Source organism: Parasteatoda tepidariorum, chromosome 8 (genome assembly GCF_043381705.1).
Source record: "Parasteatoda tepidariorum isolate YZ-2023 chromosome 8, CAS_Ptep_4.0, whole genome shotgun sequence".
NCBI classification, from domain to species: Eukaryota; Metazoa; Arthropoda; class Arachnida; order Araneae; family Theridiidae; genus Parasteatoda; species Parasteatoda tepidariorum.
In genome coordinates, this window is record NC_092211.1 from 55,547,875 (window position 1) to 55,619,963 (window position 72,089).

The following is a 72,089-nucleotide window of genomic DNA, read 5'->3' on the forward strand; positions in this document are numbered from 1 at the left end:
TAATTAATACTATATCCAACGAATAATTTCAATTATTTTAAAAGATTATTACAATTGTTACGACAAATTTAATAAAATAAAGGTTGAAAGCAGACTATACTACTAACTTAAATAGAATGACCGTAAAGACACGGTTCGCAGCGGAACATCGAAATCAAACATCATTGTTTGCGTTCAGTTAGAGGATGGGCTACCACTTAGATCAGTTTGCGTAGAGATCGAGAGTGTGCGGTACCGATCCTCGTTAAACTGTTCTGCTGCAAAATGCAATCCCTTTTCAAAATTGTCATGGGCATGTCTTCGGATCATCCTCAGGTATTTTTCCCTCACCGTCGCCAATAGCCCATTGTGCAGCTCTAGTGCGACGTAAATAAACAACTACCACCGAAAGTTTATGTTAATTTACAAATTTATGTGCTCATTTATAATAACACGAATTTTCACTGATTCACATCGCATTTTACTACGTTATTTTCCGCTTTATTAACTTACTATATCAAGAATTGCTCATTCTTACAGATAACTACGCGCTATTCTTTAACAATATTGAAAAGTGATTGCTATTAATTGATGATAACTCAAAGCTTATATTTCCTTTCTCAAGACTAAAACAGATTTATAAATTAATAAAAACTCGTTATATTTTGTTGTACATACGGTTATATATTATTATATTGTAAAAGTTTTTTTTTAAAAAATGTTATATAATAAGGAGTTCAACAAAAAAAAACTTATGGTAAACATATTTTTAGTTATGAAACTTTTCTTGAACGAATTACTCCTGAATTCAAAATTTGTCTGCATTGAGTAAAAAGCGAAAACAAGTTTAAAGAATTGCGAAAGATTACGTTGTTTATTGAATAAATTCACAAGTTTAATGTGACTTAAGTTTTGAGTTTAAAATTTTGGTACACAATTATTAGATTAATTTTGACTTAGAAATTGGATATAGATTGTAGTGTAACCATAGAGTTGAATACTGACATAACTGATGTATAAAAATTATAAAACCTTTCACTTCATGTAAAAAGAATGTTTCTTATTATTCATGGAGAAATATAAATTAAAATATTGATGTTTTTTTCATTAAAAAATAATATTAGATTTATAATATTAGCTAATAAAAATATTAGCTAAAAGATGAAATCTAATAAGCTAATAATAACATTAGCTTATTCGATTTCATTTTTTTTACGTTCCTTAAATATACGATCGAATTTCCTCATAAGTATCTGTATAAAGTGGTCTAAATCTCTAATTCACGCTTTTATAATTTATTTAAACAACTAGTCAAAACGAAATATAATATAATACGAAGTCTAGATCACCTGACACTTTTGTCTTCGGCAAACGCTTCATCCTTTATTCGTTCGAAATGAATATTCTGCTTTCAGCAGTATAGGCTAAATATCAAATATTTGTATGTTGCATCTCTAATTTAGTAACAGCAATTGCTGTTTATTTTTTAAAATGTCATTTTTTTTAATTATAATTTCACAGTGTTGAGCATGATCCTGTATGTCTTTACATTTTTAAAACTCCTTGAAAAAGTCTTTTTGCAATAACAGGACCCTATTTGCACAAATTCACAAAAGCAGGACCCCTGTTGAAAGAATGTGACTTAACGTTTATTTTATATTCACAAATTGTCACATGTCATTTTTTCACAATTTTACAAAAACAGACCTTTCACAAAATGTCTGGACAGACCCCTGCTATAATATTAGAATTAAAAAAAATATTACATATTCAATTAAAACAAATATTTTATTTGATCCCAAATGTTTCTTTTTTGAAGTTGGAGCTTCTGTTACTTTAATATTTGTTATTTTAAAATTATCTTTCAGAAAGATATTAGTATTAGAGAGGTATGTCGCAGAAAGCCCGAAAAAAATTCCGCCACAGGGCTTGTTCCACTAAACAGCTTTCACTCAATACTGTAAATTTCAACAAACACAAAATAAATATTTTTTCAAAAAATACCATTCCGCTAGACCTATTATTTTTATTTCGTAAGAGATTAAACGTGGTTAATAAAAATACGCCGAAACGCTGTTTTATAGCTTTATGAAAATATTGTTCTTCTGGAGAAAAAAAATCATAAAAAGGAATCATTTCGTGAAACAGGTTTTAAACTAAAATAAGAATTACAACTTACGTAATGAGTCATACGTTATGAGTCATTCAAACAAACTAAAATGGATTTTCTTAAGAGAATTTTATTAATAGTTAAAATATTTGAAATGGGTGGATGAGAGCTAAGAGAAACTATATTTTAGACGTTATCTTAAGGAATTTTACTTAAAATTTTTAGAAAAGTTAGATTGATACCAAAGAGAAAGGAATGAAAAAAATATTTTTCATTTTGCATCAAAAAAGTGGAGTGAAAAAAACTTTTGGGACAAAAAAAAAAAAAAAAAAAAAAAAATATTTACACAAAATACTAAAACATATGAATGCACATAAAAAATAATTTAAAAAAATTATTTATACTGATGAGATACTTCTATCACATATGTTAAAGAAAATAAGATAAAATGTTATGTAAGTACACTATCAAAAAATTAACCTTCATAATAACATTAAAAACATACATAAATAGACTTATACATTGTAGTGTCCTCCATAACAAAACTAAAAACGTAACGTTAGATGCTAAAATTTATTCATTTATTTGTTTTTGAAAAAATCATTGAAAAAAATTTCATTTACACCATAATAATAACAATAATTGTAGCGTAACGTAATAATTTGTCCCAGAAGTTTAGAAAGCATATTTCAAAGATATATTAGCGTTTTAAAGAATCATAATAATTATAATACATACCCGAGAAAAATGATTAAAATAAAAAAAAGCGCTTTTTTGTAGAAAATAAAAACTTTAGTTGGCAAAAAAATAATTTTTAATAAAATTAATTTTTTGCATAAAATGTTTTATTAAAATTAATATTAATTTTATGACAGTAAAATAAATATTTTATCGGGAAAATAAATTTGTATTTCCTAATTTTTAATTTGAAAAAATGGACAACTCATCATATTGCGACAAAATATTTCATACACTAGACAATAAAATACAATATAACGTAAATAATAACCTTCTTTGTGAATATAGAATTTAGCTGAAAATTCGAACATGATTCAATAAGTAATGCTTCAAAACAAAAATGATTGCTACTAATTCAAACATGAATTTAAATATTAAAAAAAAAAAACTCATATTAAAATTATTTTTAAATATATTTTAAACTATACATTGCTAAAATTTTTAAGGAGTAAAAAAGAAGAGAGTTGAAAAATTAGTGAAATTAGAAAATTTAAACTATATATTACAATTTTAAACTACGTGTTTAAAACAGAACAAAACATTTCGAACAATTTAACACAAATTCGACTTACCTCAAAAGTTAAGACTAAAACAATATCCGTGATATCGAATTAAATCCCATGCATGAGCTTCAAAAATCCAGGTAAACTGCAAACAGCTGTTTCACTAACATAAATCCGATAAGTAAAAATTTTGAAAGGATAAAAATGATAAGAACAAAATGTTCGCCAGTAACATTTAGTCAACCTGAATCATTAATTCAACAGGAAAACATGAATGACAAAAAAAGGAAGAACGGAGAAAGATGAGGAACTGTCAAATTCGAAGAGCGGTTAAAATGAATACCTCTGATGTCCTTGTCAAATAAGATCTGTTTCGGCGAGAACGACCATCATTGTAAACACAAGAAAAAAGGCTGCTGCATTTGGCTATATTTGGCGATCTATCGCTTTCAAGCCACTCTTCGATATTTTCAAAGCAACGGGAGTTAGAAAGCTTTGTACTTGAACAGAAAACACTAAATTTAAATTATTCAGTTAATTAACATAAATTTATAGTAAGAAATTAAATTTAAAAAAATAATTAAGTCATAATTTAAATTGAAAATTATTTTAATGTTTAGAATTTCAGATCGGCAAAACAACAATGAGATATCAAAATAAATGGATAATCATAAAGTAAAATGAATTGCACTATATTAAATAACTAATAGAATGGATGTTAATAAAATAATAAATTATTTATATTTTAATAATCTAATTAATTTTAACAAAAAGTAGGATAAAATTATATTTAACAATCTAATTATAATTGTAACTAAAATTAAATTATAGTAATAACCTATTTTTACAATTAATTAACCATAATAAAATAATTTATTAATTGTAATACAGTAATAAATATAATAAATAATAAAAATAATAAATAAAATGAACGATTAAAACTAGAATAAATAAAAGTTGAAGAAACTAACAAGTAAAATGAACATTAATAAATATAAATAAAATAATAAAAATTTGAGTACCAGTTGTGGGAAAGAAGCTGCAAGAACTGTTGAAAAAATATGCATAAGAAGATTTTAAAAAATACCATCCATTTTGATTAAATAAATAATCCCAAGAAACTGAAGCGAGAATATATTACTTGAATAAAAACTTGAAAATATACGAAATGGAAGTTATCCTTTTTCTTTAGCAACTTTACGTTTTAAATTTCAAATTCTTTTGTTTCTTCTCATTCACGTCCGGCAAGTCTTGAAAATGGGTGCCGGTTTTTGCGCTCGTGTAACATGTTGATTGTTTCTATTTTTTAAAATTTTTTTTTTAATATTTTTGAAGTTTTTAATCAAGTAACACCCCTTTTGAATTGTCAGGTGCTATAACGATAACTAAGTATACCCTTCATGGAAATAAAATTAAACACAACAAATGATCATTTTTTTATTAAAATTAATATTAAAATTAGTCATCGATGAGCTACAGTAACAAATATTTGGATTTAAAATAAGCAATAATAAGCTCAGATTTTGTTACTTTTTAAACTTAGAATAAGAAATGTTACCAAATTTTGAAGCAACTGCATTGAAAGTCATTTAAAAACTCTTATTGATTTAACAAACAAAATTATACTTTAAAAGAATACTGTCTATTACTTGCTTAGCTATTTCTTAATATTATTTGCCATATATTAGAGAAAATTTCGAAAATTATTTTGAGGTCAATTTCATAACTCCTCTCAAAATTTGTTCTTAAAAGAGACAATTAAATTTAATTATCAAAACTTTCCTTTCCGATCGCATAATCTTAACATAAAGGAATCCCACATAAATTAAAACGTTTAAAATAAAAGTAAATATTATGAAAAGAAAATTATTATTTTTACATAATGTCTATAGTGAAAAATTAGATGATGAATAGGATTATGAATATGAATATTAATATAAAACTTATGTATAAAATATAGTAATTTTTGTAAGATTTAAACGAAAATATTTATCAATTTTGAACAATAATTTTGATGAAAAACCTTAAAATTTAAAAGCATTTTCAAAAAAGGTTTTTAGGAACTTATTATAGAAATTTAGTCTGTAGTACGAGAAACAAAGTTAATCGAGACATATCTAAGGCAAAAGCGGTAATATTTCAATTTATTTGTTTATTTTTTGTGACTCAATCTAAGGAAGAAAAAAATACAAATCACATGTTTTTAGCACAGTTCTATACGCAATTCGAAATCTGATCGATTATATGGCAGTTTAGGATGGAGAAAAAAAAGTTAATAGTTCATTAATTTTAATAAGATTTGAAAAGCGTAGTTAACTACAAAAATAATGTAGTTTTTCCGATAGCTGATCATAAGTATTTTCCTAAGTTATTAATGCAGTGCACGACAAAGGCTTTGAGGTCTAACAAAAATAATTTTCTTGAAAAAAAGCTATCATATTCCATGTATTATGTATTTTTGTTATTTACTTTTATACTTTTCGTATGTTCATAAAGAATATGAATATCTTATCTAGAACAAACACCGTTTTATTTCTAGAAATTGAGGTAAAATTAATTTTGCATGATGCCAGAAATAAGCACAATTATTTTAAGTTTTTTATATTATTAGATCTATGGTTGTTTGGGCTCTCAACTCGTAGGACCTATTGTATAACTTCTGAAAACAAGTTTTGAAATCAAATTTATCATTTTTAAGTAGTAGTTTTATGATCATTTTTATCTCTCAACATGTTCTCGCACTTTTGATTTATGCTTTGTTAAGAAATGAGCTATATTTTTATCCAGCCTAAAATTCTTCTAGTTCTACCCACAAAAGTGTTCAAATAACGCATCAATCAGATAATTCGCCCACGTTAAGTTTAATTTACGTTATCCTAATAGATAAAAAAACTCATCAAGGGGCCGTGCAAATATTACACAAGTTTATTTTTCAAGGTTTTAGAGCCCCATTGTTAGCAAAAATAAGCAAAAACATTTGATTTTGTGTCACATATTATCACACGTTTGGGAATAAATATTTTTTTGCATTTATGCAAATACTTGATACTGCCTATTTTGGGTATTGGGAATCCCAAATCTGAAGTTAATTTTGCTCCTACAGCTACATAATTTTTTAGAAATGACATTTTTAGTCTATTTTTTTGTCGTAATCTGCAAGTTTAAAAATGTTATATACAACAGGGGGTTGTTATACACAAATGTTGCGACAAACTTCTAGGGCAGTTAGGATAGGAACCCATCACACCACAGTCGTCATACGCCACCAGGGGTACATCCCTATTTCGAACTACTTCGTGTGATACTAAAAGGGTCATAGAGAGAAGCGCCTCCAGCTGTTTATGACGACATTTTCGAGCATGGGTTCCTATGGAATTTAAATCCTGATGTTGTGCCATAATTCCCCAAGAAGTGGGACGCAACATTTACGCGATCCCCTGTTATACGTAATGTTTTTAAATTTGTACATTTTAACACAAAAATAGACCAAAAATGTCATTTTAAATGAAAAATCTGTAGCTTTATGAGCAAAACTAATTTCAGATTTCAAATCCCTACTCTCACCAAGATCAAGTATTAGTTTAAATGCTACAAAAAATTGTTCCCCCATGTAATCCCGAAACATACATTCGTTACATTTGCAACAGGAGTGGTAACCGTTATATTATTCGTTACATTTGCAACACGAGTGGCTACCGTTATATTATTCGGTACATTTGCAACAGGAGTGGCTACCGTTATTATTATTCGGTACATTTGCAACAGGAGTGGTAACCGTTATATTATTCGTTACATTTACAACACGAGTGGCTACTGTTATATTATTTGTTACATTTGCAACAGGAGTGGCTACTGTTATATTATTCGTTACATTTGCAACAGGAGTGGCTACCTTTATTATTATTCGGTACATTTGCAACACGAGTGGCTACCGTTATATTATTCGTTACATTTGCAACACNAAATATATATTATTTTGTTTACATTAAATATAAAGAGTGCAGTATATCAAATATTTATATAAAATGAAGAATAAAGTAATGTAATAATAAATATAAATACTAGATTTTAGTTTATTATATTAAATTCTGAAATTCAGTAATTATCATTTAACTCTTAACATAACTGAATAGAGCTATTTTCAAATAGTTTTTTATCTTTTCAAGACATAATTTGCAAGGCGACAATCCAATTATTATAACAGTAACAGTTTGAATCTTTTGTGGATGGCAATGCCTGCTGGTTCTGCTGGATTTGAGAGAATCTTCTCAAATTTCTCGTTCGTTCACAGCAAATTGAGAAATTGTTTAGGTTTAGAAACTGCATCAAAACTTGTCTTTTGCTATATATTACTGCAGAGTGCAAACAATGTAATATTTGATTTTGAATGGTGATAATTTTGTAAATAAATTGTACTTTGTTTAACATTTAATTGCTTTATCTATGAATTATCCATTACATGTCAATCTCAGTACTTACTTTTATGTCATTTTCTGAATTTCTGCCACAAATGTGGCAGAAAAGGGTTTTTGCCATGCCGGTTTTAACCGGTTTCTACCAGTGGTTTTAGCCACCTCGGCAGAAACTTGCCAACCTTGTCTCATAACACATCTAACACATCATTATTTCATAACACATCTAACATATCGTTGCAGACGTTTTGTAGCCGACTCTTATTTTTTATTTATTTAATATTTCCTTTCAAAATTCTTGCTATCCAGCCTCCTGGAGAGCCTTACACTTTCGACAGCTGTCNTTTCAAATTTGAAATTACCTTTGTTAATAAAACTACAGACTTTTTTTAAAATGTCATTTTTAGTCTTTTTTTTTCTTCGTTGAAGTGTACGAGTTCAAAAACTACTTTCAAAATTCTAAAATATGCATTTGTTTGAGGCATTTCACTATGCCTTTGTATTTAATGTTGTAAATATTTTCATACTTTAATTTTTTCTTTATATGTCATTTATACTTGCTGCTAAAGTAATTTTTTTGTGTTTTATGTATGTTTTGTCTGTAGAATGTTTGTTCTACTCTCGTGTGCCCTGAATAGGGCGGGACGAGGTATCAATAAACAATAACAAGGGGTTGCGTAAATATTGCGACAAACTGCTTGGGTAGTTCATGAACATCAAGGAGGAAAATTGTATGGGTATTGTATGTTCAAGAGCACACGAACAAACAGTTCGTTATTGGGGAGCACCTCTAGCATCGTATGACGACATTTTCGAGTTCGGTTCCTATGCAATTTTAATCCTGATAATGTGCCCTAACTCCCCTAAAATTTTGACGCTAAATTTCTGCGATCTCTGTAATATATACCAATGTTTTTAAACTTGTGCATTTTGACGAAAAACAGACTAAAATGTCATTTAAAAAAAGAATTGGAGCTTGGAGAGGAAAACAAAAAAAATGTATATAATGAAGTAATATTTCTGATAATTCTACAAAAAAAAATATTTGTCAAATAAATTAAAAGAAAATCGCTTAATAAAATGCATCGTGAATTTTTGACGTAAATATATATTTACATTTGAACCTAAATAGCATTCGATTCTTTTTCTTTTCACAATCGATCAGTCATAAACTGAGATGGTTGTTTTATGATGAACATTCTAAGAATTGAAATCAGTTTGACCTGGCAATCGAGGCTACCAATTCGTTCGATATGTTTTCTTCGAATCGAAGAATGAATTAGACCACAATCATGTAAAATAACTCCATCACAAGTCCACGAGGTCACAATGCCGAACTAAGAAAGAAAAGGGAAAAAATGAGCCTAGCGATATTGATGTTTCGAATGGAAGAGCCATATTTTAGAAATAAGTGATCTTTTACGACACGAATAAGCTCAAGCTTTCCTTTGTAGGCTCATTCTTTTCATTATAAAACATCAATCATCTGAAAACAATACATATATATTTTGCTCAGTGGCCGGAATAACTACATTATTTTTGTAGTTTACTACAACTACTTTGTTATAAATGTAGTTAACTACAACTACTTTGTTATAAATGTAGTTTACTACAACTACTTTGTTATAAATGTAGTTAACTACAACTACTTTGTTACAAATGTAGTTAACTACAAACTACTTTTAAATTTAGTCACTTCGTAAATGAGACGAACTCTGCTGGAGAATTTAATTTACATCTGAGCTCAAAATGGTTAGAAATACTACTACTGGATTTACATAAAATATAATGGAATAATTAAGAAATATTTATACATGCTTATATGAACCGGTTTGTTACTCTAAAACAGGGGTTTCCAACTTACATGAGGCCGGGGGCCGCAATTAAAAACACCAGTCAAATGGCGGGCCGCAACTTTATCAAAATTTTATATAGGACTCTTTTATGTTTGAAGGAACATTGAATATTACTGTCAGATTTTTATTAGGTTGTACAAAACAAAAGTATTGAATAACAAATTAAAATAAGATATATATTTTTAAAAATATTTAATTACATATAAAAAAAATTCTGGCTGCAAAATTTATAAATGTAAATAATTTCGTCCAAAATGAGTGGTTTCAAAAAGTTAAATCGGAGAATTTCTTCGAGATAATTTCTGATAAACACATGCTAAATTATATTCACAAAATAAAAAATAAAAAACGAAGTAAAAAAGAGCAACATACACGATTATTTTTTTTATTTGAATAAATATTTTCTTGGATGCAAAACTTGAGAAAAAAAATTTTTTTGGCACCGTTGGTATGTTAAATTTCACAGAAACGAAGAAATTAGGCTTTTTTAACAAAGAAAAGTACTCTAAACACGCATAAATTTTTTACGAAAATTGTCCGCAAAAAAGAACAACTAATATATTTTAGTTCGCGGGCCACAGAAAAAGGCTTGTCGATCCGGATGTGGCCCGCGGGCCGCCAGTTGGCAATCACTGCTCTAAAACATATTTTTCGAATTTGTTCATTTAACTTTCAACTTTTTAATACTATTTTCGACAGCGAATATTAAATTTAAGAAATGCGAAATTATCAAATACTTGCAATTTTTTTAATTACTTGAAGTTTTTAGCTCTTAGAAATTAATTCCTTTGAAAATACGTTTTTTTCCTTTGAAATACTAACATCAATATTTCACAAGTGTGCATTCGTATGTGAAAATGTGACCAAAGTGATTAGTTATCTTTATTTCGAACTGGCTAGTTTAAATATTAGTTACACGTGATTTTAAATACGTACTTTCTGTTAATGCTCAGCTTTTCTAAACTAACGTCAAAAGTAGTTGTTGGGAATCGCTTCTTCTTTTTTTAAAAAAAGTAGTACACTATACAACAATTTACGAAAAAAAATAGCGACTACAGTAGTTTCCCCACGTGCATTGCACTACCTCCGACCGCTGATTTTGCTACGTATAAATTTTAGAAATCACTTACTGCACGTGTATTTTGGAAATTGAAATAGATATTTCTTTAATGACAATAATATAAGAATTAAATCGGTATCTCATTCTATTTGTTTAATAGATACGAATTGCGATACAGATATTTCGAAATATTAGATAACTCGCCTGAAATTAACCATGATTCCGTCAGCATTTCTCATTAATAATAATGTTACAATTTATTATTTGATTAAAGTCTTGTTTACTTATAAAAAAATATACAAGTTGGAAATACCAGTCAGCATGTTTCAAGCCGTCTAATATATATTTTCAAAACTTTCCAGACGAGAATGAGAAGAAACTTAAGTGATTTGAAAAATAGAAAAACGTAAAGTTACCGACGAAAAATTAAAAAATAAAGGTGAGAAACAAAAACAGAGAAACCAACTCTAACGGCCTCTGTGGCTTTTCTATTTTTGTTTCGTTTTGAAATTTAAAACTTCAAGATAAAATTCAGTGTTTTAAGAAATTTACATCGAAAATATATGTAAGATATATTTTCACTAATTCTAAAGGGTATTACCGGTATTGAAGAACAAAAAAAAAAAAANAAAAAAAAAAAAAAAAAAAAATTCTAATTTTCTTAATTTATTAAAAAAATTTATTTCATTTTAATTTCTGGTGTATAAAAACAAAAAGTATTTCCTAAAATATTAGGAAAGTATTTCCTAAAATTTTCTTGTAAATATTCTGAAAACACAATTGTTGAGAATTGACCTGTAGTGTATCTACCACTACAAAAATACAATTCCAACTCACTAGTAAATAAGACATGTTAACTCGTTGGGGTACCTTTTCATAGATGAAGGTTGACATGGTCGATAACAACTCTCCGCACATTGGTGAGCTTCGAACGTGATGTGAACACGCCTACCTTGACAGAAACTCCCACTTCGATTTGAACACGCCTACTTCGCTGGATTGTCCACATTGAAAAGTTGACTTGCTACTTGTGACTGCGACATTACCCACCTCCTCTCGCTGTTGCTACTCAGTCTCGATCACACGCAACGTTAGCCTGTATACACTCGACTGCTAATGGCAACACAGGAGCAGCTACGACAATGAACTTAATACAGCTCTCACGATCAGCAAAAGGTGACTTAAAGATATGGTGATCTTAATACAGCTCTCCCGGCCTCTCACAAAACAGCAATGAATCAACTAACGGCATCAGTCATTGAATTCTATCACAGCTATAATTCTGGTGGGGGAGTACTGTAGTGTATCTACTACTACAAAAATACAATTCCAACTCACTAGTAAATAAGACATGTTAACTCGATTCTATGTTGGGGTACCTTTTCATAGATGAAGGTTGACATTGTCGATATCTACTCCCCCCACAGACCCCACCGAATATGAATGACCAGCAAACATCACGCATGCCACAGTATGGCACAAAGGAGTTTTAATGGAGGTAAGGGGAATCTTACTGGAATTTTTTTTAAATGTATAATAAAATGATAATGTCTCCCACCGGAGCTAAATCGTAATCCGTAACAAAACTACGATTTAAACTATTACATTGAATATTCGTATCAACAAGCAATTAGGTACTGGGAATTAAAAAGTTAGTTTTGCTCCTAAAGCTACAGATTTTCCTTTAAAAATGACATTTTTAGTCAATTTACTGTAATAATTTGCACGTTTAAAAATGCTATATATAACAGGGCATCACGTAAATGTAGCAATAAACTATTAAGGGAGTTTAAGGTTTAAAATTGCATAGATGCCGGAAGTATCGTCGTACGCTGCTAAGGACGCTTTCTCATTATGACTTGTTCAGAAGCACGTGAAGAAACAGTTAATAATGGGATGCGCCTCTAACGGCGTATGACGACATATTCGAGCATCGGTTCCTATGCAATTTCAATCCGGATGATGTGCCCTATATCACCAAGAAATTTATCGCAATACTCACGCGACCTCCTGTTATATGTAACGTTTTTAAAGCTTTACATTTCCACAAAAAATAGACTAAAAATGTCATAATAAAAAATAAAAACGTTGTAGCTTGAAGTGAGAAATCAACTGCAGCTTTGAAATCAGCGATTCGAATGGATCTGAAATCTGTTACAAAATCGAATGCAACCAAAAACAAAATAAGAAATTTCTTCCCCAGTGTTAATACCTCAGAGATCACTTTTGTAGTCAATTTATCAAATCTTCCCTTCGAGTTTTTAATAATAAATCAGTGATAGCTTTCTTTTTGTTTTGAAGTTACACAAAAATCAATAATCGAACAAAATTGTCAGTGACTCTTCCTTTAATTCCGCCATTAACGAATCTCATTGTTTATGCAAGAGGCACCCCGAAGCTACCAGAAAAAGAAGGCCAAATACAACAAGAACGTCCCTGACTCTGAGCAGGTATCTGTTTTCTTAAGATTACCCTTTTATCTCTGTTTCTTCAGTGACAAAGTTCGTGACCGGGAAATCTTTTTCTTTCTTCTTGCTCTTCTTTTTTTTTTATCATCCCAACTCGCCAACAATTCTTCCATCTCCCTCTTGAACTTATCAACAAGTTTCTCTGATGAGGGAGGAAGTTAGAATGTGTTGAAGATGCGATCTTTCGACGGCACTTCATAATCGGAGATGCTCGTTTTTCCTTTGAACTTATATTATTGGCGGGCTTAGGCTCGAAAATTGGCTGTCAATAAAGATTTGAGGCGATGAAAAATGGCTGATAACCTGTAAAAATATCGTACTCGTTACGGAAGATTTAACACGCGGCGATTTTCGACCCAAACAACTTCTAAATAATGATTATCGAATGTATTTTAATAATGTATTTTATCTTCTTGCATGAAACTGATAAGATATTTTGACAGTTATTTTATTTCAGCAATTTTTTTAGGTCTAGCAAATAAATATCACTTGAGAACAAATATTTTGTTGTATTTATACGAATATATTTGATCTTTCTTAATTCGGATCTGGAGATTTCAACTCTAAAATTAGTTTTGCTCTTAAAGTTGCAGATTTTTTTTTAAATGACATTTTAGTCAATATTTTTTTGTTAAGTTTGTAAGTTGTGTAAGTTTAAAAACGTTATATGTAACAGGGCGTCGTATAAATAACGCGACAATCTTCTAAAGGAGTTAGTGCACGTCATCAGGATTAAAATTGCTTTGGAATACATGCCCGAAAATGTCGTCACACGCCGTTAGGAGAGCTTCCCTATTATGAGTTGTCCAGAAGCACACGAAGAAACTGTTCATAATAGCGACCTTCCTTTAGCGGAGAATGACAACATTTCCAGGCATGGGTTAAACGAGTATTTTTTTAACTTAAATTTTACTCCTCAAATTATTTTTAAATAGATGAAATAAATTAAACGCCTCCATTTGAGAAGCGGTGGCTAAGGAGATAGAGTGCTCTCTTCCCATTGAGGTGACCCAGGTTTGAATCCCAGCAATGGGTAGTCCATACAAATTCTGCACCCTGCTCGCATCGACCACAGTACTGACGAAAAATATCCTCAGTGATAGGCGAATCATGGTTTGCCATTGGGATAATCATAGGGAGGGGGGTTGCGTGGTTTTCCTCTCTATGTACCGCAAATGTGGATTTGTTCCACCAATAAGTCTTCCATAAGTCTAGCATTGTCATAATGCTTGATCCAAAAGTTCCCTTGTCTTCAGGACTGTTTTTTTATAGTATATATTATTTTATAACTGGCGTTGAACAGCCGGCCCAATTCTCATTTTATGACTATCAAAGTTCAACTCCGTAACCTTGTAATTTTGAACCCATTCCAGAAGGCATTGTAATTCCTGGATCAAGCAGTGGAGTTAACTTGTTTTCGTAGAGGACTTTTTGTTGGAAATTAACCAAATTTGAGTCAATGGAGTGAAAAACCATGAAAAACATCCAGGGTTAGCCTAACAGCAACAGGGATTCTAAAACCACGATCCGTCTACTACTGAGCATATTTTATGTCAGCACTGTGGTCGGTGCGAGACGGACACGAAATTCGTATCAACCAGCCAACGCTGGGATTTGAACCAGTGTCACTAACGCTTTATCGTCTGAGCCTATGGGCTAGGTTCAAAATTACGAGGCTACGAGTTGAAGATTAATGGAATGTTCAACTCCCAACATCGAGCAACGAAACCCAAAAATGGGTCGACTACTCAACGCCTGTTATAAAATAAAATAAAAGCCTCATCTCATTCTAATTTTCTATTTTGAACTTCATCATTTGATAGTTTTCTGGTCTTAATAATATGAGAATTTTGGAGGAAGTGCTATGATTTATTAAGGAAATAATGCTTCAATGTAAATAGAATAGGTTATAAAAGCGTAGAAATATTATCATTATTTTAATGCCGGTAGCTGATAAAAAAAAAAAACTATTTCTATCTGAAATCGATTTGAAAATAAATTGAACTGTGATGAAAAACAACTTAATCAAACGCATTCGAATGACCTATAAAAAAAGCGATAAAAGTTTACAGGAAAGTGTGTAGTAAAGAATGAAGTAAGATGTAATTTAAAAAATGAAATGAAGAGATGTAAAGGGATAAAAAAATTTGGAATCGATTTAAGCCGTGAGAATTTTAGAAGATGGTATATGACCATTGTTTTCGCACCTAACCCGTTTCGGCTTGGTTTAGGTTGGCATATTCTTCATTAGTTAACTTCAGAAAGATCTCACGTTCTTCTTCACAACTTTATTTCGTTCGTAAACTCATCTTTTTACGCTTGAATGACAATTTTCGGTACAGAGAAATAACAAGTCCTGCGATGAAGAAGTGTCTCTTCGCTTCACCGGTTAAAACTCATTATAAAAGTTGAAAAAGAATAACTTCCGGAACACTTAAAAAGAAGAGGAAAAAAACTGAAAGAATGCCATTTCCACGCACTTTTTTAAATTGTTAAGATATCGAAATACTACTCTACCGTGGACTGCGGTATTCGTTTGGTGCTGTTTTTAATGGATATTCGCAACTGTATGCTTTTATTAGGCGATTTTTGTTTGTTTATTTAGTTTTTCTGATGATGGGTAACGGTGCTTTGGAAAATTATTCTCGCATTGCATAACGACTTTGTAACTTTTCAGAAAATGGTTTTTGTCATGGAAAGATGAAAAAGGAGTTTTGTTTATTTTGGTTAGATTAATTTTAACTTGGCGCTAAGGAATGCTTTGAGAGCAATTTTGGAAAAACGTGTACTGCTAAAAAAATTTTGAACCTTAATAACGTTTAAACCTTATGAGTTCATTCTAACAGAAAAAAAAATTATTCCACTTCCACCATGTTAACCGACGGAGAAGTATACGAGCGCATATTTCCTTAAAATTAATGAACGGATTAATATTTGTGACCATTTTTGTTTAATTTTACTCTTAGAAATGAGTTCATTGGCACCTAGCTTCCCAATTTTGAGGTTGTAAAGATTTTAAACGTTTTTCGAAGTTCATGTTTTAAAAATACTTGCTGTCTCAAAATTTAAAACTTGATTCCTAGTTTCGTCTAGCAGCTAATTTTGAACACGAACACAATTCAGTGTGCAAAATGAAATAAAAAATATTCCAATATACTAATTCTTTAAATGAGGATATTAAGGATAACTCGATCGGAACCAATAAACTATTAGAAAAATCGACTAACGTTGAACCATAATATTGGTACCTTGAACCATAATATGAGGCAAATGTGTTACCATAGTATCGTATAATCAAGTTCAAGAAGGATTATTTTGCACATTAATAGAGAGATTTTGCATAGCGTTTGACTTACGTTAATTGAAACGCTAACCTTACTTTCTGTCCCTTAGTGATTCCGCTATTAGTAAGGAATTTTCGATGTATGCAATGAAAAACGTATTACTTGTTAACTTTTCAGTGTACGATAATAAATAATTAAAATAAGTTCTGTAGCATTTATATTTGATGCAAAAAAAAAGTGAGTCAATCAAATGAGTTAATATAAACTTCGCACATACGCGGTGAAGCTTAATAATTATCATAATTATTTACTATATGTTAATAAATAAATAAGATAAATAAAAGAACAATTATTTGATGCTTAGAAAAAAAGAGAAGCATTAGAGTTAGAATAAACTTCGCGTATGCACAGTGAAGCTTAATTATTATCTTAATTTTTTATTCGACGTAAACACATAATTAAGATAAATTTCAGAATAATTGTATTTGATCCTGCAAAAAGAGAATAAAACACACTAGTTAATATAAACTTGTATTAGATTTCGATAAAAACTGCACTTAATTTAAATATTTCTACTGGAAAATCTTTATAATTTAAAGTATTTTTCAAATTCTAGAAGGCCATCTTTAAAATTTAAGGATGTTTCTCAAAGGCTCTACCGTCATATTAAATGCTTTTTTGCGAATAGTTTTTTTGAGCTGCTGTGAGTTTATAACAGTTTCACGATCAAGTTTAGCCTGTCTAAAGTCATCGCTGTCTGTGCTTATTTTGAAAATGACACAAAACGTCCATATAGAGAAAAGCCACAGTTTTGTGAAAATGAAAAGCGTTTGTTGTATAATTTTTTAATATTAAAAAACTTACTCCAATGCTGCATTTTACCATGGTTCATAAAAATTTGCTAAAACTGAGAATAAGGTAGCGATTTTGATAACTTTCATATATGTGGGAAAATGTCGCCAAATTGGCGATTTTTAAAAAAGTTTAATAACTTTTAAAATATTTAAGTTATTTGTCCGCTCTAAAGCCCATGTAATTCTGCACTGCAAAATGATTTATATAATTTAAAATCATTGCAATGATTCATGTGTAAGGTTCTTAAATTGTGGCTTTTTTATTTTCGTTGGCGACAGAGCTTCAAAAAACAACTTTCAATAATTTTTTTTTCTAATACCCACTTATGTTATCCGTCAATTCAGGCATATACAGGGCGATTTTGTTGGCCTCTCTTTCACGGGCACCATATTAGATGGGCCAACGTCGCTCCGACAGTGAGGACAGATAGTAGAGAGAAGGAAAGAGCATCTATGCCTTGCCCGGGATTCGAACCCAGAACCTTTCTGATGCGGGACAGTTCCCTGCCCCCTACACAGGCCAGTCGGCACATTTAAGAAATTGTTCTATTCATTTTAATGCTAAATTGTTTATACTATAATTTCAAGAAGTTTAAAGTGCAATGTCTTTCTGAACAGTTGCTTTTATTAAAAATATTATGTTTGATAAAGATTCAGCTATTTATATGAGTTTTATTTTTAGTGCGATTTTATTTCCTGAGAAACATAAGTTTAACCCATGAGAAATATAGACATATTGCCTTTCAAAAATGAATATTAACTCGCAAAAGGTGTAATTTATAAGGTTTTTTTGTGATTCAAATACGAACAAAAACTGCGTAATGATTTCCACGTTTAAAGAATACGCTACTTTTGACGATTATAAATAGCATCATTTTTAAAGCTTTTATTCTAGTATTTTGTTGAAAAGGTTGATAAAAGCAACGATGATAATTTCTTTGTTGAAATCATTCTATGAAATTTTAATGTGAATATAATGTAATATACATATTTTAATGTGAATATAATGCAATATACATATTTACTTTTCTAATTGACTGTGATAGTTTTATTTTCTCCTGCACCAGTTTTAACTATTAAAATAATGTTTAATAGTATAAACTAGATTTTTAATTTATTTATTTCGTTAATTTTCTGGCAAAAGTGTCTCAAAATCATTAACTTACATAGTCACGAAAAGCAGAGGACAGAAAGAAAAGGTTACTAAATGTCTGAAAACAATTATTTTTCTTAAGAAATTAAATTTTTTGAAAGATAAATTCGACGAAAGTAAAATATTAATATTTATGAAGAATCAATACCCTGTAAGAAAGCTTCTCAAAATTGAGCAAAAATGTGTCAAAATAGCTGCAAAACAAAAAATAGTCGAATTCAAAAGAACCATGTATTAATGATTGAAACAGCATATTTTTGAGCAAAATGCATAGTCTCAAATGTAGTGTGGAAGGAGAACGTGTAAGAGAGATGTCCGTTGGCTGCGGTGGGATTCGAACCAAGGACCTCCGAGTTCGATGTAGGATGCTCCAATCTCCATAGTTGTACATTGCTCGTAAAAAGGGGTTCTAAATAACTTTTGATCTAAAATTCGATCTTTATGGTCCAGGACTCAAGCTTAATTTTTCGATGGATTGACCTCAAATATGTTAATTAATTAACGCAGTGGATATTTTAAATTACGAAATCAGACACAAAAGCGTACTTTCAAAACATGCCTTTTTTCGACGGATTAAATTTTCGGACCCCCAAAATATTGAGGGTGAGAAATATGGCCCCAATAGTTTGGTCAGGAGAGCGGTGCAAAGTTTCTTTCTTCTTCTCATTGGCACGACAGCCCAGGATGGGCCTTGGCCTTCTCAACAAGCCTATGCCAAGACATTCTTCCCTTAGCCAAGGCTCTCCACTCGAGAACTTTTTGAGCAAATTAAAAAATTTTTACACACAGTTATACAATTTGCTTTTCAAAAGATATATCCATGCGAAAAATAACTTTTAGTAAATATTTAGTATTTTTTTTTATTATTTTATTTATTAATAGTCGAAAAAAATGAATTGTAATCTATACTATTTTTACACCATTTAAAAAAATTTAATTTAACTGTCAAAATGCAAATTTTGAGACAATCGATCGAATAGCTCCTGAGAAATTGAATTTTAAATATCCGACTTCTTTGAAATCTTTGTAGTTTTTATAGTGTTGTTAGTGTTCACGCAATTTAATATTGCCACTATATTTTTTATTACATCGATTTGCATTCAAAAATATTTTATGGCAAAAAAATATATATAAATGTTAAAAATAATCGCATTTTGTAAGGAAACATTTAAAAAAAAACGATTTTCTAGGTCTTTTGTACTTAAAGATTAGAAGCTTTAAATTCTCGAAAGTGCTTAAATATCTTTGAAAATTATCAATAAATCCAAAGCATTTATATGTAACTCAAGTGTTGCCAATTTAGATTGAGAAATACTCTAGATTTCGGTGTCTCATAAAACAAATATACAAATAGATACTTATATGTTTGTCTTATATAAATATATAACTCAAATTGTTGTCTGAATGTTGATATTATCTTTAATAACCATGTGCCATTATCTTTTTTAGCCACCGAATATTTAGTTACAGCTGTTAATTTTGCTTCTTATCTGATAAAATTGAATGTTTTTGATTTTAAAAATCAAAAAAAAAATTGTGAATTTCTGGTCTTGATAAGAATACGTGGATTGTAGAAGGTTTAGAATTTCGAAATTATGCAATAATAGGTTATGCATCCAAGGTTTACAGCGCGAGGAGTAAAAAGAAATAAAAAAAATTAATATTACATTTTATTTCAATTGAAAAGTTTGATGATACTAGGAATTACAAATCATTCTTATCAAGTCAAGATATAAATATATTACGACTTCCATCTGACATTTGAAATAACATGAAAACAATGATAACAAAAATGACTGAAATGAAACTGAATATTTGGTGATGAGAATATGTATGACTAATATGACTATCATCGACTTCCAAGAAATCGTCTCTGTGTATGTCTCTTCATCTGTTTAAATACTTCCGCTAAATTTTAACCGCAACTATTTCCATTACGTCGGCAATAGTAATAAAAATATTGCGTGGAAAATAATGATTTTTTTTTCTCAAATAATTTGAAATGATATAATCAATATACTACCTCAAATATTTTATGATTCAAGCTAATTGAATAATATATTATGAGAGTAGTTGTGGCTCAGGGGATAGAGCGTTCGTCTTCCAATGAGGTGAACCGGGTTCGAATTCCTGCGATGGCTGGTTGATTCGAATTCCGCACCCGGCTCGCACCGACCACAGTGCTGACGTGAAATATCCTCAGTGGTAGACTGATCATGGGTTAGAGTCCATTCGCCTTCAGGCTAACCGGGGGAGGTTTTCGTGGTTTTCCTCTCTATGTAACGCAAATGCGGGTTAGCTTCCTCAAAAAAGCCCTCCACGAAGGCAAAATTTCTCCCAATACTTGATCCAGCAGTTCCCTTGTCTTTTGGCTTGGGTTCAAAATTACAAGGCTGCGGAGTTGAACATTAGTAGTCGTAAACCCAGAATTAGGTCAGCTGTTCAAGAACGGTTATGAAATAAAAGATAAAATAAAATGTATTCGTCGGACAATGGCAAAAATACGGAGTTGTTATAATTTTTCGCGGCGCGAAAAAATTTGGGTGGGTTTTGAAAAAAACCTTGAAAAAACCTAAGTGGGATTTTTCATAATTGCATTTTATTATAAACAAATCAGCTCCAGATTATGAGTTAAATAGAATAAAATACCAACTGCATACATTGAAATATTTATATTTCCATTATTTCTATATTCTGTACTTTAAAATGTTAATTAACCTTTATAAAAATGCCAATGATTAGAAATTGCAAACAATGTACTAAAGCTGTTCTCACAAAAATTTCAGATACTTATTCGCAATATAATTTAAATTACAGTTCTATTTTAAATGCTATTTAACCGACCCTTTTTCGTACAGTTACAGATTATATTTTTAAAATAAAGCACCTTTCAAATTTTAAGTGGTAAAATACTTGTTCCAAATTTCTTGTTCTGATGTATTCCTTGTTGTTGAAATACTAGAGCTCATGTTAGAAGCTTTCTTTCATTGTATATAACAATGGTGGCCAAGCTTTTCGATAGTCGAGCCATTTTTCCAAATTTGAAATTTTTCGCGAGCCGCAATTAAATACGTATTTAAAAGGTATACAAAAAAAATGTATTAATTTTTTTTTGCAGAAATTATATTTATTGAAAACATATAAATAAAAGTACAAAATATTGGTATTGAATTTAAATATTAAAAATTAAACACATTTATTTTACTTGATAATTCTTTAAAATTTGGTGAATAATTGGTGACAGCACTTCTCAGTAGTTCATTGAGATGCTGGTTAGTTAATACTGATTGGTGCTTTGATTTCACGAATTTTAAAGTAGAATAAAATGATTCACATAAGTACGTTGTTCCGAATATTGAAATAATTCGACAAGTATCCTTTTTTAATTCAGGATACTTTAATTCTGGTACAAATTTCCAAAATTCAGTAATCGAGCTCGACTTATATATTAATTGTAGAGCTTGATCGTCTTGCATCTCTATTAATTCTAATTCTTCGGATGCTTTTTGGGTCATAATTATATTGGAAATGGAAAACACTCACCTTGAATTATGTTAATTTCAAATAGGTTCAGAAAAATATTAAAATATAATAAAACAAAAATTAAAAGGGAACTCGGGTGCATTTATCGAGAGCCAGAAATAATCCTTCAAAGAGCCGCATGTGGCTCGCGAGCCGCAGGTTGGCCACCCTTGGTATATAATATAGGACACAATGACACAGGTGGATAAGTAATGCAATGCACCTAGAATAAGTAGATTTTACACGTAAAAAATTTACTTTGAAAATTGATGCTTTCATTTGAATTTACATAAATAGTTTATTTCTTCATTTAAGCATTTCGTAGTTTTTCATAATTCGAAAAGAGATTAGGTTAATTCTGCAAAGGACCCTATTACTGGTAATTAAAAATATTACCACTAATTTATGAATGTAAATGACATTGATAATAAAATTTATTAAGAATTATAGTTATGAAAGGCTTAATTATTACCCCTCTGCTTACGGTGTACCATTTGTACCATTATTACATGTGGTCCACATGTACCAGCAGTAAGTAAAATATTAATTAAATTAATAATATGTATTAATGCATATAATGTCAATGATAATATTTAATTAATAATATTTATTAATGCATATAATTTAATAATTAATTTCAATGGCATTTTTAATAAAATGTATTAAGAATTTTGTTATGAAAAGCTCAATCATCAATATTATTTATTAATGCATATCAGTGTAAATGACATTGATAATAAAATGCATTAAGAATTATGGTTATGAAAGACTTAATTATTAATTAAATTAAAAATAGTTATTAATGCAGTAATACATATTCCAAAACAGTGATTCTCAACCTTTTTTTTGTGACGGCACACTTTTAACGATTTCGAAATTTGACGGCACACAATGAAAAAAATTAGTATTAAGTTGTTTACTTACCTATAATACACTGTGTTAAATAGTTTGTGATAATAATTTTGAATGTTAAATAAAATAATATGTACTACAACAGCACGCTTATTAAGGAATTAATTATTTCTTCCGACTAATTTTTTATTAGTTAGTAACAGTTACTTACTTTTTTGCTAGATTTTAATTGTTAGCTTGTTTTCTATAGTTATCAACTTTTGTTTTTTTCATTGTTATTTTTTGTGATTTCGTGTTAACTAGTTTTTTTGCTAATTATTAATTGTTAGATTATTATTTTGTTAGTTATTCTTTGTTAATTTGTTTTATAACTATTAATTGCATAGTTTACTTTAATGATTAGCTTTTTATTTCCGTTTGAAAGTTAATATTTAGCTTGCTTTCCTTTGTTAATTAATAATTTTAAAAGTCATTAAATTTCCGACTTATTTTAACACTTCTTAAAATTATGTGTCAAAGACAATTTAAACACTTTCTTCTTATTTTAACTTATTTTAAGAATGTCAGAGACAAGACAATCGCTGACAAAGATGTTCACGCTATTGAAGCTTGGAAAAATTATGAAAAGTATGTATATACATCCACTTTTCTTTTTAATTTAAACTTTACTCGTAACATAAAAAAGCATTATAATTTTTATTGTATCATTTCTAATATTTGGCGGCACATTTTAAGAATTTGGCGTCACACAAAAGTGTCGCGGCACAGTGGTTGAGAATCACTGTTCTAAAACTATGGAAAAAAAATGAAACACTCAAGTACGAAGAAACCCAATTAAAATCTGAAAAAAAAACCCAATAAATCCTAAAAAAGTCCTGTAAGTTTTTTTTTTTTTTTTTTTTTTTTTNTCCTTTAAGTTTTTTTTTTTTTTAAGAAAAAAAAACGGGTTTCTTACTATTCTGCAACAATTTGATGACATGTAAAGGTAGTGAGGGGCTTTTCTGAATATTATCATAGAAAAAAGCTATAATTTTCTTTAAAGAAAAGAAATTCATGAACATCCTTCTTGTATAAAGAGAACACAAATTCCATTTCTTTGTCTTGCAATAAAAGCATTCTGAAGAAACTATCTTAGGAGTGTTTCTATAATGGAAGAAAGAAATTTTGTGTAGAAGAGCGGTTGGACCAAACCTCAGTTAATCCTCGTAAGAGGTCAAAGTCGACCGCTTCCCAAAGCACGATTTCCACATTACCGTTATAAAGGGGTTACATTATGGTGAGAATATTTAGGTCATTTTCTCATATACCATGATATCACGTTTATACTTTTGACTTCGTAGTGACGAAAAGTATGAGCTTGAAAAAGGCTCTTAGTTATTAACATCATAACGGAAACTATTTTTAATACTTAATGTCCAAGGATAAAAGTGGAATCATTAGATTTGACTTTAGGCTGATTTATTATAGCACCCCACTGTCCCCTTAGTGGATTCACTCTATTTAAGGAAGGAAAGGGTTGGATCAAATCGCTTGTTCTAGACTAGCTCATGATAAAATAGTCTTAAGTCACTTCATAGTTTCGAGTCCAAAAGCTATATTTATCTCAATTTTCACTTTATTACAAAGTGCAGAATCTCATAACTCTAAAACAATTTAAATTCTCTAAGAATTCTTTTTCAGAGACTCTGATAGTTGAGAATGTATTTCAATTCAGATTTCAATTTTTACTTCGTAACACAGTTCATATTCTAATAATAAACTATTTTCATTTTTATCACAGCAGTATTAAAAGTTTTTTTCTTTATGATTCTTCAATTCAAACTCTAATTGCTTTTTTAAAGAACTGTTAAATGAATCCTCTTACAACTGTAAGACACCTCTAACCTCGCCGACTTGTATTTTAGTTTAAATTTTTTATCAGATTTTTTTAAATTTTTTATTTTTTATTTAACAAACTTTAAATGATATAGTATTATTTGACAACGCAACACCGTTAAAAAAAGGGGGAAATTAATATAAGATTGGGAGAAATAACGCTTGATAATTTTTAGTACTACTATGAATTTTTCCTAAAAATTTTAAAGCAATAAAATAATATGATTTATAGTTTTGGATAAGTAATTTAAAACTATACTTTGTCAATTTTTAAGTTTTTAAGAATTCAATCATATTTGGATGATGCCAAAAAATTATTAATGCATTAATTGCACAGAAAACAAAAATATTGATTAAAAATCTAAAAACAGACAAAAATAGGCAAATTGAATACTTTCCAAAACCTGTTGATTGCAGAAATTGTACTGTCATAATTTTCTTAAAAAAAGCAAAAGATAATCTAAAAAACCACATGTTTTATATCTCAAATTTTGATTGAATGACAATATATATATCCAGCGTTAAACAGCCAATACCATTTTGAGTTTACGTCTATCAAAGTTCAACTCCGTAGCCTCACAATTTTGAACCCAATCCAGTAGACAAGGGAACTCCTGGATCAACCACGGGGACAAATTAGCTTTCGTGGAGGAGTTTGATGGAACTAACCAACATTTTCTTTACATAAAGAGGAAAACCGAGAAAATCTGCCACGGTTAGCCCGATGGTATAGTGGGTTATATACCATGATTCATCTACCACTGAGGATCTTTTACACCAGCACTGTGGTCGGTGCTAGCCGGGAGCATAATTCGTATCAACAAGCCACAGCTGGGATTCGAACTTAAATCTCCTTATTGGGAGGCGAACGGTCTATCCCATGAGTCACCGCAACTAGTTAGTCGTTATTACCATTAGTCTAGTCATAACTTTAAATAAGTCTGTGAATTTTTTTTTAACTAGATCACTTTAATCTCAGACTAAAAATTAGTACTTCAAACTATAATAGCCCCCAAGCCCGATAAACGAATGAAATTAACATAAATAACTTACAGAAATAAGGATTATGTTACTGTGAATGACCGTAATTGGTGGTTGTTGACCTCCACCGAATGTTGACAGTTACATAGTCGCTTTGGTAAATGTCCGAAATATATACTAGGTCTAGTTAAAAACCATTGCCCGGTATACATTTGCCCGGTATTCCCTACATTTTAAGGTTCAGTGATACTGCCCGGTATGTTGTACATCAGTGTTTTATAAGATCAAGTGATACTACCCAGTATGCATTAAGCAGGTACTCCGAACTGATGTTTCTCCTAATCTAATCTCCTAATGTATATGGAATAAATATAATAATATGAACGAAGAAATTAATATCAAATCCGATATAACAAATATTTCGAACATTCACCGAAGCAACTATGTGATTCTCGACATTCACTGGTGAAAGTCGACGTTCGCTTGATTTCGGCCATTTACGGCAATAACTATACATAGAATCAGAATTCATGAATACTGTGCTTTACACAAATGGATGAAGTCGAGTAGTTCATTAAGAGCATGGAATGATATTTTTGACAAGTGGAAGCTAACATTTATTTTAATTCATGTATTTACCCAGGAAAAATATTGACTTCAAATTGCCAATTAGTGGAGACACAAAGATGCATGCAGCGCTTCCTCGAACTAAATAAAAAATTCTCTTTTCCAAAATACTCTTCAATAACCAGGATTAACGAAGTTCTGGAAGACTGGTGCTTCTTTGCCGAAAGTTAGGTTGCGCTGAAGCTCTGCTATATAATGATGCTCTTTCAAAATCCCATTTACAACATCCCTATTTGCATATTTCAAATTAAAACATAATCAAAAATGGTTGAATTTTAACAGTGTTTTGCTAGTTATGGCTATAACAGGCTTCAATAATACTTTGATAATAGCCACTATGCTGAAAATTTTAAAATCAATTCTTGAGAAGCTTTTTTTTTTTTTATCTTATCGACGCGATGTCTAATGAGTACCAATTTGTTTTAATTTTACACGAGTTGTTGTAAACATCTGACATTCGCTTCAGAATTTGGGGCAAGTTAATAACTAATAATTATGATAAAGTCTGATTTGGTTTTTAAAGAATGTTTTTTTCCTTGTAGGCATCTGCTTTTTTTAAATTTTTTTTTTTATCTCTACAGGATGTTTTTTCTTTCTCTTTCTTTATAGTTTACAGAATAACTACAAACTTACAAAATAAGATTTTTTTAATTAAATTCTAAGTTTCAAGCAGTATTCATTGATGCCTCTTACAGATAAGTTATAAATTACAAAAGGATCGTTCAATCATAATTAAGTTTCAAGCAGTATTCATTGACGCCTCTTACAGGTAAGTTATAAATTACAAAAGGATCGTTCAATCATAATTTACGTAACATTTTTCAGACTCTTTTAACATGTTTATTTCTTAAAATATAAAGGAGTAAAAATAATTTTGTTCCATTCATGAGTATTTACGATGCAAAAATTTATTTTCTGTTAATAACACTTTCGTTCTTTATGACAACTATTTTAAGAACGTATTTTAAGGAAAATGCCTTACATAAATCCAAGCATAATAAATACTTAAAGTGCCAAAATTCACGCAAATGGTAATTTCGATGAAAAACACAGGTTTTAAAATAATAAATGCAATTTTGTGATCTTTATCGATTTTCAATTAAAGTAAATAGCTAAAGAGTTATGTAAGAAATAACATAATAGTGATGGTTTTTCTGAGAGATTTATATTCTTTCGTTGAAATTTTTGACGACCACTTTGCATTTCATCTACATAGTGCATATTTTCCTTCTTCAAGACATGTGTGCAGTGCCGGACACTTGGCCCTAGGCCATTCCAACTTTTGGGGCCCTTAGATTTTTTCGTGTATTTTTTATTTATTCAAATATAAAGGTATTAATATATCTTTTCATTTAAGAAAGCATTTTTAAGATAAAAATGAATAATAATAAATTAAATTTTATTTTATTTCGCTAAATCAGAGCTAAAAAATAATCATAAAATTTTGAAAAAATTTGAAATTTATTAACACTTAACAAAATCAACGCTACTATAAAATTGGTAATCAAAAATCTTTTTTTCTGCTCTTGCGATCAATAAACTCATCTATAATGTTATCAAAATTAATTTGACGGAATACATCTGATTCGATAAACATCAAACTTAGCATATCTAATCGTTTTTGAAACATGACGCTTCTTTGCTCACTTTTGATTCGTTTCATTTTTGAAAACGAGAGCTCCGTAGAACAATTTGTTATTATTAGAGTTAGATCATAAGAGTTAGATTTGTTATCGTAAGAGTTAGATTAGTTATCATAAGAGTTAGATTTGTTATTATACGAGTTAGATCATAAGAGTTAGATTTGTTGTTGACGTATGCCTGTTTAGGCAGAGGGGGTGCGAATGTTCTTGTTTTTCAGTGGCGCCATCTATGGCCAAGAATTCGACTTCTGCCATACCCATACGTCGCACCCGTTCATAGGGCGGACCCATAGGGTGACCTGAATCAGAGAACGATCGATCTCTAATCCAATACCCCTAGAGGTATTGATTTGTTATGGGAACATGGAGCACTATTGCGACTTGACAGATTTAACGTGCATCAGTCACTTTACTACACGGAGTCTTCGACCGGCGGGGTTCGAACCCACGAACTCTCGGACATGGGCCTAGCGCCCTACCGATCAGGCTATCCCGGCGTTAGATTTGTTATCATAAGAGTTAGATATGTTATCATAAGAGTTCTTAAAATGGATTTATTTTCAAAAAAATATATTTTAAGGGGGCCCCTTATCATTTGGGGGCCCCAGGCCATGGCCTAGTCTTTCCTAATGGGTAATCCAGCTCTGCATGTGTGGTTATGTTCTTGTTATCATAAACATTAAACTTTAAAAAAATATGATTTTGGCGGCCATGAAGAGAAATTACACGACTAGGAAATGTCTGAATAATGTTTAAAAATCGCTGAAAGACGAAACGCCCTGAAATAGCTCTCTCATTCTCTTATTATATTTGTTGGCAACCTTGTGTTTTTGCATAATGGTACAGAATCAGAACTTGCCCGAATTTGTGAACACTATTTATAATGGTATAGTCACAAATTAAATGCTTATAGCCAGAACCTGATTTAAAAAAATTGAGGCTATTAGGGGCCCATTGGTCGTAATTTAAAACCAAATTTACCAGACGTTTATTTACAAAATGCTTCTAAATTATTTATAACATAAGTAAATTATGATATATTATTAAATTTGAGCTTATATTTTATTCAATTTTTGCAGCTCATACTAAGAATTGACATTTTTTCAGAAAAAACACAAAAAAGTTATTTGTATCATTTTGCGCCCTTTTCGAGAAGGACCCTAGGGCCGGACATCTCAAGCCTTTTGATAAATCAGGCCCTGCAAATAGGCGATGCCCCCATCCCGTCTAATGCGCCTTCTTTCTTTACTTTCCCCTAACGTAAAAATAGGAATAAAATGAAATAAAACTTTTTCATAATTTTCCTATGCCCCATATTGGGAGAATTGAGACATGGCTAAATTTTAAATAATTTAGAGTAAAATTTATTCATACAATAGTGTGTAAACTACATCCAAGTATATTTTTTAATAAAAATTGAATAAATATAGAACATGGGAAGGTACAATGATAAGCCCCAGTTTTATAAACCAAATTTTTTAAGCAGCGTTTCTGGTGAAAAACACCACGGTTTTCTGGTTGGCAATAAGATGTTTCCGTGTATTGTGCCGTTAACTAAAAGAAATTCCAGAATCTTGACAAGTACCTATGTGGAAACAATAAAAAACAATTTAACGTTAAAATGTTACCTTTGAAAAAAAATTTCGTATCAATATTGCTCAAAAATCTTGATATAAAAATAATTTTTCAATCATTTCCTAAAAANAAAAAAGATTGTAAGATAACAAAAATTGAAAATGTATCACGAACATTAACGGGAAAATGGCCGTCCGCGCGGACGTCGGTTTCGAGAAGTTCGTTGTCCGCTGGGAATTTTTGACCGCCGAGGACGGGCGGACGGATGGTTTTTCGAGCCCTGGTGTAAACTACATCCAAGTATATTTTTTAATAAAAATTGAATAAACATAGAACATGGGACGGTACAATGATAAGCCCCAGTTTTATAAACCAAATTTTTTAAGCAGCGTTTCTGGTGAAAAACACCACGGTTTTCTGGTTGGCAATAAGATGTTTCCGTGTATTATGCCGTTAACTAAAAGAAATTCCAGAATCTTGGTAAGTACCTATGTGGAAACAATAAAGAACAATTTAACGTTAAAATGTTACTTTTGAAAGAAAGTTTTCGTATCAATATTGCTCAAAAATCTTGATATAAAAATAATTTTTTAATCATTTCCTGAAAAATTGCCGCATGACGTCTCAATTTCTTTTACAAGTAACAAAGATAATTTAATTTCCTTTCTCTATGTACTCTAACACTATGGGGACATCAACCTTCGATAATAAAAAAAATTCTTTGCTATAAATCTCATCAAAACAAATAATTTATGTCATTCTTTTCAAATAAGAACGCAGATACGTATTTTTAAAATGTCCTGATTAAATAGAAAAGATTGTCATAAACAAATAATTTTATGCATGAATCATGGAATCTTGAATGATTCATCTGTTATGAAAATTTCCCAGTTGGCAAATAACTCCTTTGGGTTTTTTGACCGTTACCATGGTAACCAGATCTGTTTTACAAAACTTTGCCTCATTCATATCACTTTCAGCATTGATTTGTTTGCAATTGGACAACAAATACCAGGAAATGAATACGACTTTTTTAAAAACCTAATATTATTTACTGGTGTTATAAAATAATAGGCATTAATTTAGTTATAGAGTCTGAATTTCGCACATCAAAAGTGTTATTAGATAATAAGATTAATTTTTTATTCTATTAATTTAATTCTATAGAATATCATTCGAAAATAAATCCATATTATTTTACATTTTGTGAGAAAAAAAGGTGATTAAAACGCAGTTTTTGTTTAAAAATTTTTTTTAAATATTTACTTAGGTGCAATATTGCATTGCATTAGCTGCGATGAATGTTTTATATGTTTCGTACAAAAAAAAAAAAAAAAAAAAAAAAAAAAAAAAAAAAAAAAAAAAAAAAAAAAAAAAANAAAAAAAAAGTAAAAATAAAAAAGTGAGGGAGAAAAAGTATGCTCATCAGCAACGATGTAATTATAATTCAAAAATATAGATTTCAGATTTGAAATTTATTAAAAATTTTTTCGATAGCTTAACAATTAAAATACTCACAAATTTGAGACAATATTTTTATGTAGTTGTAACAATATGCATAATTTTGTAGATATTCTTTTGTTATGAGGCTAAATATCTCCAGCGGACCCTAAATAAATAGTTTAATTAGAAGGTTTGCTGGAAAATAGCGTAATTCTAATATAATTTAGAGAAAAAATAACCCCTAATGCATTTCGTATGGACAGCTCAGTTTGGCGAGATTTTTCTCGACTTGAAAGAATTTGGCGACCATTTTTGCAACAAAATGTTAGTTTTAGAGAATTCGACTTTCGAAACGATAGGACTAATATTTACGTAGTTATACGGGAATTGTTTAGAACAGGGGTTTCCATCTTACATGAAACGGGGGACCACAATTAAAAACACCAGTAAAATGGCGGGCCGTAACTTTATCAAAATTTTATATAGGACTGTTTATGTTTGAAGGAACATTGAATATTACTGTCAGATTCTTATTAAGTTGTACAAAACAAAAGTATTGAATTACAAATTGAAATAAGTAGATTTTTAAAAATATTAAATTGCATATTAAAAAATTCTGGTTACAATAACTTTAATATGCACCTATGTATTAAACAATTAATGTGCAACAGATATCTTATTGTTAAGATGTAAAACTTTAAAAAGGTTGGTATTAACACTTACATAATAGCACACAAAATGTTCAATGAGAGAATTGAGGTTTGTCTGCTGCAACCACCAGAGAATAGATATTTACATTTTAAATTTAATATTTACAAATGTAAATAATTTCGTCCAAAATGAGTGGTTTCAAGAAGTTAAATCGGAGGATTTCTTCGAGAAAATTTCTGATACGCACATGTTAAATTATATTCACAAAATACAAAAAAAAAAAAGAAATAAAAAAGAGCAACATGCACGATTATTTTTGTATTTGAATAAATATTTTCTTGGATGCTAAATCTGAGAAGTAAATTTTTTTTGCACCGTTGGTATGTTAATTTTCACAGAAACGAAGAAATTTTTTTTGAACGAGAAAAGTATTTTAAACCCATATAGATTTTTTACGAAAATTGTCCGCAAAAAAGTGACTACTAATATATTTTAGTTCGTGGGCCACAAAGAAAGGTTTCACGGGCAGTTGGTAACCACGGGTCTAGAATCACGTCGAAATATCCGTCGTCAAGCTTATCCACTGGTGTGCAAAAATTAAGGACGAAGTGGCTTTTCGAATGTAAGTTTGAACAACAGTGTACAAAATCGATAAAAATCATACCAAAGGATCCTCAAAATGTAAGAATATGGGAAAGTAGACAACTTACAAAAAAATGTAATCCACAGGAACAATAAGGGACTTTACTGAAAAATAGGCTTAAAACACAATTGTACAATTGACCAAAACGTCGATGTTACGCGGAATTCGCAAGGAAATAAAATCGTAAATTTGACGAATAAAATTGTGTTTGGCGAAAGAATTTGCGAATGATGTTTTAAACTGGTATTTAACTCGATCCTTAAAACTAAATCAAAATGAATTTTTCTAAGCAAATCAGTATTTTTCATTCGATTACAGTAATTTTCGGTAGATGCGCCGCATACACAATTAGAATCGGGTCCAAATAATATAAGCCTGAGACAAACTACCTTAAAGTAGTTTTCTATGGGGAAAAAATTAAAAAGTACCATAACGCGAACAAAAGTAATTAAATTGCGCTTCATTAAATGACAATTTTTCAAATTAATTCACAATGCGAAATCGATTAATTGTTTGCCACTTTTACTGAAATTAATTGCAAACTAGGTTATTTAATTAATAATTATTGAAGTAATTTCCGGGGCAAAGTATGTCTATTAAAAAATAATTATTATAAAAAGGGGAAAAGGGATCAATTTACTTCTATCCACTTCAAATTATGATAATATTTCCCTCTTAATTGCTTGAGAACGTAACGTTCATTTATATCGATTATTTAAACTCATTAATTACCATTTTTAAATCTGAAAATCCATTACGTTCCAAATATCAGCTTTCTTTTTCATCGTCGTTCCTAATCCGAGAATATTATTTGCAATTTAAATTATCTCCGAGTTAAAACTCAGGGGATTTTTCTGCGTTCATGAATACTAATCGAAATAAAATTATGAAGCATTTAATATTTGCAAAGTTATTGCCCATTTTGTAAAAAGTCTCATCCAAACTTTTATATATATTTTTTTCCAGGATAGTAATGTGTAAATTGTTTTGGTATTTCGTACAGTTTCGTAAAACAAAAGAATAGTAAATTTAATTTACATAGACCAGAGATGAAGAACATTTTCCGCTGAGCATACAAGACTTTGCGAAAAGAAGCCTAATAATTACCTAGATTTAAGATTATTTTCACCTTGAGGACTAGCTTTATTAAAGGATATTTTCTCGCTTGAAAATCCTAAGTCAACCTCGATTTAAGGTTTTTATATAAAACAGTGGTTACCAACTGGCGGCCCACGAAGCTTTTTTTGTGGCCTGCGAACTAAAATATATTAGTTGTCATTTCTTTACGAAGAATTTTCGTATGGGTTTAAAATACTTTTCTTTCATTTAAAAAAAACCTAATTATTTTCGTTTTTGTGAAATTTAACATATCAACGGTGCAAAAAAAAAATTTTCTCAAGTTTTGAATCCAAGAAAATATTTATGCAAGAAAATATTTATTATTATTTGTAATTTAATACTTTTGTTTTGTACAACTTGTTAAAAATCTGACAGTAATATTTAATATTCCTTCGAACATTCAAGAGTCCTGTATAAATTTTTGATGAAGTTGCGACCCGCCATTTGACTGGTGTTTTAATTTGCGGCCCCCGGCCTCATGTAAGTTGGAAACCCCTGGAAGGTTGTTTTCCAAGGTTTTGGATCAAGGTAATGCGAGTAGAATAGAGCAAATTGTCACAGATCTCGTTTTAAAATTAGATGGTTTACACGTAAACCGCATAACAAACCTTTTTAGGTTTACATTAAAAAGATTTTAATGAGGGAAAATAAACCTTATTTTGCTATTTGGAAGTTAACTAACAGTTTATTATTTTCAGGTGCCCAGTGTGCCACCTGTTTTATTTCCTTGAAAAATTATACTTGAACCGCTGGTTTGACGGAACTGCAGGATCACATGGCGCAACTAGTTTTTAACCAGCCTCTAATGGAAGTTTGAAAGATTTTTATAGTTGTTCACAAAACGTAAAAGATTGGAAAACTACTTAAGGAACAGGAAAACAATCAGGCATTTAACATCTGAACAATCACTTAATCCTCTTATATTGTTCAATAATTGCACTGTATGACTATATTAGTTTCTGCAATGACAACAGAAGTACCTTGCGAATAGAATTCAATATATTTTTACTAGATTTGTCAAAAAATATAAGATTTAGCTGCTGATCATATCAAATCAATACGTGATTATTTTGCTTACATAATTCAATAACTGATTGTAAAGACCTACATCGTCTTTACTTTATCTACAACGCGTTGAAGTGAAGATAGGATGCTCCTTGAATCGGGCCCTGTGCCTTGGCGTTTTTACTATACATGGAATCGTCCGCCATTTTCCTATTATTTCCATCGCGATCACTTATTTTTAGAAATATCAGTCAGAAACATCATTTTACCTGTTTTGTGTAGGAATATAAAAAATCTCCAAAGTAACTTTTATACCCGTTTATTTTATGGATCAGATGTTTTGCAAGATTTTAATGCTGGTTCACAGAATTTTAATGGCTGAAAAATCCTTTAAGAAACGAGAAAACAAGGATTTCTCATTCGGTTTTTCAATCAATCAAAGAAAATTCTCATCATAAATCAAACTAGGCATCGCATAGTCGAACAAAAACATGAAATGAAAGGAAAAGCACATCTTAAGAAATTTGGTGGAAGAAAAAAAAATCTATCTTCAACCATTTATCAATCTGCTTTTATACAAAATGGCACTTAAACTAATGTAGTTTACGTGACGTAAATTGGATCAGCCTACCGTAACCTATTATTCTTACCAATGATACGTTAAAAGGACTTCCGTTACGAGACCATGACTTCACTTCAGTTGCGACGCCCTCGTGTTTTGTCCCGAACTTACCTTCTTACTTCACTTCAATGTCTTCTCCGCATTCTTTCCCTTTCTTATTTAATGTCACCTTCCAACTCTCACTTCACGGCCTATTTACCAGCCATTATTGAAAGCTTTGTTTACCCTGGTGGCAACCCTATGAATAATAGCAGACGATTCGTGCGGATTGATTTGAAGGTGAGAGTTGGCCATCTTGTTTATTCTTTTGTTATTGTTTGTTGATGCTAACGACTTTCACTTTTCGGAACACGAAACAATTTTGAATTCACTTTCATAATTCCGGATACATTTTTTTTCCTGGTTATGTTAATGGTTTCTGTAATGTAACAATAAAAGGGAATTTTTAATATTTTCTCAAACTACTCATTTTTTTAAAAAACATTTTTTAAAAAAAAAGAAAATTCTAAACGTCTTCCTATCAACCGTGGTGTCTCAGGGGATAGACCGCTCTCCTCCCAAAGAGGAAAACCGGGTTCGATTCCCAGCGATGACTGGTCGAAACGAATTCCGCTCGCTCCAATCACAGTGCTGACGGTAAATATCCTCAGTGGTAGACGGATCATATCATGGGTCTGAATCCTCTTTTGTCGGGCAAACCTTGGGAGATTTTTGTGGTTTTCTTCTCTCTGTAAAGCAAATGCGGGTCAGTTCAATTCAAAAGTCCTCCAAAGGCAAATTTCTCCCAAAACTTGATCCAAGAGCTCCTTTGTCTTCTGGATTGGGTTCAAAGTGACAAGGCAACGGAATTGAACATTAGTAGTCGTAAATTCAAAGGTGGATTGGCTGTTCAACGATGGTTATAAACTTTTTCCTATTATTTCCCACGCAAGGAAACAATACTCTGAAGTCACTAACCTAACCTAAACCTAAGTATCCCTTTTATTATTCCGTTACAAGGTTAGACGATTCCTTTTTATTAAGGGAAAATGTTCATGACTTCCAAATTATCCTTCTTTATCCTCAGTTTGAGAGCTATGGGGAATCATTTTTCAGGGACATATGTGGATAGAGTTTTTAATATAAATGTAAACAACAGCAATCTCAAGCTCTTGACCAGCTCAACTTCCAGTTAGAAAGTATATAGTAGCTTATTCTGCGAGGCGATAGTTTTGAGCAGATAATTTTGTTTTTAATAAGAGAAATAAATTATGTAATTTCTGAGCTCAAATCTGCTGTATTTCATAAGATATTAAGTAATTCTGGTAAGTTTGAAGTGAAAATTTGTTTCAGTTATTTATCGATGTATTGTTAGAAAAGGTAGCAGGGTTTCTAGTTTTGGCAGTTCCGATTTGGCCTCTTTTTACTTGTTAATTACTGTTTGTTCCTGTTGCAAGTCGTGCACCATCATACGTAAGTGTTACCTAGCATATTGAAGCTAAGTTCACTTTACAAATTATCATTTAGGTTTGTTGTTGTTTCTAATGCTACTTGCCACACGGGCAAGCCTGCTTGGTGAAACAGAGCAAATTTAAGGCGGAGTATGCGTTTCTTGTTTTTCAGTGGCGCCATCTATGGCCAAGAATTCGACTTCGTTTATAGGGCGAACCCATTTATACATCCATTCATTCANTAATTTTGACCTGAATCACAGAACGATCGATCTCCAATCCAGTACCCCAGAGGTTTTGATTTGTTATGGGAACATGGAGGACTTTTGCGACTCGACAGATTTAACGTGCATCAGTCACTTTACTACACAAGGAGTCTTCAGTCGGCGGGGTTCGAACCCACGAACTCTGGCCCTACCGACCCTCCCAGGGCCCTACCGACCAGGCCATCCTGGCACTCACTTAGGTTTACATTTCGGAGTTTATATATTGTTGACAATTTAAGTGTTTTATAACGATTCGTTTTTTTTTTTAATGCGTCTTCAAATGATTCTTTTTTCAAACAAAAATAATAAATCAGGTAACAAATACACGTATGCAAGAAATACTACTCAAAATAATCCCAAAACAAGAAGATCGTGTTGTGAGCTAAATGGCTTCAAAATACACTGGAAATGGTAACCCGGAAGTATAGGCAGAAAACAGCTTGAAGCGCTCCCTAGTGTAGAAAACACCACCCATTGTATATCCGTAATTTTATCAGACAAATAAGTCTAAAATTTATTAATTCACAACTCAAATTCCATGTGAAGGATATGTATTCCATATGAAGGACACCATCCATATGAAGGATATGTAGAACATAACTTGTTTGTTTGAATATGGTAATAAATGCTTCTTAGGGAAATTTTCTTAGAATTTTTGGGATAAGTTGTAACCAGTAGTTTGAAGATGTTCCTAGAGTGGTTATAACTTATAGTTAAGTTTAAAAAGGACTTTTCTAATAAAAAAAAAACAGATTCTGTAGTTAGAATTATTGATTAATTTGATTTATTGTTAACCCTAATAAATATGAGACATTTTTTTAGAATTCGCTATTTTAAATTTATTTTTCCTAAAAATGCTTTGCAGTCAAATTTTTTGGAATAAATTTGTAATGAAACTGGAAAGAAGTTCTTAAATTGCAGGTGCTTGCCCCGTCATATGAAAAGAATCATTATGCATATTGACGTTGTTGCAATATCCTAAATAATATTGGAAATAATCCTGATAATAATTTTAAAATATACCGGCATTAAAAAAATAAAATATTTGACTCTATCAAATTTATTAAACACTTAATATCGATATTTTTTATTGTATGATCGAAGCTAATCTTTATTTTTAAGGGATGAACTTCCAAAAGCATGTTTTGCTTGATCTAATAACATGAAGCCACAGGGAAGGGCAACAAATGGCAGTAAATAAAAAAAAAATGAAGAATAAAATAATAAAAATAGCAGCAAATTGGCGCCAATATGTGTGTCAGTTTATATGATAAAAGTCCGTGCAATGAATTTATATGATATTTAACGCGACAAAATTGTCAATATATTTGGCGAATTATAAATTTAAGTGAAAATTTAAACTCTAATTTTTGATCGAAAATGAAATCATTCTTAATCGCAAGAAAAGAAGGCAAGAAACGATCTAAAATAATCCTCTGTTAGAAAGCTCTGCGTTCTTTTCCCTCCCTTCAAATTCTCCGAATGCTCACAGTGAAATTCATATCATATTCAAGGTTATCGATATAACGCCCTCTAGTTGTAAACTTTTAGAACAGCACAACTCTCGTAATTTGATTATTAGAACATAGAATAACGGAAAATCTTATTTTAATTGCGGTCATAATTTTCGCCAGTCTGTTATTCCATTTCCTTTCGATGCAAAGTAAAAATGACCGATTCATTACGCTGTCGCCATATTGTTATTAATTTGGAAATCGAAAATGCAATGATATTGCACAAATTCTATGATGGCGCGATAATTTTTAAATGGCCGATGACTGAAATTGAATGGCTTTTACTATTTCACTTGTCTGATGGTAAGTCATTTATCAAACTAGGAAATTTGGATGGATCTAGTAATGTGTTCTTAAATGGAGAAATCTGTGTTCTAATCAATAACGAAAACAAACACTTATTGGAACGATTTGAGTTCTGTTTTCAGAAGCAAATTATGAAAATAGTTGACGTATCAGCCACGAAAAATATCCTTCTGCGGTTAGAAAATGAGAGGATAAATAATTCCTTGAAACTACGCATTCGTTTATGGTTCACTGGTTCATTGAAATCTTTGCCTGTGCATTTTAACTTCATAACCAAAAGCATTGAACAAATATGTGCTTTTAATTGGACTATCCAAAGTTGTACTGATAAAAATGGAAGGCTTTGTTTCACTGATTATTGCAAGGATGTACCAAGACAGTTTAAGAATTTTACGAACGCACAGACCTTTTGCCTGAGTATTAAATTGCATTTTATTGATTTGCAGGAACCGGGAGCAAGAATGAAATTGGTTGTGCATAAAAGGCAGGGCAATGCAGCAAATTTCTTCGTGAAGTGTAAATTTAATGCTGTTGATGGACAGAATTCGATACCTTTAGAATTTAATTGGACACTATGGAACGGTAAGGAAATTAGTCAATGGTTTGATACCGTGATAACTAAAAGAATTGAAAGCGTTTATTTACAGTCTGGAAAACTTTTTCTGCGTGGCGAATTATTTGTACTTTCACCTTGTCCTATAACCGTCGATAACGCTTCTAGCTTTACAGATCCAGCTCTTTTTTGTGCCTCAAACTATATTTCTGACCGAACTCCCAGCGACGTAGTTTTGCGATCTGGTGGCGATACATATCCATGTCACAAAATGGTGCTTTGCGACAAATCTCCAGTATTTATGGCTATGTTCGACAATGAAACAATTGAGAAAGAAAGTGGTATAGTGGATATTTTGGACATCGATTCTCGTGTTTTGTCACTGTTTTTATCCACGCTTTACTCTGGCGAGCTTGGGGACGTTAATTGGGAATCTGCCGTTGAGTTGTATGCCGTCGCCGACAAGTATGCAGTACCCGAAGTCGTAAAAAAGTGTCAAGACTTTCTCAAGAAAATTATATCGTTGGAAAATGTGTGTAAAATTATGAAACTTGCTGATGATTATCAAGATAATGAATTGCTGGAACTAACTAAACTCTTTTTTATGGATAATCCGAAAGCGATTGTTCGTTCAACGCAATGGCTGGAATTAATGGACAGTAATGTTAATTTGGCCGCTAATTTTATGAGAGTTGCTATATTAAAAGCTGAAGTGGATTAAGAAATACTTAGGTAAATTTTATGAAAGATTATTTTTTAATGGAACTTTATAGTTTATTTATTATTGTATTTTTTCCATTATAGAGATATTATTTCATTCCTGGGTTGGCAAGGTTTAGGACAAAATGGATTAATCCACGGTTTAAACCGTTCTGTCCAAAACCCCTTTGTCCAAAACTGTCTTAAACTGTCCAAAACCCTTTCACTCAAATTATGTCACAATTTTATCTGAACAATATTTAAGAGGTAAAATAAGCATAGATCTAATAACATATTGATAATTAAATATACTAGAGTATAATGTTTTATTAATTTAAAAGTATTATATTTTATTAATATTGTTTGACTCTTCAATTTAAACAAAGGAAGATTAATCAGTAATTAAGTGCAATTGGTTCTCTCATTCAATAGTACATAACTGAAGTTTGGCCTAGCCATGCAGGTTAAAATATTAGGGACTAAGTGCTTGGTTTGTCATAAACAGGTTTATTTGTCTATAGTACTATTCAAGAATACTTTTTTTTCATTCATGTTAAATTCTTTTAGCTTAGTGGTGAGACATCACCAGTGTCAGTAACTGAAACTGATGTTATGCCCTTCAAAACTGTTAATACATTTTTCAGTTATTTTGTATTTTCAATTTAAACTAATATTTCAATTTAATATATTTTTCAATTTACAAATATTTTCAAATTTCAAATTAATTTTTTTTAAAAAAAATCAAAAAAGTCCGATTTTTGATTTAAATTAGATTTTTTTAAAATTTTTATTCAAATACACTGTGAGAAATTTAATTTATGATGAAAAATACTTTATAAATGTTTAGTCAAAATTAAATTAACAATTAATTTTTCGTTATATGATACATAGCTTTGAATGCATGGCAACCATTTTGGAACAAATACATGATTGAAATTTAAGGACTGGATGAAATGGAGAATTTAAAGAGTAACTTCAGGGATCTGTTTAGGTTTTTCAGAGAGGCACCTATTTTGTGAAAATTTAGACATAATTTGTGGAAATAAAAAATTATATCAAAAAATCAACTCAAAAATATTTAAAAAATATGGATTTATCGTTTCTTACGAGACACAAAAATAAAATTTCAAGAAAAAGTATTTTGTGAAATTATTCTACAGTTTTTCCTAAAGTTGAATTTGTGAAGGTACCGCTAAACGGTAGTAAATTTAACTTGGACAGACCCCTGTTCAGCTATTAAAGCAAAGTTTCAATTAGCAAACCATAATTTTAATTTAAAATTGTGATTTCTAATTTTTCCCTCTTGATTTTTAAAATGACTAAATAAATGTGACAGATTGTGTTTATAAATATAGTCATTCATCAAAAAATAAATAAATATTAAATCTATATATTTTTATATTAAAATATTCATTTTTAATCCTACATCAATAAAATATAATGTAGATTTTAATTCCATGCTTTTTTAATCAAAAGGTAGAATTTTAAATAACATTATTTGCATTTAAAAAAAAAATCATGTTTATTAATTACCTTCTACAGCTATGCAAGTCTTTATTAAGACAGCATTAAACGTATACTTTAATCTGTACTTTCAATCTCAAGAATCAATAAGATTTTTAAAAATGCAATTTCAAATGTGTTGCAATTTAACACACATCAAGAAAGAAAGTAATTTCGTTATCTAAAATTAATTAATGTAGCAGTTTATTTGAAATAAATTTTAAAACTAAGAAAAGAAAATAATAAAAGTATCAATAATTGAAACCCTGTTTTTTAACGTTTAAAATAAATATGTATAAAAAAAAATCAGTTGATTTAAATCAATGATTTTTAAAAAAAAAAAAATCATTTGATTTAAATCAGGATTAAAATCGTGATTTAAATCAAGCTGATTTAAATCAACAAACCCTGCAAAATAGTAGTAGTACAGATTAACAAAATCAATATCATCTGCTATTGTCGATTTTCTACGGTTTTCCTGAACGAATAAGTACTTTTTTTTTCTTCATTAACTTAGCTTTTAAGTACATTGCTTATTTCTTTTATTTCAATATGCATCTATTATTTAAATTAATTGAGCATCATAGGTGTCAATAATAGTATGGCGATTTTTTACGTTTCTCTAAAATGAATTGGTACAGTTTTTCCAGGTATAACTAATTATTTTTTTACATTCAATTACCTTTGATTATAATCTATTTACTTTTATTTATAAATACACGTTGCGCAAGATTTACTTTAAACAAAATAAACGCATGGTTTTAGATAACTTTAGGAATGCTAATATAGTGACGTAGTTCTCCCTCGCTAACATATGGTGGATTTTCTTATGCGATTTCCCAATTGATTTCAGGATATTCAAATTACAAAATGTATTATAATATTATTTAAAAAATTGAGACTTAAACTTTTAGTCCTTCATCATTCATAAATTCGAGTATCATATCTGAATATTAATTTATTTATTGTATCATTATTACTGTATCATTTCAATAGTATTACTTTGAAATTTTCTTGGTAAGACATTGTTAAAGCAAACTTTTTACTTTTATTTTTTAGCAAGGAAGCCTAACTCCAAACTACCACTTGGAACGATTTTTATATATTAATTTACATATTTGTATTCGGCTAATATTTTATTAATGCAGTTCTCAAATAATTTTAATAATGAATAATTTTTAGAAGAACAGTGAGAAAAAAAAAGAAAGAAAAAAAAAGCAGAATACCCCGAATAACTTTCGATCTAATGATCTCTCTAATGTAATGATTTTGGTCTAATGATAACGTCTCTAAACTTAACGACTTTTTCAACTCTTTTACTAATAAAACAAAAGTGACAATTCAAAAAAAAAAAAATGGTTTGAATTATAATTAAAGAGGAAGTTAACAATTTCGAAATTATTAAAAAGTATTTTTTAAAGTAATTTATTAGTTTTTTAATAGATTTTATAATATTTTGTGCAGCGTTTATGTGAAAATCTAAAATGTTATCATTTCCTCATAATTATTTTTTGAAATATCTCTTTAATATTCTTATTTTCGATTAATGAAACTATTCTCATTGTTTCATGCAATTTAAGAGCTATTGTAGTACATTTATTTTAGTTAAAAATATTTCTTTAATATTTTCATTTTCGATTAATTGAACTATTCTCATTGTTTCAAGCAATTTAAAAGCTATTGTTGTGAATTCATTTTAATTAGAAAAATATTATATTATTTTTTGTTTGACTATTTCTTAACATGCTGGAAAAGTTTAAAAAAAATGTTTTAGTTTAATTTCAAACAAACCAAAAAGAATCTGTTATTCTCCCCGCTGTGTGAAAATTAATATTTAACACCATTTTCTTTGCCTGTGACTTTATATTAATTTTTTTTTTTTGGAAGTTTAAGGATCAAAAATGAAAACGAAGAAATTGGACATAATATTGAGTAGCAAGATTTAAAAAAAATTAGATATATACGAATCTATGCTTGTAATTCAATATACTAATAAGCACTTTGATAATAATTAAATTTAAATGAACTGTATATTATTTTTTTTATCCAAGGCGATTAACAGATGACGCTAATTTTTTTTTGACAATTGTATGAAATATAAACTATGTACATAAAGATAAATATTTATTCATCATAAACACATTTATAGCATAAAACATTTTTAACATATTTTCATAAATTGTGAACATATTAAAAAAACTTCGTTCAAATTATAAAACTGAGCAATTATGATGTTTTTTTTTACATTTTTTTTAATGAAAATTAAATAAAACAATGATTCTTTAATTTAAAGCTCATCATTCTGGGAAGATTTAAATTGGATTTTTAAAATTTAATTTAAATTGTTCATTCATTTTATGAAGAACTAAATAATTTAAAGGGGACGATAAACTGATAAAATAAAAAGAATAAATTAACGTTTAATTGTAACACTAATATATGTTTAGGTTATTACTATTATATGATAAATAAATCGGGATCTATGCTATAACTTTTAATATTGAAATATTTAATCAGTATTTGAAAAAAATTCTTATTTTAAAGTGATTTAAATGGTGATTTTCAATTAATGCTTTGTTTTAGTTGCATTTTTAATTTGTATTAAGACAGTATATAAATTATTTATATTATGACAGCATATTTAATTTAAAACAATGGCCCGATTTAAAAATAATCTAGATTCATATTTCTCTTTTTAAATAAATAATAAGTTTTTTTTTTCTTTCGCTTTTCATTTATCTTTGATTAAAGCTCATTTATTTTAAACAAGCTAATTTATTTTAAAGCTCATTTATTTTAATTTCTTAAACTACATTATTTCTGATAATATATACAATACCAATTTTTAAAATCACCTGTTAAACATTTTTGAAATTAACAATCGCAATTTTTATAATTATTGAAAATTAATTAATCNTAAACAACTATTTCTTAAACTACATTATTTCTGATAATATATACAATACCAATTTTTAAAATCACCTGTTAAACATTTTTAAAATTAACAATCGCAATTTTTATAATTATTGAAAATTAATTAATCACTAACTTATTACTAAGTTAGAAAGAAAAAAATTAAAAATAATTTTTTAAATTGAAAAGAATTAGTTTGCGAAGGTTAAAATTGAGTTTTCAATGAATAAATTTTTACAAAAATTTTCTGAAAAGGTTACATAGGCATTAGATACTTTTTTTACGTTAATTAAAAAAAATCTTTTTCTACGTCCGCGACAGGACTCGAACCTGCAATCTTCTGATTCGAAGTCAGACGCCTTATCCATTAGGCCACGCGGACACGTTCTGTGAAGCTAAGTGATTCATAAAAACAAAACATTCAGAATATATATTTATTTGAATGACGAGAATTATACTGTTTTCTTTTTCAAATTTTAATACAGTTTTTAAATGTTTTTTTAAATAGTTCTTCAAATAAGGATTTAATAACTAAAAAGGCAAAAATTATTTTTATTTCCATGTATCTATTACCCATATTATTATTTACAGAGAAATAGTAGATGAAACCTTTACTTTTAATCGAAATACGAAAATAAATTACTATTATTAAGATTTTCTTTACTTTAAATTATTAAATTTTTCTGGCCTGATATTTAGCTACAATTAACACAAAATATATTTTTATTATCATCTATTTTAATAAACGTAAAATTACGAATTTTTCTCAGTTAATTTGATTTAAAATATTTTAAATTGAGTGAAATAAAAAAAAAAAACATTGCCAGCATGCTTGTTTTTATTTATTTATTTTTTAAAAATTTTTCTGATCGTCGGTACTCTGAATTAATGAATGAATCAATGAATCTGAATCAGTAAATGAAAATTAAATACATGGCAAAATTCTGTTTGAAAGATGATAAATTAAGGACAGTGTAAAAAATATGACATGCTATTAAAATTTAAAAGTTATTATCAATTTTAATTAATGATAATATAAAAAAATTGTATTTTTTATTTTGAAAAAGAAAAAAACATGTCTGAAATCAACTAGCAAATAATAAATATTAATAAATATGTGAATTTATAAATAAGTAAATTATATATAAATAAGTAAATTATATATAAATAAGTAAATTATATATATAAACATTAAATATCATTTTCAAAAAATAATTATTACGTTATGAATTAGGAAATTAGTTAAAAAACGATATTTGATTAAAAACGCTCGTTTAAATTTATGATTTAATTAATTAAATAATTATAATTAATTTGCCTATTTTGAATGTGCCAATGAGCTTAATGAATTAATTTTAATTCTGGTTGTAGATCTCTCTAAACCAGTCCGAGAAAAAAAAATACATATATTGAACCGAGTCGAAACGAAACTCATAAAAATAAATAAATAAACAGTTCGAAATAAGGAAAAAAAGAAGTAGATTCATTATAATCTGAATTCAAATTGGTAGGAACAAAACAAGTTCGAAATTTGAATAAACCAAAATTCAAAAATAAGGATTGATTAAAAAATAATAACAATAAATATATATTTGAATCAAATTAATTATAAAATTTAGCCAAAATTACCTTCATAATTACCTTCATAACCTATATCTCGCATAAATTTCAATTTATAATAAGTTTTATTATAAATTGGAAATTCATAAACACACAATTTACATGCACATTCATGTGAATAATAATATCTGTATGGATTCACTTAATTTACTTCCTGATAACTTTTTTTTTTTTAGTTGGTTCAATTTAACATCAATAACAAAATCTTTAATATGTCATCAGTGAGTTTTTTTAACTTGTTATCATCATATGTGAATCATAATTATGTTAATCATTGATCATATGTAGTGTTATATGTCAATCATTTTCAAGTCCTTAGAAGCGGCATACATTGAGTCATTTAGTAGTTTAAATTTTATACCGCAAAACGGATTTCATAAGTTAAAATTTCTAGCGACCCAATTAATTCTTAAAATAAGAACATTTAAGACGTCTTTTTTCAGGTAGATTATATTTAGTCCACTACTTGTAATTTCTGCAGAATTCAAACAACCATAAAAAGCAAACGATTATCGCTGTGAGAAATCTCGTGAATAAACTTAAACTTAACTCAAAAATAAAAGCTTAAAATTATGCTAAGAAATCGACTTCAAAAATAGTTTTTGTCTCATAATTGTCATCAATGTTACACAAAAAAGTTAAAGTATCTTTGAGACAAATAATATAAAGTCAGTAGGTTGTAATTTGTGTAAAATTCGAACGACTATAAAAAACAAACGATTATTACCGCAAGAAATCTAGAAAGAACATGGAAATGGTTTTTAGAAAGGAATTTCATTAGTGTTTTCAATCTTGTTTCGCTGTGGAATTTCATAAGCCACAAAATCATGCAGTTAAACCTCCTGTAGCTGTATGACGTCAAAAGCTGAGAATTTTTTTCACCATTCCATGCGGTGTCTTTATGGAGAACAGTAATTAGAAAGAGAAGACATAAAATTAAATATTGGTTACCTAATTTTTCAAGCTCTATTCTAGTTTCAGCAAAGAACTTGTAGCACTACTTTCTTGAATGTGAAATATGTGGTACAGTACAGAACCCGTTATCCGGAAATCAGAAAACCGGGAAACCAAAAAACCGGAACAAAATTCGATAAATTTTCCCGTCATTTTTAAAAAAAAATTTTTTTTTCCTCATAAGATTTTAGGATTTTTTTTTTTTTTTAAAAAAGATGTTTACCTTACCATCATTTTGGAAATAATCATTAGTGTATTAGTCCATCGTTTTTTCTTCTTTTAAAGATTATTTCCACAAAAAAATTTTTTTTAGTTGGGTTTAACGATAAAAAAAACGGCTTTTTGTAGCGATTCAGAAAACCGGAAAAATCAGTTATCCGGAATACCAATGGTCCCGATCGTTCCGGATAATCGGTTCCCTACTGTATTTTATTTATGATTGTAAATTTTTTTTCCATGAAGTCAATGACCTGATTCGTTAATAAATATATGTATTCGATTTAAAAAAAAAAATTATAAATAATTTTTTTACAAACATAACTTAATGAAATGTGTTTTCTTTCTTTTAAAAAGGAATAATTTTAATTTGAAAATTTTGTTTCCACGTTCTACTAAAAAATATATGTTTATAATAGAATTTATTCTTTTTTTTTCTTTTCTTTTCAGGTAAATACTGATAAAGAAAACTTTTCCTGCCATAACTTTATAGAAACATGTCTTTATTCCTTTAAAAAATATATAATTTTTATAAAACTTGAAATTGCAAATTCTGCTTCCATGTCTTACTTAAAAAGTGCATGTACTGCAGAAATCTTTAATTATTTCTTTTCAGGTAAATGCTTGACGGTTGTTGAACCTCAGATTCCAAGTACTACTATTTGAATTATTTGGAGATGTGTGTTTTTGCTATCTACTCTGGGAAGATTTAAATTGGATNGGTATTTTATTTATGATTGTTAATTTTTTTTCCATGTAGTCAATGACCTGATTCGTTAATAAATATATGTATTCTGTATTCGATTTAAAAAAAAAATTATAAATAATTTTTTTACAAACATAACTTAATGAAATGTGTTTTCTTTCTTTTAAAAAGGAATAATTTTAATTTGAAAATTTTGTTTCCACGTTCTACTAAAAATATATATGTTTATAATAGAATTTATTCTTTTTTTTTCTTTTCTTTTCAGGTAAATACTGATAAAGAAAACTTTTCCTGTCATAACTTTATGGAAACATGTCTTTATTCCTTTAAAAAATATATAATTTTTATAAAACTTGAAATTGCGAATTCTGCTTCCATGTCTTACTTAAAAAGTACATGTACTGCAGAAATCTTTCTTTATTTCTTTTCAGGTAAATGCTTGATGGTTGTTGGACCTCAGATTCCAAGTACTACTATTTGAATTGTTTGGAGATGTGTGTTTTTACTTTCTACCTACAAGGTCTGGAAAAAAAATTTTTTTTTACGAGGAAGTTAAAAAAAAATCTTAGTTTGTTTACTGTATTGAATGTTATTCAGAACGTTTAAAACATTTATAGCCTAGCAACAATATTCAACCCGGAATTATAACAACAGAGAGAATCAGTAATTTAACCCTTTAACGCAGATTTTTTTATTTAATAAATTTTTCATGTTTTTTTTCATTATTTTAATAATTTATGGTTATGAAATACAGCATATATGAAACAACTATATCGAAGCAATAATTTTTCAAATTAGCACTTATTTTCAGTTACTTAGATCTAAGAGAAACAATTATTAATCATTAAAATTTCTTTAATTTACGAAATTAATTAATATTGCTAAATTTTTGAATATGATTGAAAAAAAATTTCTTCAAACTATGTACTTTTTTTGGATTTTATATTTTTGTATAAAAATAATTCGGAAAATTTAACAGATTTTTTTAGTAACTATAAGATTGTTTTTATAATTAAAAAATATCAAAATATATTTACTCGTTATTAGAATTTCAGAAAAAAAAAATTATAAAAAGGATACCAATGTCCCTCTCCATCTGCGTCAAAGGGTTAACTTTGCTAACTTGACGTTCAAGTGATACTGAAAAAGAACTTAATTCTAAGTAATCTTTCATAATTAGGACTGGGTGATGTTAAGAATTTGGCATCGCGATATTCCGATACATCGCAATGTTTCGTTACATCAATGTGTTTCATTTGTTACTGTGTAATTTTGAATTAAACAAATGAATTTGGAATGAAATAAGAAGTATCAAAAAATGCTATGAATTTGAATGGTTAAGTAGTATTTTTTTTTCTGAAAAAATGAATAAATCACATCAGTGATATAACAAATAAAAAAATTAATTATTGAATAAAGTAGCACAACTTAAGCAGGAAGGGGGTGTGGACTGACTGCCGCAGAATGTGTTTTTAAGGTGCAAAATTGCAATTAGTGCAAAAACATGATTTTGGATAAAATGTTAGTAATTCAGTTTACTATAAATTTATAATCCCTGTAATCTTAGCTTTCTAAAAATACTACACTTTTGTCTGCACTCGATTTATTTACAAAGTTATTGCAGTTTTTGTGCACTTTGATAGCATTGTATAGACTTATTTTAAGTCTAAAAGCTTTACATAATATTTTTTCACATTTTACGTCACCTTAAACACCGTATCTCATGTTGTTTTTAAAATAATCGTCTACAATTTTTCATGGGTGTTTATGATTATAGTACACATGTTTCGAACTTCAGACTAAGATAAAAAAAAAAGTAGAATTTCCTTTTTCATGCATGTTTTTTCGCAAAGACGAGTGCGAAATTTTAAAAATTCTGATTTTTTAGTTACAATGATCCCTAACTCAGTAGTATACTAATATATGCACTTGCTTTTAAGATAATAGTTCAAAACATAGTTGATAGCTCTCTAAATAAAAACCTTAAGCGATATTTTTGTTTTGGGGGTTAGAAATTTTTTTACGGTGTTTATCGTAAGATGCAAAAAAATGCCTTAATTTTACCTAAATGTGGCCCTTTAAAAAAACAAAAATATAATAATAATTTTTTGTTGTTGCTAGTTTTATAAGTTTTTACATATTTGTTTTTTAAAAATTTATATTAATATTAAAAAAAAGTTTTTGAAACTAGTCGGATACCTTAATTAAATAATAATAAATATAAAATCTAAACTAAAATGCACATTTTTAAAATCTTCTTAAAGAGAAAGAATTTGGAGAGAATTGATCATCGCGTAAGCTTGAAACCATCTATGCACTATCAAGAATTATCCTCTTCATCGTGCATGCAGGTATCAATGTCTATGATGCATCGGAAAACATCGTATACATCGCAGATAAATCGTAATCTCCGATGCTTCGAAAAATACGCTGCATTTGAAACTTCATGGTTTATTTTAGGTTTACTTTTACTCACTTTTTCTATACTTTAAATTACTTATAAAAATGAAAGAGAATTTGTCGTATAGGGTTTCTCACGCTATACGTAAGGGATGTTCGAAATTCTATTATTCTGTGCGTCTCTAATATCTTCACACCTCTGGTCACTTCATAAGAGGCTTCATTTAAATAATATTTACATAATCATTAAAAACACAGTCAATAGTACTTTAACACGGAAGAAAGAACAACAGAGATGAAATGCTTCAATGAACTGTGTTTATAAGTAAATAATAAATCAAGCGTAAAAAAAGCAATCAAGAGTTAAAAACATTTACACGTGTTTTTTAATTGCTTTTGTTCTTTTCACGGTCAAATGATGTGGTTTACTGACCAATCAATGGATGATCGAACTCATAAGTACTTTCTTTCTACAAAATAGAGAGGATAACAAAGACAAGAAAAAAAAAATTTAACAGGCTATTAAGAACGACCTATATTGTTTGGAAATGAATATAAATTATTAGAGGTTGAAGGTTATCATTAAAAAAGAAATGGTTTGTGTTAAGCCTCTTGTAGTCCAACGCCCGTCTCTATTGTAAAAATAGATGTATTTTAGATGTAAAAATCTCATTTCTGTTTTGTCTTTTATCTTGTAGCTGTTCGTAAATTAAATTTTTTAAATGATGCTATTCTTGTTCTTTAAGAAACATTAAATTGCATGGATGTATTTTATTTCACTTTGTATTGTCATAATCATAATTAAGGTCGCTGGAAAAAAAACAAAAAAAAAACAATATGATTACGATGTCATTAAAACTGAAATTTTTAACAATTTTAATTCGTACAAAAGTTCGCCCCATAATTTTTATTTCTTCGAATATATAATTATTTTTATAATTTCTACATTAAAATCAATTAATTTGCTTCTGCATTTCTTACCTTAAATAGGTATTAAGGTTTGTTTGTATTTTTAACAATGATAATCTCGGAAAAAAGTTTAAAAAAATATTTATGTTTTACATATAATTTATTTTTTTATATGATTTTTAATAGAAAACGATTAAAACATCGATTATGGCTTTAATCGATTTTTCACAATATTAGCTTTTTCTCGGAATCAAAAACATGACAGAAATAAATCGGCTTCTACGGTTTGGTCTGGAATTCGATTTTTCGTGCTAACGTCCCATCGTATAACGCTTTATCTAATCGATGTTATTAACTTTTTCTAATCGATGTAACAGGGGATTTATGAATCGGAGAAGTCGGAGCGGGAGGTTGAGAAGCGTGGTATGGAGATCAGGGAAGTTGCTACCCCCTCAACTACGATTTAATTTGTGGTTATACTGCATGCACCAGCTGTCTTTGAATTATCGCGAAGATAAATTCCAAACTGTCACCAGTAGTGACGTTTACAATAAATATGAAAGAAATACTGATAATTATAAATAATGGTTTTAATCGTGATCCATCTACATTAAATATTTTGTAGCAATACATAATATGATGATTTATAATGAACATGACAGAACTTTTTCAAAATTAATTTTTTATTTTGTTCCGTTATAGAAAATAATAGAGAATTTCAGGCCTTATAAGTTTAATTGCTACCAAGAATAAATGTTGGTATTCCTATTGCTTTATGATAAGAGATCTTTCTTTGTAAACCAATTGTTTTTTTCATTTCAATTCCTCATTACTTTTATGACTATTAACCTATTACATCTTTAAAATGCTATTTAAGCACTAAATCATTTAAAATGTATAATACAATTATAAAATAATGTGGTTATTAATATTGAGATAAAAAAAAATTCTAAATTTCTGAGTTGTAACTTAGGATGTTCCAATCAGGGGGAGGGGCATCGAGGTTCAAAGATTTAAAATTCGAAATCTCTATTGCAAAGTTTTAATCTTTTATCTTATTTTAAAAAAAATAATCGTTTTTTTTATAGTGCCAATGTAGAGCTTTTAACTGATATCCGCTCTTTTAGAAAACTTCAATAAAAAAGTAAAAGCAAATAACTTTTATTTCGAAAATGCCATAAAACAAAAAGAAACGGAACTTGATGCGTTTATTTCCTATCTTCCGACATTTTCAAACGATTAAATTTTGTGATGAAAAAATGTTTCCAAGGGAACATTGTCTTTATGTGGGAATTCCCGCGCTTGCAAAACATATAACGCAACGGATGAAATACCAACCGTGCAACTACGCACAGAATTTATGATGATCTTTTTTCTATTCTTTATTATGTCCATGAGAACTTTAAAGTTTCGAAAGATTAAATACATCTTCACACATGCATGGTTTTAAAACGGAATATAAATATTTCATTAAATTGGGCATAAATTTAATAAAAGGACAGACTGGAAAAAATGCCAGCCATTTCATAAGCACAGTTCCTATGAAATGAAAAACTAATGAAATAAGATTTTAAAATTAATAAGTTTTAATAAATTTAAAAAAAATTGAGGGAGATTGTAAACAAATGTAAAAATAATTATTAAGAACAGAAATCGTTTTCTCCGTTATCATTTATTACTAAACCTATAAGGCATTGAAAACTATTTTTTTTTCGTTGCGGATACCCATTATAATAAGTGCGGTAAAACAACACATACTTGATACTTACGATAAAAATTAAGATAAAATAAATTAATTCTTAAAAATTAAAAATTAGATTTACAAGGTAACACAATTTCGATATATTTATGAAATTCTTTCAAGAAAAATCAATTAATTAATAAGGTCTTCATAATTTAAGATTAAACTCATAACTCTTAAAAAATGAATGTCGATTTTCTTCATCTGAATATTAATTACTTAAAAAAATTTCCAATAATTGGTTAAGAATTCTATTAAAGGTATTTTAAATTTTTGCCCACTGTGTGTATGCGTTTTATTAAAAAAAAATTGATTTAGAAAATAAATCTTGTGATTATGTGAATAAGTAGAAATATTTGTTTTAACTTTATTAAAAGTGTTTAAAAAAATGATAGGAAAAAGAATTTGTTCCTCTGCAACAGATATAGTTGGCGCGAACAGGTACCGTTACTGAAATATCCCTCAACATATAACATGGCTTGGCTTTATTTATTTGAAATTCTGTTTGTAGTCTAATTATTACTCGGTTGTAACAACTGCACAATATAATCTGATAGTTAAATAACCAGAGGGGAAGTATGAAACAACTATATTAAACAAGTAATAATTTGCCTGCTACAACTTCTGCTAGATGGCAGCACTTGCATCCCCCCATCATTCTATTAAAAAAGGTTCAATTCAGAATAAATTCAGCCTAGTGTGATGAAAAATATGCTTAAAGTATGAACTTTAAATGTGTGGGAAAACAAATCAATAAAAGAAATTCTATATCTTCTTCTGTATAACTCTTCAAATATCGCTATAAAAGTATAAGTTTTTTTTACGTAATATTTTTATTAGATTATTCGTGCCATCTATTGGTTTCTTTTGGAATCTAAAGCATGACCAGAAAAAGAAATTTATACTTTTGATTGCCTTTTAAAAATAATCTGTTTTAAAATAAATACTAGTGTTCAACATACAAAGTAAAAGTTGCACTGAATTATTTGTAACAGAGTATGTACAAATAAATACAGCTTCAAAGATCGTGAGCTCTTTGTAGATTAACACATAATACGGTTAACTCTTCTACCTTTTTAACGTGTTAACGTATTCCTTCCAATGGCACTTAAACGCATCCACTGAATTATTAAAATACGTTTTTCTTTCTATGTGTCTTAAAGGGGGGTGAACTGTTTACATTTCACGAAATGTAAGATGTTAATGATATGATATAAGAAGAAGAAATTAATGAGTTAGACACTTGTGCTGCCATCTATAAAATTTTAATTATACTAAAAAATCAAACTCATAAAAATAAAAAGGTCATTTTTTTTCACTGACATATAATATCCTAAATGCGAAATCCTTACTTATTGTTAGAGTTGCATGTTTATGCATGCTAGAATATATATTTAAAAACATAAAATTTATAACGGTTCAAGCATTTTAGTAGAAATTAAAGAGACTTAAAGTGGAACGATTTTGACTATTCTTCGTTGCAATTCTTGTCATTTTAGTTGAATATTAAATCACAGATTCCTGAAATGATGTCATGTAATCGTAATTGATGACGTGATTATGTTTCAAAACAAGTTGTAAAGACTTTTTATTTGTGCTAAATAGTCTATAATTATCTATCTATCATGTTCCATTGCTAAATAGCTAAATAATGATGAAATAAGTATAAAAATAAAATGGTTTAGAGAAAGGTGGATTTCCATGAGAATCAAATATATCAAATTTAAATCAATAGGATAATTTCAAAAGGAAAAATTTTCTGACATATATTTTTTTAATAAGTGTTTAAGAAAAGATATTTATTGAGTGTTATTTTTCCTTTGAGTGCTAAATAACGTTTAATTTTTCGTATCAGTAATGATTATAAGCTTAGAAAATGAATGAAGCGATTTATAAACAAATCAATAAATAAAGAAAATCACAAAATTTTTTTTAGCATTGACATAAAGGTAACTTTAGTTCTCACTAAAGTTACTAACTATTTTGTTTTTAAGAAAATAGGAAATATAATCCATAAATTAAATTCTGCTTTCTGAAGATTATAATGGCGCCATCTGTTTTCATAGCTACCTTTTAACTTCTTTCTTATATTATATGTATTATTTTCTAGATCCTCTTTCCCAACATTTTGTGTTTACTTCAAGTAAATAAATCATGACTTATTTCTTAAATTTTAATCTTATTATACTTTTTATTCCTTCTCCATTTCATTTTTTTTTCACAAACAAAAAAAATTTATTTTCATTCAACACATTATTTTTAAAATTTTATTTATTTATTTTTTACAAAGATAAACGTGTTTTGTTTGTGTGGCTCACACCTATATTTAAACAATATTTAGAAAAAAAAAAGTTTTTCTCTTATCGAATCCGAAATATCTTATCGAATTCGAAATTATATATGAATGAATTCGAAATTATGTATTAATGAATTCGAAATTATATATGAATGAATTCGAAATTATGTATTAATGAATTCGAAATTGTATCATTATGAAATCGAAATAATATCTTAATGAATTAGAAGTTATATCCTAATGAATTCGAAATTATATAATACAAAATAGTTCATAAATAAAAGTTAAGCTGTGCTGTTAATTTTTTTTTTTTTTTTTTTTTTTTTTTTTTTTTTTTTTTTTTTTTTTTTTTTNTTTTTTTTTGCTAATTAAATTTCTTATATGTAATTTTTATATCATTAAAATTACTTAAAAAGTAATCTAGAACTGAATTTGTTAGACTACTGCTTTTTTGTGATTAAAAAACGATTTTTTAAAATTTAATTCACATTTTTATATTTTTACTATTTTATGCTGAAGAAAAAGTGTATGGATTCAACGATTCGGGGATCAGAAAATTAATTTTGATAAAATTAAATTTGAGTAAAGTTTGCTTTCGATAAAATAATAATAATAATTTTAAAACTGATTCTAGTTTTAGGTATTGGGTCTAAGCAAGTCGGCAAATTTATGAATTTTTCGTATTTTTTATGTAGGGATAATTAATAAGTTTTCTTAGAAAACAGTTCTTATTTGAATTTATCATAAAAGTGTTTCTCTTATGAAAATTAATAAAATTTAGTTAATTAATTAAATAAATAATTCTCTAATTAAAATCAAAAGAAATTAATTTAAAATTAATTAATAAAATTAATAAATGAAAATTAATATTACTCAACACTTAATGCCATCGTGTTGCATATCTGTAACAAACACATGCATAAACATTTTCACATGAGATTTTCGAAAGATGATTTCGGATTTCCGCAATTATTGCATTTCCGCAACATTATACTTAATGCATATTGTTAAATTTTTTTCTACTACATGGCAATACTGAGATGATTTTTAAAATAGGGAGTTGCTTAATAAGTTGAACGTTTCAGGAATATTACTCAAATTGAATTTTTTTGAAATTGAAATAAATGAATTGAATTGATTGAATTGAAATTTTTGAATATATAAATTTTAATGCTATTTTTCACCATGTTGCAGGGGTGCAGCAATCAATGTTTTGTCATATTGCATTATGTTGTAGAAGAATCGTATTGCATCATGTTGCTGTAATAGTAGGTAAAAAAATCCCGGTAAAAAAAGTGCAGGGAAAAATATTTAAATTGCGAAGATGGGATTGAAGTGCTTTTTGCTGTTTCATTCAAGGTCGAGTTTCTGTTGTTGCACTGATTCAATATGTAATTTTTTTTTTATAATTTCATGTTTCCTAATTATGACATTTATTCATTAGAAAGTTAAATGTGAAGAAATATTAATTACAAAGTTTCAAAATTAAATTTTGTTATTAAAATCTATTTTTTATCAAGCAAAAAATAACATATCTTAAATAAAAAAAATTAAAATTATCCCCCCTTATAATAAATAAATTTAATAATAAAAAATAAAAAATACGTGCTATTCAAAAGTTTTCTTCCTTTACCTCAATTAGCCAGTCTAAATATCAACTCCTTCTACAAAAAAAAATCATATATAAAGTTAAAAATAACATGCCTTCCATTAAAAAAAAATTATTTTAAATACACCCACCTTTTAAAAAAGAAAGAAGAGAAATACTTCCTTTGAAAGTCCCTTTCCCTTCAGAATTTTCCTGTCGAGGGTACCTCCTTTTTATCGGGACCCTATTTACCGGTACTTTTTTTTTCCAAAGACTCTTTTTAACTTATCTTTTTCCGAATCCTTTTTTTTTAAATTTTTTTTAACCTTTTTTACCATCTATCGTTGTATAATGGTAAAAATGCAACAAGCCATTTTTTCAATAAATTTTTAATTTTATAATGTATTTTTAAAAATTGTTTTTATAAATTGATGTACCAAGTAATTTTACAGAAGGGTAAAATATGGCTATGCTATTTTTGACACCAATGATGCTTAATTAATTTTCATAATAGATACTAATTGAAATTAAAAAAAAGCTATGTACTCAAAAGTAAAATTAATGGAGAATTGGTACTAATTCGCTTAAGAGAAGCGTGGAAAGCAGAAAATTATTATTGACGCCAAAATTAATATTGTCAATAGGTACCAATTAAAAAAAAAGTAGAAGAATATCACAAAGTAATTTTAAAGAAGTGAAAAATAGCGCTGTGCTATTTTTGACGCCAATGCTGATTAATTAATTTTGGTAATAGGCTCTACTGATATTATGATAAGTGGTGTAGTTTTAAAAGGTACCAAATATATTAATGTGGGTACAATTAACATATTTGTTTATTTTGATCGGATAAACTACTAAAAATGTTTTTATTTAATTTAATAACGTAAAGTCAACGAGAAAGAAAAAAAAATATTATTGAATTAAAAAAAGGAATTTTTTCAGTTTTATTGATTGTGTTGGTTCATGCCTTTCAGTTTTGTGCAGGATTTCGTAGTGTTTTTCTGCTCTGATTTATTGATTTTTACTTCTTCTTTCACCCCATACGAAAAAAAGGGTATTTAGCACAGGGTATACACCCGTATATTATGAGTACATTAGTACTAATTGTATATACTATAATGCCCCCCAAAACCAGGGTTAAAGAGTGAATATATTATGGGCTAGGTCACTCCTTTGAAGAGACTCGTGCCGCTTCGAGCAACTGATTACAATCAGTTACACTGTGACGCAGCATCAACTTCTCGATTTAAAAATAAATTATTTCGCATGCAACTAGAATTTTCTTTCGTATTTTTTTAAACTTGAAACATCGTAATTGTTATCATTGTAATCGATAATCGAAACTTCAAATAGAAAATTAAAATGAAAAATGTACAAGGTCGAAGAAAATAAAATCTTAAACTTCAAAAATGAAAGTTAATGGTTAGAAGTTTTTCCAATTTCATTATATATGTTTTAATGTCATTATTCAAAATATTTATGTGTTTTAATCATAACACCTTAATTTTAAATATTTATGAGTAAGTGTAATATTTCCATTATTATATGCTCAAAGAGGATTTTTTTAGTCATCAGCATTTAAGGCTTTTGTTTCCTAATGAGATAGTCTATGAAAAATCTACTATTATAATTATATATAAGAAAATATATTTAAATTAAGCATTCCAATTACAAGGAATTTTTTATAGTTACATATTGTTATCGGACAATATGTTACTATAAAAGTGTTCTTATATGCTTTCTTCTATTTAACAGTAAAAGTTGAAAACTAAAATTATAAAACTATAATGAAATGATGACGACACCCACTGAGATATTTTTTTAATTTTAAAAAGTTATTTTTTAATACTATAAGGAATACCAAGAAAATGTATGAATACTATATTTTTGAGCAGAAATAATTTGTTAGCAGTGTAAAGTTTGACAGCTATTATCAGAAAAGTATCTAACATTCAACTCATTTCTAACTAAAAATTAATAATGTGCCCGACAGTTATTAAGTAGTGATTTTCGAGATCTGTGTGCGGCGTGACGTCAGAAGGTGGGGAATCGTAGCTTCAGCTTTGAGTAAGGAATGAACCAGACCGTTTATTTCTTCTCTTTAGTTCTGCCCGAAACGGAGTAGTATATCGCTAGTAAAGGTAAGAAAATAAAGAAAACAAAGAAAAAAAAGGCCTAAAACAAATTTACATGAATTTTTTTATTTATTTATTAAAATTGAAATAATAGCGATACGTTATATAACGTGGAATAAAAGTGAGCTATTTTGAAAATTTACTAACGCGGCGAAATAACTGCTTCAAATACAGTATTCGAAAGGTTTCTTTATGAACCTACGATCGGAGTTTAGAATACCTACAATAAAAATTTAGAATTTTAAAGAAGAAAAAATATTGGAAAAAATTAATGTTATATTTAAGTACAACATCTGCTTTCTTTTTTTCCGACTTACTTTCTTCCCCTGTAAAACAAAGTTTAAGAAAGAAGAGGAAATATGTAATAAACTTTACTTATATTACTAAGATATTGAAATAGTTATTTCATTTGGCAGCTTATATGCATATTCGCCGGTTTAGCTATTGAGGGGGTGGAGGCGATGAGGAAAAAATTTTAGTTACGCTTTTAATCCCTTTTATTTAATTTTCACAAATAAAACTTATGATGGATATTTACACGATTTGGCAGTATTTTTTGATTCGCGTAAAATACAAGACCGCCACCCAATCCCAATTTGAGTAAGAAATTTTTTCGTTACTAGCGATTCTCTGTTTTTTCAAAAAAAAAATATTATGCGAATACAATTCTACAATCAACGGTTCTTGATTGGTAGTTAAATTCTATGCAGTTGCCTGTTTTTAGGTTTTTCACAAGCATCTTTGTTTCTATGCAATTAACATTAAAAGAATTTTTTAGCGCCATCCAAATCTGTTTAAATAGTAATAAAATAAGATTTTAAATAATGCAAATAATTCATAGAGGTATTAAAAATTATCAAGTTCTATTTCTCTTAATAAAGTGACTCCTTTATTTCCTACCTTTTTTTGAAAGGTCTAATAGTACTATGTTGTCTAATAATAATATGTCAGTAAAAATTTGTTAAGGCTGCTTTTCAAAGGATTTCTCGTTGTATGAAATGATGCTTTTTTACGATTAATATGCTATTTTCATAACTGCTGTGAGTTTACAACTGTTACTCATGACTGTTAGGTCAAGTTTAGCCTATCTAAAGCCTGCGCTGTGTACGCTTATTTTAAAAATGGCGCGAAAAGTCAAAATGGAGAAAAGTCACAGTTGTGAAAATGAAAAACGTTTGTGATCTTATTTTTAGAATTATTTGCAAAAACTGAGAATAAATCAGTGATTTTGATCTAGGTGAAAAAATGTCGCCAAATTGGTGATTTTTAAAAAAAGTTTAATAACTTTAAAATAGTTAAGTTATTTGTCTGTTCTAAAGCCCAGATAATTCTTCACGGCAAAGTAGTTTAAAATCATCGCATCGCTTCAAGCGTAAGGCACTTGAATTATGACTTTTTTTTATTTTGCTTGGCGTTTTTGAGTTCGAAAAACAGCGTAAGTACGAAAAAAAAAATTGAGAAAACACAAATTAAAAATTTAAAAAAACAAATGGAGAATGGAAAAAAACAAATGGAAATGGCATGGAAAAACAAATGGATTATATTTGCTGCTAAAGAAAAATTGCGCTAGATTTTATAATTTTTTTTTATTCATTAAGCTCTCTCTTAAGCATTTATGTTTAGGAAATTTATAAAAATATTTTTTAAGCTATTAAAGTTTTTTCGATGATCTGGAAGATTGCAAAAGATGAAAGTTTAGCTTTATTTTATCGTTTCTTCATTATTTCAAGTATTTATTTATTCAGTACAAGCTTACTAAAACTGATACTACACAGGAATCTCTAGTGATTTAGTAGCTTTTCTAAGCAATGAATGAGAAAGCAGCCAAGTAAGACCTGATACAATTTATCTCCGTTTAGAGAAGAAATATTTAGCGTACATCCCTTACACCTCAGTGTGATTTGCAAGAGAATTTCAACAATGGGTGCAAAGGCAAATATTTTTTTCCACCACACCTGCAACATAAATGCTATTCTAGAGGTAGCAATTGCTCTATAGGGTGATGTCAACCCCCACTTAGGCCCTGAGGATAGTAATTGAGAACTGTTGAAAAGTGTTGGAGATCTTTAACAGTTTAAAAAATGGGCTGTCTTCTTCGCAACAGGTTATTTTGGCACTCAGATTATGCCAGTTAAACTGTAATGACACGCTTCTTTTCTTGAGACATAATGTAACCCAGAATTTTGGCGACATCCCTTTAGGTTAAATGTGTGTTCTGACAAAAGAAGTCAGCCTCACCCTGTCCTGACAAAATATGAAAATTGTCAGTTTCGTAAATGGCTATTTCATGGTTGTCAAACCTGCACTGTTCTGAGATCTGTCAAACGTTGACATCTGATATAAATTTCAAGTAAAACTAATTCCTGAGATTATTAAATTTTGGTAAAATCATTTACGCTTTTGGGGTGAAAATATAACAAAAAATCAAAAGTAAATATCGGTAGGAAGGGGAAAAAAACACGAACATAACTAACGAACAGTTCGGGGGAAAAAAAGTATCAGCAAAAAATGACGATGAAAAAAAATTACATAAGGAATAACAAAATTACATTACATTACAAAAAGGACAAAAAGAAAAAAAAATCGAAGAAAATTAAGAAAAACAATAAGTTTTATTTACTGCGCTTAAGCTGCAAGTAAAAAGAACTCATGAAATAAGTCCGAAATGTAGAGAAAACATGGAAAAATTGCAGAACAATGAAAGAAAAGAAAAAAGAAAAATAATAAAATTAATTAAAAAATCCGGAAAAAAAATTCTGAGAGAAGGAAGAAAAAAAAATAAAAATTAGGAAAATAAGAGATATCATTTTTTCATCAGCTCACACGATTATATCCGCAAAAAGGAGTGCTTTCTAATATTGTATCAATATAGCCAAAGCAAAATATATCAGTACAATAGTGTGAGGAGAACTCAAAAAAATTTTGCAAAACATTTACAACAAATAAAATAGAACACATTAAGTAAAAATATTACATGAACGGTAAATTTTTCAAGAATAATTAAAAAATTTTTCGTAACAAGATTGCCAGATTACAAAACATAAGCTCAAATTGAGGTAAAAGAGTAAATTGAGGGGTTCGTACAGCAGTACTGAAGTACGTTTGATTTGTTAGTTACCAAGGATGGGCCCAAAAATGGATGTGCGCAAGGTAATATTATACTGGATAATCTAAAGAAGTTGACAATTAATAATTTCAGAAAATAAACTTTTATTGAAGAAAAGAATAAAATAAAAGAGAAAAGAGAAAGAAACATGAATTGCCTGTTTTGCACATAATTTTAGCCATGGATTTGCCGAAATGGACTTGAACATGGTAAAAATTATTTAAATTAACAAAGAAGTTTTTTAGTAAATTTATTTACAATAATATACAATTAACTCAATGATTTAATACAGAATTTAATTACTTTACACTTTAAAATTCTTTGTTTCGATCTTGTAAAAGCTAAAATGAGTAAAATTTCCGCAGATAAAAAGAAAAATTTAGATAATTTATATTTCGTTATTGACTTTCAAAACCCTATTTTCGATAGCATCAAATTTCATAATATTTTTGAAAATTTTAAAAATTTATTTCCATTAAAAGATTATAACATAATTAAAAGCTTTAAATATAATGAATCTCCTGGTAGAACTATATTTAATTACAATGATATAAGCAAAAATTTAGGGAGTATTAATATATCCGATTAGGAATGTCACTGTGAGGAAGAAGGGAAATATTTTGATTTTGTTGATAAACATCATAAACATATTATTACGGGTAATTTAAATATTATAGAAAACTTAGAACTTAGGAATTTAATGATAAAAGGCGCAAAATTTAGACCCATTCACCAAATATCAAGAAGTGAAATTCTAAAATACTTTCTTAATGATCTCAATAGTTTTTGTTAAAAGATATCAAATAGATTTTCTTTACCTTTAGGTATGATAAGAGAATGGAAATGGAATGTTTATTAAAACTTTAAAAACTGAGTTTTCAATAATAAGGATAATTTAAATAAAAGCAACAATTCAAAACATTTTTCTAAAATTGTTTAATCAATTAAGCAACTACAAAAAAATTTTGTGATTACCACCATAGACAAGGCTAACAATAATTATGCAATCTTCTGTAAAAAATTCTGTGTTGAACTTTTAAATACGGAGTTAAAAAATAGTAAAAATTTTTAACTTATAATTTATAAAATAATATTGTCATTAAGAAATTTTTACCTTTATATAAGAGGTTAAAAATTAAAATGACCAATATACAATTTCCTTACTTAATTATCAGTCCTAAATTTCATAAAATTCCTATAAAATTTAGAACAATCACATGTGGGTCTAATACTTACCAAACTAAACCTGTCACCATTTTTTCCACCTGCTTAAATGAAATTATTAACAATATTATTAAAAAAGGTTTTTCTTCGATTATCACTAATAATCAACCGATTTTAGAATTTACTAAACACAATAAAATTAATTCTATTGCTACTTTTGATTTCCAGAATCTTTTCAATAGCATTCCCCTTTCTAAACTAAAATATTCCCTTTTGAATTATTACTATGATTTTAAAAATATCCTTAATTGCGACTTTGATTATTGGGAAAGTCTAATTAATTTCTGTCTTTTGAATAATTTTCTTTACAATGGAAAAGATATTTCTCTTCAAATTGATGGAATACCACAAGGATCTAATTTTTCATCTCTCTTAGCTAACTTATTTCTGCATTATTTTAAAATTTTACTCTTACTATTAAATTTGTTTTTAGATTTATTCATGTTTTAATTATCTTTAAATTTCAAGATTATACTATTTTATTAAGTAATATTTACCCCGAGGAATTAATCTCGCTTCGTAATCATGATGATAAAATTAATTAAAATTTTTCGGATTTGGATATTATAAAAGAAGATATCTGCTTACTAATTACTGCTAAAAATTAATTACTTGGAATTCTAATGCTTCTAATAACATCTATTTAAATATTATTTTTAATCAAATGAATAGAATTTAAAGAATATGTAGTAATGTTTATTTATCTAAAAAACAAATAGACAAACTCTTTCAAAATTTGATTAAAAAAAAATGGATATCAAACTAAAGTAATTAAATTATGAATTAAATCACTGAGTTAATTGTATATTATTGAAAATAAATTTATAAAATTTTTTTTTGTTAATTTATATAATTTTTACCANAAACTCTTTCAAAATTTGATAAAAAAACAAAACAATGGATACCAAACTAAAGTAATTAAATTATGAATTAAATCACTGAGTTAATTGTATATTATTGAAAATAAATTTATAAAAAATTTCTTTGTTAATTTATATAATTTTTACCCCATGTGCAAATCCAATTATTTTGCGCAAACAAGCAATTTATGTTTCTCTCTCTTTTCTATTTTATTTCATTTTTTCTTAAATAAAAATTAATTTTCTAAAATTATTAACTGTCAACTTCTTTAAATTATCCTGTATAATATTGCCTTGCGCATATCCATTTTCGGGCCTATCCTTGGCAACTAACAAATCAAATGCACATCAGTACTGCAGTACTATTTACGCTTTTGCCTCAATTTGCGCTTATGTTTTCATATTTTTCAATCTGACAATCTTGTTACGAAAATATTTTAAATCATTCTTGAAAAATTTCCCGTTTATGTAACTTCCTTTGAATTCGCTCCTCGCTTTATAGATTTCGTTTCAGGTTTTATTCTGTTTTTTTTTCTTCATATTTTATTTTCTGATTTTACGCGATATTTTTACTTAATGTGTGCTATTTTATTTGTTGCAAATTTTTTGTAAAATTTTCTTGAGTGCTCCTCACACTATTGTATTGATATATTTTACTTCGGTACATTGATACAATATTAGAAAGCACTCCTTTTTGCAGATATAATCGTGTGAGCTGATGAAAAGATTAAATCTTTTATTTTCTTGACTTTTATTAATTTTTTTCCTTTTCCGTAATTTTTTAATTTTCACCAAATTTTCATATAAAAATAATTTTTTAATTTTCTTAATTTTTTACAGAAAATTTGAAAAAAAAAATCTTTTATATCGAAACTTAACAAAATATTATATGTATAGCAAATTTTTTTTCTTCATATTTTTACACAAAATCTTCAAGCAATTCCAAGGATTAGGCAAAGGATTTTCTTGTGGTAGCGTGGCAAAAAGCTGTCTTGATAACGTATGTCCGTAAAATTCCTTTTTATTACTGTTTCCTAAAACTATTATGGAGTACAAAAGACGGAATTCACCCTTTTGGCACCCTTACCTATGTTCCCATGGTTGACTTTGAGAGACATTCTTTACCCCTATGCTTTGTCAGCAACTTCAACCTCCTGATATCACATGAACCCCTAGACAGCTTTAATTCGTTCAGCACACCCCTTGTATTCAGAGACAAACAGCTAAAAATCGATTTTGCTAATTTGAGGTGAGATTGTAATAAATTACGAGAAAAGAAGTTTTAAATTTGTGGGAAAATATTCCAAACTGTTATCATTGGCAAGTGTCAAAACAGCTCTCTCCGCGTGAATAATTGTTCAAGTTTCTAGAAAAAGGTTATTCTTCATTTGAGTCTAAAGAATACCTGTTGGGTACTGTCAAGCTAGTTAACAAATAGTTAGCGGTTCCTTTACTTGTAACTGTTATTTTATGGCAGGATAACTGTTCCGTTGTCATTTGGAAGTGTTGAAACTACTTATTCAATGCGCATAATTTTTCAAGAATTTTTAGTGAATGTTATTCGAGGTTTGACCATGTCAGCCTCCCACTGGATGCTTTCAATGTAGATTGACGAAGTTACAATAACAAATAGTTATCGGCTTCTTTATGCTTGAAACCCATCATTTCTTGACGGAATACGTGTGACGTTAACTCGCGCGGGTATGCTATTAAATCTATTTTTATCTCAGATAAAATTGTAATCGGAAAATAAAAACGCCGAATAAGCTACTAAAGAAAAATTGGAGACGCATAAAATAGTTACCCAGAAAAAGAAAAGGAACAAAAACATTATTTTAATAGTTATTGAAATATTTATTTATTGTTATCAACATCATTATTGAAATGTTTATTTTGATATTTTCATCCCAAGTTTTTTAAAAATTTGTAGCTTATATAATCTAGAAAAAATTATATCCGATGATAGATACTTTGAGATAATTAATATTGGACTGAATAAGATATGCGGCGATATTTCGCATTTTTTCAATAATAATAATTAATATTAAATCCAATAAGATATACGGGAATGACTCTCAATTTTTCAATAATAATAACTAATATTGAACTCAATTAGATATGCGGGGATGACTCGCAGTTTTTTAATAATGATAATTAATTTAAAACCCAATAAGATATGGGGTAAATCAGAATTTTCAATGATAATATGCCTATTAGCAATGAATACCAAGAAAACAATTGAAAAATTGCTTAAAAAGAACAACTAAAAAATTACTAAAATTATTGTGAATTTTTTTTCTAATATTAAAAAAAAATAGTAATATTAAAATTAAAATGTAGATGTATAAAGAAGGTCTAAAAATATTGACTTTGCATTCGTTAAAATATTATCTGAATGCCAATAGTTAAAAAAAAAAAAAAAAAACTACGTACTTTAATTTAGGGGCTTTTAAAAGATAATGACTAGTCGCAGTTGGTGACCAGCTTGTTTGGGCTCAAGAACTCGCATATTAGCAGCTCGTTACGGCATATTAAAGCAATTGTGGTAATATAAATTTCAATAATTATCAAAATAACGTAGGGGAGAGTCGGGTACCCCCGCCCAGCGGGTACCCTCGCCCACTGTCAATTTCATATGTATAGAATATTTTTTCAAGTCAATGGGCCATCGGACGTTAATTGTTATTTTAAAATAAGATTATTTTCAAAGTTTCAAGTATTTATGCAGCTGGTAACATGGTAAACAATAGTTTTGAAAATATGTTGAATACAGTAGTCATGAAATTAAGAAAAATTGACTGAATGTTTCGTATGTATAGTATGACATTTGTTGTTATTAAATGATAGAATTCACTAAAAGTATATAAGTATGTAATAAATAAAATAATTTTGTGATAAAAATGATAAATGAGGTTTATCTATTGTCAATACATTGGTCATTCTCATTTACACCTGAAAAAATAGCCAAAGAACACAATTTTTGTAACTGGGCTGTGAATCTTGCTGTGAAGGCTTTCTCGCTTTAGAATAGACAAATAATTTAAATATTTTAGAAGTTATTGAACTTTCTTGAAAATCGCCAATTTGGCGACATTTTCCCACCTTGATGAAAATTATCAAAATCAGTGCCTTATTCTCAGTTTTTGCAATTTTTCATGAGCCCTGGTAATGCAGTATTGGAGTAAGTTTTTGAATATTAAAAATTTAGATCATAAACGCTTTTTATTTTCACGAAACTGTGGCTTTTCTCCAAATTGATGTTTTGCGCCATTTTCAAAATAAGCGTAGACAGCACTGACTTTAGATAGGCTATATTTGACCTAACAGTCTCGAGTAATAGTTATAAATTCACGGCAGTTATAAAAATAACACATTATTCGAAAAAAAGCACCAATTCACATTATGACGAAGCCTTAAAAAAAGCCTTAACTTCTAAACATCACTTCTTTTTCACTTAACTTCAGAACATTTCAGGACATAGAATTCCGTTTCTGAAACACGTGGTCTGAATTCATACAAAGTCAAAAACAGGTTTACTACAATGCACTTTATGAGATAAACGGCTTTAAATAAATTAGACTAATTGAGCAATAAATTATCTATTTTTTCTAATAAGATTTAAGGTATGTGGGCTTATTATAATGAGTCTAAATACTGTCAGACTGATTTGAAAAATACTGCTAACTTTTTTAATTAGTCAGGCTGAAGTCGAAGGTTCGCAAAGAGCTGAATTTTTCCAACTTGCCTATTTCTATTAAAGCTATATCGATAATTATTAAATGTGCTATATAAGCCGTGGTGACGCAGGAATTAGAGAGCTGTCATCTCAATGACGTGAGGTGGGTTCGAATCCCAGCGATGGCTGGTTGATACTAGTTTGCACTCAACTCGTATAGACCACAGTGCTGACGTAAAATATCCTCAGTGGTGGCTGGATTATGGGTTAAAGTCCCCTTGCCTTGGGGCTAACCGTGGGAGGTTTCCGTGGTTTTCCTCTCCATGTAAAGCAAATGCAGGCTTGTTTCATTAAAGAAGTTCCTCCCCGAAGGCTAATTTCTCCCAATACTTGATCCAGGAGTTCCCTTGTCTTCTAGATTGAGTTCAAAATTAGAAGGCTTTGGAGATGAACATAAATACTCGTAAGGCTCAAAATTAGGTCGGCTGTTCAACGATGGTTATAATATAAAATGTGCCATAAGTTTAGAATATGAAGAGTTAATGGAATAGATCAAGTGCAGAAATATTATCTGGAGAATAACAAGCAATTTCGAGAATGGAAATACGCTAGGTCACAAATAATGCAATACATGTAAAATTAAATCTTTTGTTACCATAAACGCAATATTAAAATCACAAAAGAAATTTTCAGAAGTCACGAATGTGTCAATGCAATTGACATTCAATTAACAGAAAAGTCACGCTTGCACTATTTCTGCCAAGCTATGAAACATAAAGAATAAGAATTATGGAATTAATATAAGAACATCAATAAATATGAAATGATTAATCAATTTTATTTGCGAAAAATCCATTTAGGAAGTCTTTGTGGACCGCTGGTCAATGATCCATTATTTTTGTTCTACAATACTTTCATTTTTGGTCCATTTCATTTTGCAAGTAGTAGTTGAAAGTCATTTCCTTTATAAATATCCAAAGTGTAAGAAACTGTCAATAGATGGCGCAGCTATTTTTCGAGGGGGGATTTTCAAACATTCTTTCATGTCAATTTTCATAAAATAAAGTGAATGGAATCTGATTAATAAGTAGTTCATGAAAACGATTTAAAAATAATGGTAGAATGCGAATACAAAATAGAGTTTTTATCTAAATCATAACACACCGATAAATTGAAAAATGTTTTCGTCATGCTGATATTTTCAGCAATCCGAAATTTTGAACTAATTCTATATTCTAAGAAACTAATTTTAAACTAATTCTAAGTAATAGTTCAAAATTTGCACAAGTTATTTTTTTTTTTTTTTTTTTTTTTACTTTTNTTTTTTTTTGTTCTACTCCCTCTTAACCTTGTAAGAAAAATTAGCTAATTGTTTATTTCCTTTGTTTAGGTAAGATTTTCGGAAAGAAATTTTTTTTTAGAAACCTATTCTTTCAGCGGTATATACGTGGTTTTGCTTTCCTCATAAGAAGACAGAAAAATAAAAGCATTTTTAATAAAACAATGAAGCATAAATAAAAAAGCATTTTTTCCTAACAAAATTCTTTTAGGAATAATTTATTTATTTGATGAACAGAATAGCTCAAACATTTCTTTGTATTAGTCAATAAATAAATAAACAAATAATCCATAATAATAAAATGAAGAGTTTGTCCTCTATTATAAATCCAGAACCATTTATATCAGCTTTCTGAAATTTGGACAGTTTGTGAAAGTGCAATTTTAGCCACGATCGTAAAAATCATTTAAAAATTTCAATAATATGCTTCGGAAGATTTGTTTGATAAATGGGATTTTTTCATTGGCTGACATTGTTTCCATGCTAACAAGCCATTATTTTAAACTTAAATTAAACTTTATGAATTAAACCATAAAATAGAATACTTATTACGTAATTATATAATAGAGGTTAGTATTTCTCTGTGAATTAGAGTTCCTGATATCTAACTTCGTTAGAGACTTACTACTTACTGGGGTAACATTTTCTGATTGGTTGAGAAACAAAATTTACCGGGAATTTTTTTTTTGTAGATTTCAACATGAAGTGATAGACAAAGTCTTATTTTCTAGCTGAATCTAAAAATTACAGGTATGTAGAGCTTTTTCTTGCCTTTAAAATTACTCTTAACTATTCAAAGTATTTATTATATTCAAATATAATATTTAGAAATCATTTATTTTGTGAAATAATTTGATTTTAAAAAATTGGTTAGCTCCACTTGTCACTTTTTTTAAAAATTATTTATGTTCTAGTGTATCGAATAAATTGTTAGATTCTTCTTATAAAAAAATTTAATTTCCTTGCCAAGAAATTATTTCTAGTGGACAATTTTGCAAATGAACTAAAAATTAATTTATGTTTTTATGTTTAAAGATCTTAATCAGTACGTTAAATGATAGAAAAATAAGTAAATAATTAAATAAATAAATGAAATAAATAAAAAAAATAAAAAAGAACGAATTACCCTGAATTATTTATGTTATAATGTGTCGAATAAATTGTTAGATTTTTTTTATAAAAAGTTAATTTCCTTGTCAAGAAATTATTTCTAGTGGACAATTTCGCAAATGAACTAAAAATTAATTTATATTTTTATGTTTAAAGAACTTAACCAGTACGTTAAATGATAGAAAAATAAATAAATAATTAAATAAATAAATAAATAAATGAAACAAATAAAAATAAAAAAAAAAAAAAAACGAATTACCCTGAATAACTTTTAACTTAATGATTAGGATTTCCATGCCCTAGAACTCAATCTTAATGCATATTTAAGTTTGACTTCAAATATGCTAACTAATTAGTGCTGATATTAATTTAAGCTATGGAATCAATCACAAAAACGTGTTTTTTCTGAATAAGCACACTTTTTTTTTTTGGAATTATGATTTCTCCCCCCAAAAATATAGGGAGTAGCTTCAATCTGGAAGATATGTTTCCAATAGTTTGGCCTGGAGAGCCGTCGAAGGTTTGGACCCATTAATGTTAATTTTACGTTTTGCGTAATTCACTACATCTCGAGAAGTTCTTAAGCGATGTGAAATTTTTTGCATACTGTTATAAAATTCGTTTATCCCAAGATACTTTTTTTTGTCAAAAATAATTTTTAATAATTATTTTTTATTGTTTTATTCAATAATAATCTAAAAATCTTGAATTAAATAAAGGTAAAAAAAAGGTAAAGGTAAAAAAAAATTATATAATTTAAATAACTGACATTTTATGTAACAAAGTACAAAATTTGAGCGCAATCGGTCTAATGAACTTGTGAATCCGAAACAGGTGTATGATGCAGCTTACAATCTCCATCAAGAACCATTGTATCAATCCGAAAATGTTAATATTGATCTCGGTTCAATGTCAATTCAGAATGTGTCTGAGCTGCATTGAAATGTGTCTGCGAAATTGTGTACCGATTAGCTAAGGATTAACAATTAAATATGTCCAAGATGAAAGCTCAATAAAGTTGCTTTTCCAAAAAAAATTAGATAGCAACCATTTTGCCAACGGGCACGGGTGACCTGTGATATCCTTGCGGCGATCGCAATTTTTTAAAATTATTTTTATTAATATTGTTTAAGTAATTTTTTCTTCTTCTTTTTCTTTACAAAATACATTTGTTTCAATAGTTCTGCTTTATTTTCTTCTAATTTCGCTTTCAACTCTAAAAATAAATCATTGATAGCATCGTCTGCAGTGCGCTTTGGCTGTAAGGTTGTAGATCTCTTTCAGAGATTGACAAAAAGAGCTCTCTAAATGAGAGCCTCACACAAATAAATAATCTACTTATTTGTTTTATTAATACTTTTTTGTTTTGATATTTTTTGTGTTTCCTTATTCGATCTTTTCCGCATGTGGTGCAGACGTTTGCCCGGTTGTACAGTGGGCCAGCATCCAAGGTTTCGTGGTCAAAATTAGTATTTCAATAAAATTTGTTTCAAAATTTGGGTTTTTTTATTTAGGGGTTTTTATGTGCAGGTAAATTGAATTCATAGTTGAAATTTTGAAATACACTAAAAGTACCAAAAAAACAACAAAAAACAAGATGGCGGCTGAAATATGGCGAGCAAAAATAAAAAAAAATAATATAGTACATTTAAATAATTAAATATAGCAATGAAAATATAATAATTTTCGTAATTTTATATTAAAAATGAAAAGCAAATTATATTTCCGAAGTAATATTATTAAATAACGCGAATTAATTACAAAATAGCGCGAAAACATGAAAAAAAAACATGATTTTTATTTTTTGGTATATTTAGTCCACCTTTGCAATACGGTCAAAATGGGGCAGGTTTTTTCGAAGGAAGAAACATCAATGAAAGACAACAAAAAAAGTTTAGCTAATTACCTCGTGGAACTTTTTGGGACAGTTTCGAAAGTCATTCAAATATTGTAAAATGTCAAATGATGAGATATAAACTATAAGTTTGTCAAGAGTATTAACTAATCCAACAGATTGAAAAATTGTACTATAATTTCAGACTAATTACTC

At 28.6% G+C, this 72,089-nt stretch overlaps 1 protein-coding gene and 1 non-coding gene across 5 annotated transcripts; one reads left to right on the forward strand and one right to left on the reverse strand.

Moving 5' to 3' along the window:
* The first annotated feature begins 38,192 nt into the window (after positions 1-38,192).
* On the forward strand, positions 38,193-50,782 carry LOC107447674 (uncharacterized). Of its 4 annotated transcripts, none has more exons than XM_016062646.3 (2): positions 38,193-39,776; positions 47,921-50,782. In XM_016062646.3, exon 1 carries the CDS (start codon positions 38,341-38,343, stop codon positions 39,763-39,765), a length of 1,425 nt encoding a protein of 474 aa, XP_015918132.2. In that variant the 5' UTR covers positions 38,193-38,340; the 3' UTR covers positions 39,766-39,776; positions 47,921-50,782. The 4 variants fall into 4 exon arrangements, with proteins under 4 accessions (XP_015918132.2, XP_015918133.2, XP_042898403.1 ...); XM_016062647.4 differs by having other exon boundaries at positions 48,087-50,782; XM_043042469.2 differs by lacking the exon at positions 47,921-50,782 and adding an exon at positions 47,566-47,647 and having other exon boundaries at positions 38,194-39,776.
* On the reverse strand, positions 44,469-44,541 carry TRNAR-UCG (transfer RNA arginine (anticodon UCG)). Its single transcript has one exon. It is a non-coding gene; the product is annotated as a tRNA-Arg (tRNA).
* Positions 50,783-72,089: the final 21,307 nt, after the last annotated feature.

What these genes read in the sequence shown, in the direction of transcription:
- LOC107447674 (XM_016062646.3), top strand. Translation starts at nt 38,341, where the DNA reads ATGACCGATTCATTACGCTGTCGCCATATTGTTATTAATTTGGAAATC.